Raw genomic sequence first — 71,629 nt, forward strand, 5'->3', positions numbered from 1 at the left:
CCCTTTTAGTCTAAAACACAATCTCTTGCCCTGAAACAGTGTTTAAGGTGAATACAAAGCTGTTTCATAGTGTGAAAAAGGTAAAGAACAGTTTCAAAGTAAAGATTCTTCTTATAATGCATTCCCTTTTAGTCTAAAACACAATCTCTTGCCCTGAAACAGTGTTTAAGGTGAATACAAAGCTGTTTCGTAGTGTGAAAAAGGTAAAGAACAGAGTTTCAAAGTAAAGATTCTTCTTATAATGCATTCCCTTTTAGTCTAAAACACAATCTCTTGCCCTGATACAGTGTTTAAGGTGAATACAAAGCTGTTTCATAGTGTGAAAAAGGTAAAGAACAGAGTTTCAAAGTAAAGATTCTTCTTATAATGCATTCCCTTTTAGTCTAAAACACAATCTCTTGCCCTGAAACAGTGTTTAAGTTGAATACAAAGCTGTTTCATAGTGTGAAAAAGGTAAAGAACAGAGTTTCAAAGTAAAGATTCTTCTTATAATGCATTCCCTTTTAGTCTAAAACACAATCTCTTGCCCTGAAACAGTGTTTAAGTTGAATACAAAGCTGTTTCATAGTGTGAAAAAGGTAAAGAACAGTTTCAAAGTAAAGATTCTTCTTATAATGAATTCCCTTTTAGTCTAAAACACAATCTCTTGCCCTGAAACAGTGTTTAAGGTGAATACATAGCTGTTTCGTAGTGTGAAAAAGGTAAAGAACAGACTTTCTATGTAAAGATTCTTCTTATAATGCATTCCCTTTTAGTCTAAAACACAATCTCTTGCCCTGAAACAGTGTTTAAGGTGAATACAAAGCTGTTTCATAGTGTGAAAAAGGTAAAGAACAGTTTCAAAGTAAAGATTCTTCTTATAATGCATTCCCTTTTAGTCTAAAACACAATCTCTTGCCCTGAAACAGTGTTTAAGGTGAATACAAAGCTGTTTCATAGTGTGAAAAAGGTAAAGAACAGAGTTTCTATGTAAAGATTCTTCTTATAATGCATTCTCTTTTAGTGTAAAACACAATCTCTTGCCCTAAAACAGTGTTTAAGCTGAATACAAAGCTGTTTCGTAGTGTGAAAAAGGTAAAGAACAGAGTTTCAAAGTAAAGATTCTTCTTATAATGCATTCCCTTTTAGTCTAAAACACAATCTCTTGCCCTGAAACATTGTTTACAAAGCTGTTTCGTAGTGTGAAAAAGGTAAAGAACAGACTTTCTATGTAATGATTCTTCTTATAATGCATTCCCTTTTAGTCTAAAACACAATCTCTTGCCCTGAAACAGTGTTTAAGGTGAATACAAAGCTGTTTCATAGTGTGAAAAAGGTAAAGAACAGTTTCAAAGTAAAGATTCTTCTTATAATGCATTCCCTTTTAGTCTAAAACACAATCTCTTGCCCTGACACAGTGTTTAAGTTGAATACAAAGCTGTTTCATAGTGTGAAAAAGGTAAAGAACAGAGTTTCAAAGTAAAGATTCTTCTTATAATGCATTCCCTTTTAGTCTAAAATACAATCTCTTGCCCTCACACAGTGTTTAAGTTGAATACAAAGCTGTTTCATAGTGTGAAAAAGGTAAAGAACAGTTTCAAAGTAAAGATTCTTCTTATAATGCATTCCCTTTTAGTCTAAAACACAATCTCTTGCCCTGAAACAGTGTTTAAGGTGAATACAAAGCTGTTTCGTAGTGTGAAAAAGGTAAAGAACAGAGTTTCAAAGTAAAGATTCTTCTTATAATGCATTCCCTTTTAGTCTAAAACACAATCTCTTGCCCTGAAACAGTGTTTAAGGTGAATACAAAGCTGTTTCGTAGTGTGAAAAAGGTAAAGAACAGACTTTCTATGTAAAGATTCTTCTTATAATGCATTCCCTTTTAGTCTAAAACACAATCTCTTGCCCTGAAACAGTGTTTAAGGTGAATACAAAGCTGTTTCATAGTGTGAAAAAGGTAAAGAACAGTTTCAAAGTAAAGATTCTTCTTATAATGCATTCCCTTTTAGTCTAAAACACAATCTCTTGCCCTGAAACAGTGTTTAAGGTGAATACAAAGCTGTTTCGTAGTGTGAAAAAGGTAAACAGAGTTTCTATGTAAAGATTCTTCTTATAATGCATTCCCTTTTAGTCTAAAACACAATCTCTTGCCCTGAAACAGTGTTTAAGGTGAATACAAAGCTGTTTCGTAGTGTGAAAAAGGTAAAGAACATAGTTTCAAAGTAAAGATTCTTCTTATAATGCATTCCCTTTTAGTCTAAAACACAATCTCTTGCCCTGAAACAGTGTTTAAGGTGAATACAAAGCTGTTTCATAGTGTGAAAAAGGTAAAGAACAGTTTCAAAGTAAAGATTCTTCTTATAATGCATTCCCTTTTAGTCTAAAACACAATCTCTTGCCCTGAAACAGTGTTTAAGGTGAATACAAAGCTGTTTCGTAGTGTGAAAAAGGTAAAGAACAGAGTTTCAAAGTAAAGATTCTTCTTATAATGCATTCCCTTTTAGTCTAAAACACAATCTCTTGCCCTGATACAGTGTTTAAGGTGAATACAAAGCTGTTTCATAGTGTGAAAAAGGTAAAGAACAGAGTTTCAAAGTAAAGATTCTTCTTATAATGCATTCCCTTTTAGTCTAAAACACAATCTCTTGCCCTGAAACAGTGTTTAAGTTGAATACAAAGCTGTTTCATAGTGTGAAAAAGGTAAAGAACAGAGTTTCAAAGTAAAGATTCTTCTTATAATGCATTCCCTTTTAGTCTAAAACACAATCTCTTGCCCTGAAACAGTCTTTAAGGTGAATACAAAGCTGTTTCAGTGTGAAAAAGGTAAAGAACAGAGTTTCAAAGTAAAGATTCTTCTTATAATGCATTCCCTTTTAGTCTAAAACACAATCTCTTGCCCTGAAACAGTGTTTAAGTTGAATACAAAGCTGTTTCATAGTGTGAAAAAGGTAAAGAACAGTTTCAAAGTAAAGATTCTTCTTATAATGAATTCCCTTTTAGTCTAAAACACAATCTCTTGCCCTGAAACAGTGTTTAAGGTGAATACAAAGCTGTTTCGTAGTGTGAAAAAGGTAAAGAACAGACTTTCTATGTAAAGATTCTTCTTATAATGCATTCCCTTTTAGTCTAAAACACAATCTCTTGCCCTGAAACAGTGTTTAAGGTGAATACAAAGCTGTTTCATAGTGTGAAAAAGGTAAAGAACAGAGTTTCTATGTAAAGATTCTTCTTATAATGCATTCTCTTTTAGTGTAAAACACAATCTCTTGCCCTAAAACAGTGTTTAAGCTGAATACAAAGCTGTTTCGTAGTGTGAAAAAGGTAAAGAACAGAGTTTCAAAGTAAAGATTCTTCTTATAATGCATTCCCTTTTAGTCTAAAACACAATCTCTTGCCCTGAAACAGTGTTTAAGGTGAATACAAAGCTGTTTCGTAGTGTGAAAAAGGTAAACAGAGTTTCTATGTAAAGATTCTTCTTATAATGCATTCCCTTTTAGTCTAAAACACAATATCTTGCCCTAAAACAGTGTTTAAGGTGAATACAAAGCTGTTTTGTAGTGTGAAAAAGGTAAAGAACAGAGTTTCAAAGTAAAGATTCTTCTTATAATGCATTCCCTTTTAGTCGAAAACACAATCTCTTGCCCTGAAACAGTGTTTAAGCTGAATACAAAGCTGTTTTGTAGTGTGAAAAAGGTAAAGAACAGTTTCAAAGTAAAGATTCTTCTTATAATGCATTCCCTTTTAGTCTAAAACACAATCTCTTGCCCTGAAACAGTGTTTACAAAGCTGTTTCGTAGTGTGAAAAAGGTAAAGAACAGACTTTCTATGTAAAGATTCTTCTTATAATGCATTCCCTTTTAGTCTAAAACACAATCTCTTGCCCTGAAACAGTGTTTAAGGTGAATACAAAGCCGTTTCATAGTGTGAAAAAGGTAAAGAACAGTTTCAAAGTAAAGATTCTTCTTATAATGCATTCCTTTTTAGTCTAAAACACAATCTATTGCCCTGAAACAGTGTTTAAGTTGAATACAAAGCTGTTTCATAGTGTGAAAAAGGTAAAGAACAGAGTTTCAAAGTAAAGATTCTTCTTATAATGCATTCCCTTTTAGTCTAAAACACATTCTCTTGCCCTGACACAGTGTTTAAGTTGAATACAAAGCTGTTTCATAGTGTGAAAAAGGTAAAGAATAGAGTTTCAAAGTAAAGATTCTTCTTATAATGCATTCCCTTTTAGTCTAAAATACAATCTCTTGCCCTGACACAGTGTTTAAGGTGAATACAAAGCTGTTTCGTAGTGTGAAAAAGGTAAAGAACAGACTTTCTATGTAAAGATTCTTCTCATAATGCATTCCCTTTTAGTCTAAAACACAATCTCTTGCCCTGATACAGTGTTTAAGGTGAATACAAAGCTGTTTCATAGTGTGAAAAAGGTAAAGAACAGAGTTTCAAAGTAAAGATTCTTCTTATAATGCATTCCCTTTTAGTCTAAAACACAATCTCTTGCCCTGAAACAGTGTTTAAGGTGAATACAAAGCTGTTTCGTAGTGTGAAAAAGGTAAAGAACAGAGTTTCTATGTAAAGATTCTTCTTATAATGCATTCCCTTTTAGTGTAAAACACAATCTCTTGCCCTGAAACAGTGTTTAAGCTGAATACAAAGCTGTTTTGTAGTGTGAAAAAGGTAAAGAACAGAGTTTCAAAGTAAAGATTCTTCTTATAATGCATTCCCTTTTAGTCTAAAATACAATCTCTTGCCCTGACACAGTGTTTAAGTTGAATACAAAGCTGTTTCATAGTGTGAAAAAGGTAAAGAACAGTTTCAAAGTAAAGATTCTTCTTATAATGCATTCCCTTTTAGTCTAAAACACAATCTCTTGCCCTGAAACAGTGTTTAAGGTGAATACAAAGCTGTTTCGTAGTGTGAAAAAGGTAAAGAACAGAGTTTCAAAGTAAAGATTCTTCTTATAATGCATTCCCTTTTAGTCTAAAACACAATCTCTTGCCCTGAAACAGTGTTTAAGGTGAATACAAAGCTGTTTCGTAGTGTGAAAAAGGTAAAGAACAGACTTTCTATGTAAAGATTCTTCTTATAATGCATTCCCTTTTAGTCTAAAACACAATCTCTTGCCCTGAAACAGTGTTTAAGGTGAATACAAAGCTGTTTCATAGTGTGAAAAAGGTAAAGAACAGTTTCAAAGTAAAGATTCTTCTTATAATGCATTCCCTTTTAGTCTAAAACACAATCTCTTGCCCTGAAACAGTGTTTAAGGTGAATACAAAGCTGTTTCGTAGTGTGAAAAAGGTAAACAGAGTTTCTATGTAAAGATTCTTCTTATAATGCATTCCCTTTTAGTCTAAAACACAATCTCTTGCCCTGAAACAGTGTTTAAGGTGAATACAAAGCTGTTTCGTAGTGTGAAAAAGGTAAAGAACATAGTTTCAAAGTAAAGATTCTTCTTATAATGCATTCCCTTTTAGTCTAAAACACAATCTCTTGCCCTGATACAGTGTTTAAGGTGAATACAAAGCTGTTTCATAGTGTGAAAAAGGTAAATAACAGAGTTTCAAAGTAAAGATTCTTCTTATAATGCATTCCCTTTTAGTCTAAAACACAATCTCTTGCCCTGAAACAGTGTTTAAGGTGAATACAAAGCTGTTTCATAGTGTGAAAAAGGTAAAGAACAGAGTTTCAAAGTAAAGATTCTTCTTATAATGCATTCCCTTTTAGTCTAAAACACAATCTCTTGCCCTGAAACAGTGTTTAAGTTGAATACAAAGCTGTTTCATAGTGTGAAAAAGGTAAAGAACAGTTTCAAAGTAAAGATTCTTCTTATAATGCATTCCCTTTTAGTCTAAAACACAATCTCTTGCCCTGAAACAGTGTTTAAGGTGAATACAAAGCTGTTTCGTAGTGTGAAAAAGGTAAAGAACAGAGTTTCAAAGTAAAGATTCTTCTTATAATGCATTCCCTTTTAGGCTAAAACACAATCTCTTGCCCTGAAACAGTGTTTAAGGTGAATACAAAGCTGTTTCGTAGTGTGAAAAAGGTAAAGAACAGACTTTCTATGTAAAGATTCTTCTTATAATGCATTCCCTTTTAGTCTAAAACACAATCTCTTGCCCTGAAACAGTGTTTAAGGTGAATACAAAGCTGTTTCATAGTGTGAAAAAGGTAAAGAACAGTTTCAAAGTAAAGATTCTTCTTATAATGCATTCCCTTTTAGTCTAAAACACAATCTCTTGCCCTGAAACAGTGTTTAAGTTGAATACAAAGCTGTTTCATAGTGTGAAAAAGGTAAAGAACAGAGTTTCAAAGTAAAGATTCTTCTTATAATGCATTCCCTTTTAGTCTAAAACACAATCTCTTGCCCTGACACAGTGTTTAAGTTGAATACAAAGCTGTTTCATAGTGTGAAAAAGGTAAAGAACAGAGTTTCAAAGTAAAGATTCTTCTTATAATGCATTCCCTTTTAGTCTAAAACACAATCTCTTGCCCTGACACAGTGTTTAAGTTGAATACAAAGCTGTTTCATAGTGTGAAAAAGGTAAAGAACAGAGTTTCAAAGTAAAGATTCTTCTTATAATGCATTCCCTTTTAGTCTAAAACACAATCTCTTGCCCTGAAACAGTGTTTAAGGTGAATACAAAGCTGTTTCGTAGTGTGAAAAAGGTAAACAGAGTTTCTATGTAAAGATTCTTCTTATAATGCATTCCCTTTTAGTCTAAAACACAATCTCTTGCCCTGAAACAGTGTTTAAGGTGAATACAAAGCTGTTTCGTAGTGTGAAAAAGGTAAAGAACAGAGTTTCAAAGTAAAGATTCTTCTTATAATGCATTCCCTTTTAGTCTAAAACACAATCTCTTGCCCTGATACAGTGTTTAAGGTGAATACAAAGCTGTTTCATAGTGTGAAAAAGGTAAAGAACAGAGTTTCAAAGTAAAGATTCTTCTTATAATGCATTCCCTTTTAGTCTAAAACACAATCTCTTGCCCTGAAACAGTGTTTAAGGTGAATACAAAGCTGTTTCATAGTGTGAAAAAGGTAAAGAACAGTTTCAAAGTAAAGATTCTTCTTATAATGCATTCCCTTTTAGTCTAAAACACAATCTCTTGCCCTGAAACAGTGTTTAAGTTGAATACAAAGCTGTTTCATAGTGTGAAAAAGGTAAAGAACAGAGTTTCAAAGTAAAGATTCTTCTTATAATGCATTCCCTTTTAGTCTAAAACACAATCTCTTGCCCTGACACAGTGTTTAAGTTGAATACAAAGCTGTTTCATAGTGTGAAAAAGGTAAAGAACAGAGTTTCAAAGTAAAGATTCTTCTTATAATGCATTCCCTTTTAGTCTAAAACACAATCTCTTGCCCTGACACAGTGTTTAAGTTGAATACAAAGCTGTTTCATAGTGTGAAAAAGGTAAAGAACAGAGTTTCAAAGTAAAGATTCTTCTTATAATGCATTCCCTTTTAGTCTAAAACACAATCTCTTGCCCTGAAACAGTGTTTAAGGTGAATACAAAGCTGTTTCGTAGTGTGAAAAAGGTAAACAGAGTTTCTATGTAAAGATTCTTCTTATAATGCATTCCCTTTTAGTCTAAAACACAATCTCTTGCCCTGAAACAGTGTTTAAGGTGAATACAAAGCTGTTTCGTAGTGTGAAAAAGGTAAAGAACAGAGTTTCAAAGTAAAGATTCTTCTTATAATGCATTCCCTTTTAGTCTAAAACACAATCTCTTGCCCTGATACAGTGTTTAAGGTGAATACAAAGCTGTTTCATAGTGTGAAAAAGGTAAAGAACAGAGTTTCAAAGTAAAGATTCTTCTTATAATGCATTCCCTTTTAGTCTAAAACACAATCTCTTGCCCTGAAACAGTGTTTAAGGTGAATACAAAGCTGTTTCATAGTGTGAAAAAGGTAAAGAACAGTTTCAAAGTAAAGATTCTTCTTATAATGCATTCCCTTTTAGTCTAAAACACAATCTCTTGCCCTGAAACAGTGTTTAAGTTGAATACAAAGCTGTTTCATAGTGTGAAAAAGGTAAAGAACAGAGTTTCAAAGTAAAGATTCTTCTTATAATGCATTCCCTTTTAGTCTAAAACACAAACTCTTGCCCTGACACAGTGTTTAAGTTGAATACAAAGCTGTTTCATAGTGTGAAAAAGGTAAAGAACAGAGTTTCAAAGTAAAGATTCTTCTTATAATGCATTCCCTTTTAGTCTAAAACACAATCTCTTGCCCTGACACAGTGTTTAAGTTGAATACAAAGCTGTTTCATAGTGTGAAAAAGGTAAAGAACAGAGTTTCAAAGTAAAGATTCTTCTTATAATGCATTCCCTTTTAGTCTAAAACACAATCTCTTGCCCTGAAACAGTGTTTAAGGTGAATACAAAGCTGTTTCGTAGTGTGAAAAAGGTAAACAGAGTTTCTATGTAAAGATTCTTCTTATAATGCATTCCCTTTTAGTCTAAAACACAATCTCTTGCCCTGAAACAGTGTTTAAGGTGAATACAAAGCTGTTTCGTAGTGTGAAAAAGGTAAAGAACAGAGTTTCAAAGTAAAGATTCTTCTTATAATGCATTCCCTTTTAGTCTAAAACACAATCTCTTGCCCTGATACAGTGTTTAAGGTGAATACAAAGCTGTTTCATAGTGTGAAAAAGGTAAAGAACAGAGTTTCAAAGTAAAGATTCTTCTTATAATGCATTCCCTTTTAGTCTAAAACACAATCTCTTGCCCTGAAACAGTGTTTAAGTTGAATACAAAGCTGTTTCGTAGTGTGAAAAAGGTAAAGAACAGAGTTTCAAAGTAAAGATTCTTCTTATAATGCATTCCCTTTTAGTCTAAAACACAATCTCTTGCCCTGAAACAGTGTTTAAGGTGAATACAAAGCTGTTTCAGTGTGAAAAAGGTAAAGAACAGAGTTTCAAAGTAAAGATTCTTCTTATAATGCATTCCCTTTTAGTCTAAAACACAATCTCTTGCCCTGAAACAGTGTTTACAAAGCTGTTTCGTAGTGTGAAAAAGGTAAACAGAGTTTCTATATAAAGATTCTTCTTATAATGCATTCCCTTTTAGTCTAAAACACAATCTCTTGCCCTGAAACAGTGTTTAAGGTGAATACAAAGCTGTTTCGTAGTGTGAAAAAGGTAAAGAACAGAGTTTCAAAGTAAAGATTCTTCTTATAATGCATTCCCTTTTAGTGTAAAACACAATCTCTTGCCCTAAAACAGTGTTTAAGCTGAATACAAAGCTGTTTCGTAGTGTGAAAAAGGTAAAGAACAGAGTTTCAAAGTAAAGATTCTTCTTATAATGCATTCCCTTTTAGTCTAAAACACAATCTCTTGCCCTGAAACAGTGTTTAAGGTGAATACAAAGCTGTTTCATAGTGTGAAAAAGGTAAAGAACAGTTTCAAAGTAAAGATTCTTCTTATAATGCATTCCCTTTTAGTCTAAAATACAATCTCTTGCCCTCACACAGTGTTTAAGTTGAATACAAAGCTGTTTCATAGTGTGAAAAAGGTAAAGAACAGTTTCAAAGTAAAGATTCTTCTTATAATGCATTCCCTTTTAGTCTAAAACACAATCTCTTGCCCTCACACAGTGTTTAAGGTGAATACAAAGCGGTTTCGTAGTGTGAAAAAGGTAAAGAACAGAGTTTCTATGTAAAGATTCTTCTTATAATGCATTCCCTTTTAGTCTAAAACACAATCTCTTGCCCTGAAACAGTGTTTAAGGTGAATACAAAGCTGTTTCGTAGTGTGAAAAAGGTAAAGAACAGAGTTTCAAAGTAAAGATTCTTCTTATAATGAATTCCCTTTTAGTCTAAAACACAATCTCTTGCCCTGAAACAGTGTTTAAGGTGAATACAAAGCTGTTTCGTAGTGTGAAAAAGGTAAAGAACAGACTTTCTATGTAAAGATTCTTCTTATAATGCATTCCCTTTTAGTCTAAAACACAATCTCTTGCCCTGAAACAGTGTTTAAGGTGAATACAAAGCTGTTTCATAGTGTGAAAAAGGTAAAGAACAGTTTCAAAGTAAAGATTCTTCTTATAATGCATTCCCTTTTAGTCTAAAACACAATCTCTTGCCCTGAAACAGTGTTTAAGGTGAATACAAAGCTGTTTCGTAGTGTGAAAAAGGTAAAGAACAGACTTTCTATGTAAAGATTCTTCTTATAATGCATTCCCTTTTAGTCTAAAACACAATCTCTTGCCCTGAAACAGTGTTTACAAAGCTGTTTCGTAGTGTGAAAAAGGTAAACAGAGTTTCTATGTAAAGATTCTTCTTATAATGCATTCCCTTTTAGTCTAAAACACAATCTCTTGCCCTGAAACAGTGTTTAAGGTGAATACAAAGCTGTTTCGTAGTGTGAAAAAGGTAAAGAACAGAGTTTCAAAGTAAAGATTCTTCTTATAATGCATTCCCTTTTAGTCTAAAACACAATCTCTTGCCCTGATACAGTGTTTAAGGTGAATACAAAGCTGTTTCATAGTGTGAAAAAGGTAAAGAACAGAGTTTCAAAGTAAAGATTCTTCTTATAATGCATTCCCTTTTAGTCTAAAACACAATCTCTTGCCCTGAAACAGTGTTTAAGGTGAATACAAAGCTGTTTCAGTGTGAAAAAGGTAAAGAACAGAGTTTCAAAGTAAAGATTCTTCTTATAATGCATTCCCTTTTAGTCTAAAACACAATCTCTTGCCCTGAAACAGTGTTTAAGTTGAATACAATGCTGTTTCATAGTGTGAAAAAGGTAAAGAACAGTTTCAAAGTAAAGATTCTTCTTATAATGAATTCCCTTTTAGTCTAAAACACAATCTCTTGCCCTGAAACAGTGTTTAAGGTGAATACAAAGCTGTTTCATAGTGTGAAAAAGGTAAAGAACAGACTTTCTATGTAAAGATTCTTCTTTTAATGCATTCCCTTTTAGTCTAAAACACAATCTCTTGCCCTGAAACAGTGTTTAAGGTGAATACAAAGCTGTTTCATAGTGTGAAAAAGGTAAAGAACAGTTTCAAAGTAAAGATTCTTCTTATAATGAATTCCCTTTTAGTCTAAAACACAATCTCTTGCCCTGACACAGTGTTAAAGTTGAATACAAAGCTGTTTCAAAGTGTGAAAAAGGTAAAGAACAGAGTTTCAAAGTAAAGATTCTTCTTATAATGCATTCCCTTTTAGTCTAAAACACAATCTCTTGCCCTGAAACAGTGTTTACAAAGCTGTTTCGTAGTGTGAAAAAGGTAAAGAACAGAGTTTCTATGTAAAGATTCTTCTTATAATGCATTCCCTTTTAGTCTAAAACACAATCTCTTGCCCTGAAACAGTGTTTAAGGTGAATACAAAGCTGTTTCAGTGTGAAAAAGGTAAAGAACAGAGTTTCAAAGTAAAGATTCTTCTTATAATGCATTCCCTTTTAGTCTAAAACACAATCTCTTGCCCTGAAACAGTGTTTAAGGTGAATACAAAGCTGTTTCATAGTGTGAAAAAGGTAAAGAACAGAGTTTCAAAGTAAAGATTCTTCTTATAATGCATTCCCTTTTAGTCTAAAACACAATCTCTTGCCCTGAAACAGTGTTTAAGGTGAATACAAAGCTGTTTCATAGTGTGAAAAAGGTAAAGAACAGTTTCAAAGTAAAGATTCTTCTTATAATGCATTCCCTTTTAGTCTAAAACACAATCTCTTGCCCTGAAACAGTGTTTAAGTTGAATACAAAGCTGTTTCATAGTGTGAAAAAGGTAAAGAACAGAGTTTCAAAGTAAAGATTCTTCTTATAATGCATTCCCTTTTAGTCTAAAACACAATCTCTTGCCCTGACACAGTGTTTAAGTTGAATACAAAGCTGTTTCATAGTGTGAAAAAGGTAAAGAACAGAGTTTCAAAGTAAAGATTCTTCTTATAATGCATTCCCTTTTAGTCTAAAACACAATCTCTTGCCCTGACACAGTGTTTAAGTTGAATACAAAGCTGTTTCATAGTGTGAAAAAGGTAAAGAACAGAGTTTCAAAGTAAAGATTCTTCTTATAATGCATTCCCTTTTAGTCTAAAACACAATCTCTTGCCCTGAAACAGTGTTTACAAAGCTGTTTCGTAGTGTGAAAAAGGTAAAGAACAGAGTTTCTATGTAAAGATTCTTCTTATAATGCATTCCCTTTTAGTCTAAAATACAATCTCTTGCCCTGAAACAGTGTTTAAGGTGAATACAAAGCTGTTTCGTAGTGTGAAAAAGGTAAAGAACAGAGTTTCAAAGTAAAGATTCTTCTTATAATGCATTCCCTTTTAGTCTAAAACACAATCTCTTGCCCTGATACAGTGTTTAAGGTGAATACAAAGCTGTTTCATAGTGTGAAAAAGGTAAAGAACAGAGTTTCAAAGTAAAGATTCTTCTTATAATGCATTCCCTTTTAGTCTAAAACACAATCTCTTGCCCTGAAACAGTGTTTAAGGTGAATACAAAGCTGTTTCATAGTGTGAAAAAGGTAAAGAACAGTTTCAAAGTAAAGATTCTTCTTATAATGCATTCCCTTTTAGTCTAAAACACAATCTCTTGCCCTGAAACAGTGTTTAAGTTGAATACAAAGCTGTTTCATAGTGTGAAAAAGGTAAAGAACAGAGTTTCAAAGTAAAGATTCTTCTTATAATGCATTCCCTTTTAGTCTAAAACACAATCTCTTGCCCTGACACAGTGTTTAAGTTGAATACAAAGCTGTTTCATAGTGTGAAAAAGGTAAAGAACAGAGTTTCAAAGTAAAGATTCTTCTTATAATGCATTCCCTTTTAGTCTAAAACACAATCTCTTGCCCTGACACAGTGTTTAAGTTGAATACAAAGCTGTTTCATAGTGTGAAAAAGGTAAAGAACAGAGTTTCAAAGTAAAGATTCTTCTTATAATGCATTCCCTTTTAGTCTAAAACACAATCTCTTGCCCTGAAACAGTGTTTACAAAGCTGTTTCGTAGTGTGAAAAAGGTAAAGAACAGAGTTTCTATGTAAAGATTCTTCTTATAATGCATTCCCTTTTAGTCTAAAACACAATCTCTTGCCCTGAAACAGTGTTTAAGGTGAATACAAAGCTGTTTCGTAGTGTGAAAAAGGTAAAGAACAGAGTTTCAAAGTAAAGATTCTTCTTATAATGCATTCCCTTTTAGTCTAAAACACAATCTCTTGCCCTGATACAGTGTTTAAGGTGAATACAAAGCTGTTTCATAGTGTGAAAAAGGTAAAGAACAGAGTTTCAAAGTAAAGATTCTTCTTATAATGCATTCCCTTTTAGTCTAAAACACAATCTCTTGCCCTGAAACAGTGTTTAAGGTGAATACAAAGCTGTTTCATAGTGTGAAAAAGGTAAAGAACAGTTTCAAAGTAAAGATTCTTCTTATAATGCATTCCCTTTTAGTCTAAAACACAATCTCTTGCCCTGAAACAGTGTTTAAGTTGAATACAAAGCTGTTTCATAGTGTGAAAAAGGTAAAGAACAGAGTTTCAAAGTAAAGATTCTTCTTATAATGCATTCCCTTTTAGTCTAAAACACAATCTCTTGCCCTGACACAGTGTTTAAGTTGAATACAAAGCTGTTTCATAGTGTGAAAAAGGTAAAGAACAGAGTTTCAAAGTAAAGATTCTTCTTATAATGCATTCCCTTTTAGTCTAAAACACAATCTCTTGCCCTGAAACAGTGTTTAAGGTGAATACAAAGCTGTTTCGTAGTGTGAAAAAGGTAAAGAACAGAGTTTCAAAGTAAAGATTCTTCTTATAATGCATTCCCTTTTAGTCTAAAACACAATCTCTTGCCCTGATACAGTGTTTAAGGTGAATACAAAGCTGTTTCATAGTGTGAAAAAGGTAAAGAACAGAGTTTCAAAGTAAAGATTCTTCTTATAATGCATTCCCTTTTAGTCTAAAACACAATCTCTTGCCCTGAAACAGTGTTTAAGGTGAATACAAAGCTGTTTCGTAGTGTGAAAAAGGTAAACAGAGTTTCTATGTAAAGATTCTTCTTATAATGCATTCCCTTTTAGTCTAAAACACAATCTCTTGCCCTGAAACAGTGTTTAAGTTGAATACAAAGCTGTTTCATAGTGTGAAAAAGGTAAAGAACAGAGTTTCAAAGTAAAGATTCTTCTTATAATGCATTCCCTTTTAGTCTAAAACACAAACTCTTGCCCTGACACAGTGTTTAAGTTGAATACAAAGCTGTTTCATAGTGTGAAAAAGGTAAAGAACAGAGTTTCAAAGTAAAGATTCTTCTTATAATGCATTCCCTTTTAGTCTAAAACACAATCTCTTGCCCTGACACAGTGTTTAAGGTGAATACAAAGCTGTTTCGTAGTGTGAAAAAGGTAAACAGAGTTTCTATGTAAAGATTCTTCTTATAATGCATTCCCTTTTAGTCTAAAACACAATCTCTTGCCCTGAAACAGTGTTTAAGGTGAATACAAAGCTGTTTCGTAGTGTGAAAAAGGTAAAGAACAGAGTTTCAAAGTAAAGATTCTTCTTATAATGCATTCCCTTTTAGTCTAAAACACAATCTCTTGCCCTGATACAGTGTTTAAGGTGAATACAAAGCTGTTTCATAGTGTGAAAAAGGTAAAGAACAGAGTTTCAAAGTAAAGATTCTTCTTATAATGCATTCCCTTTTAGTCTAAAACACAATCTCTTGCCCTGACACAGTGTTTAAGTTGAATACAAAGCTGTTTCATAGTGTGAAAAAGGTAAAGAACAGAGTTTCAAAGTAAAGATTCTTCTTATAATGCATTCCCTTTTAGTCTAAAACACAATCTCTTGCCCTGACACAGTGTTTAAGTTGAATACAAAGCTGTTTCATAGTGTGAAAAAGGTAAAGAACAGAGTTTCAAAGTAAAGATTCTTCTTATAATGCATTCCCTTTTAGTCTAAAACACAATCTCTTGCCCTGAAACAGTGTTTACAAAGCTGTTTCGTAGTGTGAAAAAGGTAAAGAACAGAGTTTCTATGTAAAGATTCTTCTTATAATGCATTCCCTTTTAGTCTAAAATACAATCTCTTGCCCTGAAACAGTGTTTAAGGTGAATACAAAGCTGTTTCGTAGTGTGAAAAAGGTAAAGAACAGAGTTTCAAAGTAAAGATTCTTCTTATAATGCATTCCCTTTTAGTCTAAAACACAATCTCTTGCCCTGATACAGTGTTTAAGGTGAATACAAAGCTGTTTCATAGTGTGAAAAAGGTAAAGAACAGAGTTTCAAAGTAAAGATTCTTCTTATAATGCATTCCCTTTTAGTCTAAAACACAATCTCTTGCCCTGAAACAGTGTTTAAGGTGAATACAAAGCTGTTTCATAGTGTGAAAAAGGTAAAGAACAGTTTCAAAGTAAAGATTCTTCTTATAATGCATTCCCTTTTAGTCTAAAACACAATCTCTTGCCCTGAAACAGTGTTTAAGTTGAATACAAAGCTGTTTCATAGTGTGAAAAAGGTAAAGAACAGAGTTTCAAAGTAAAGATTCTTCTTATAATGCATTCCCTTTTAGTCTAAAACACAATCTCTTGCCCTGACACAGTGTTTAAGTTGAATACAAAGCTGTTTCATAGTGTGAAAAAGGTAAAGAACAGAGTTTCAAAGTAAAGATTCTTCTTATAATGCATTCCCTTTTAGTCTAAAACACAATCTCTTGCCCTGACACAGTGTTTAAGTTGAATACAAAGCTGTTTCATAGTGTGAAAAAGGTAAAGAACAGAGTTTCAAAGTAAAGATTCTTCTTATAATGCATTCCCTTTTAGTCTAAAACACAATCTCTTGCCCTGAAACAGTGTTTACAAAGCTGTTTCGTAGTGTGAAAAAGGTAAAGAACAGAGTTTCTATGTAAAGATTCTTCTTATAATGCATTCCCTTTTAGTCTAAAACACAATCTCTTGCCCTGAAACAGTGTTTAAGGTGAATACAAAGCTGTTTCGTAGTGTGAAAAAGGTAAAGAACAGAGTTTCAAAGTAAAGATTCTTCTTATAATGCATTCCCTTTTAGTCTAAAACACAATCTCTTGCCCTGATACAGTGTTTAAGGTGAATACAAAGCTGTTTCATAGTGTGAAAAAGGTAAAGAACAGAGTTTCAAAGTAAAGATTCTTCTTATAATGCATTCCCTTTTAGTCTAAAACACAATCTCTTGCCCTGAAACAGTGTTTAAGGTGAATACAAAGCTGTTTCATAGTGTGAAAAAGGTAAAGAACAGTTTCAAAGTAAAGATTCTTCTTATAATGCATTCCCTTTTAGTCTAAAACACAATCTCTTGCCCTGAAACAGTGTTTAAGTTGAATACAAAGCTGTTTCATAGTGTGAAAAAGGTAAAGAACACAGTTTCAAAGTAAAGATTCTTCTTATAATGCATTCCCTTTTAGTCTAAAATACAATCTCTTGCCCTCACACAGTGTTTAAGTTGAATACAAAGCTGTTTCATAGTGTGAAAAAGGTAAAGAACAGTTTCAAAGTAAAGATTCTTCTTATAATGCATTCCCTTTTAGTCTAAAACACAATCTCTTGCCCTCACACAGTGTTTAAGGTGAATACAAAGCGGTTTCGTAGTGTGAAAAAGGTAAAGAACAGAGTTTCTATGTAAAGATTCTTCTTATAATGCATTCCCTTTTAGTCTAAAACACAATCTCTTGCCCTGAAACAGTGTTTAAGGTGAATACAAAGCTGTTTCGTAGTGTGAAAAAGGTAAAGAACAGAGTTTCAAAGTAAAGATTCTTCTTATAATGAATTCCCTTTTAGTCTAAAACACAATCTCTTGCCCTGAAACAGTGTTTAAGGTGAATACAAAGCTGTTTCGTAGTGTGAAAAAGGTAAAGAACAGACTTTCTATGTAAAGATTCTTCTTATAATGCATTCCCTTTTAGTCTAAAACACAATCTCTTGCCCTGAAACAGTGTTTAAGGTGAATACAAAGCTGTTTCATAGTGTGAAAAAGGTAAAGAACAGTTTCAAAGTAAAGATTCTTCTTATAATGCATTCCCTTTTAGTCTAAAACACAATCTCTTGCCCTGAAACAGTGTTTAAGGTGAATACAAAGCTGTTTCGTAGTGTGAAAAAGGTAAAGAACAGACTTTCTATGTAAAGATTCTTCTTATAATGCATTCCCTTTTAGTCTAAAACACAATCTCTTGCCCTGAAACAGTGTTTACAAAGCTGTTTCGTAGTGTGAAAAAGGTAAACAGAGTTTCTATGTAAAGATTCTTCTTATAATGCATTCCCTTTTAGTCTAAAACACAATCTCTTGCCCTGAAACAGTGTTTAAGGTGAATACAAAGCTGTTTCGTAGTGTGAAAAAGGTAAAGAACAGAGTTTCAAAGTAAAGATTCTTCTTATAATGCATTCCCTTTTAGTCTAAAACACAATCTCTTGCCCTGATACAGTGTTTAAGGTGAATACAAAGCTGTTTCATAGTGTGAAAAAGGTAAAGAACAGAGTTTCAAAGTAAAGATTCTTCTTATAATGCATTCCCTTTTAGTCTAAAACACAATCTCTTGCCCTGAAACAGTGTTTAAGGTGAATACAAAGCTGTTTCAGTGTGAAAAAGGTAAAGAACAGAGTTTCAAAGTAAAGATTCTTCTTATAATGCATTCCCTTTTAGTCTAAAACACAATCTCTTGCCCTGAAACAGTGTTTAAGTTGAATACAATGCTGTTTCATAGTGTGAAAAAGGTAAAGAACAGTTTCAAAGTAAAGATTCTTCTTATAATGAATTCCCTTTTAGTCTAAAACACAATCTCTTGCCCTGAAACAGTGTTTAAGGTGAATACAAAGCTGTTTCATAGTGTGAAAAAGGTAAAGAACAGACTTTCTATGTAAAGATTCTTCTTTTAATGCATTCCCTTTTAGTCTAAAACACAATCTCTTGCCCTGAAACAGTGTTTAAGGTGAATACAAAGCTGTTTCATAGTGTGAAAAAGGTAAAGAACAGTTTCAAAGTAAAGATTCTTCTTATAATGCATTCCCTTTTAGTCTAAAACACAATCTCTTGCCCTGAAACAGTGTTTACAAAGCTGTTTCGTAGTGTGAAAAAGGTAAAGAACAGAGTTTCTATGTAAAGATTCTTCTTATAATGCATTCCCTTTTAGTCTAAAACACAATCTCTTGCCCTGAAACAGTGTTTAAGGTGAATACAAAGCTGTTTCGTAGTGTGAAAAAGGTAAAGAACAGAGTTTCAAAGTAAAGATTCTTCTTATAATGCATTCCCTTTTAGTCTAAAACACAATCTCTTGCCCTGATACAGTGTTTAAGGTGAATACAAAGCTGTTTCATAGTGTGAAAAAGGTAAAGAACAGAGTTTCAAAGTAAAGATTCTTCTTATAATGCATTCCCTTTTAGTCTAAAACACAATCTCTTGCCCTGAAACAGTGTTTAAGGTGAATACAAAGCTGTTTCATAGTGTGAAAAAGGTAAAGAACAGTTTCAAAGTAAAGATTCTTCTTATAATGCATTCCCTTTTAGTCTAAAACACAATCTCTTGCCCTGAAACAGTGTTTAAGTTGAATACAAAGCTGTTTCATAGTGTGAAAAAGGTAAAGAACAGAGTTTCAAAGTAAAGATTCTTCTTATAATGCATTCCCTTTTAGTCTAAAACACAATCTCTTGCCCTGACACAGTGTTTAAGTTGAATACAAAGCTGTTTCATAGTGTGAAAAAGGTAAAGAACAGAGTTTCAAAGTAAAGATTCTTCTTATAATGCATTCCCTTTTAGTCTAAAACACAATCTCTTGCCCTGACACAGTGTTTAAGTTGAATACAAAGCTGTTTCATAGTGTGAAAAAGGTAAAGAACAGAGTTTCAAAGTAAAGATTCTTCTTATAATGCATTCCCTTTTAGTCTAAAACACAATCTCTTGCCCTGAAACAGTGTTTACAAAGCTGTTTCGTAGTGTGAAAAAGGTAAAGAACAGAGTTTCTATGTAAAGATTCTTCTTATAATGCATTCCCTTTTAGTCTAAAACACAATCTCTTGCCCTGAAACAGTGTTTAAGGTGAATACAAAGCTGTTTCGTAGTGTGAAAAAGGTAAAGAACAGAGTTTCAAAGTAAAGATTCTTCTTATAATGCATTCCCTTTTAGTCTAAAACACAATCTCTTGCCCTGATACAGTGTTTAAGGTGAATACAAAGCTGTTTCATAGTGTGAAAAAGGTAAAGAACAGAGTTTCAAAGTAAAGATTCTTCTTATAATGCATTCCCTTTTAGTCTAAAACACAATCTCTTGCCCTGAAACAGTGTTTAAGGTGAATACAAAGCTGTTTCATAGTGTGAAAAAGGTAAAGAACAGTTTCAAAGTAAAGATTCTTCTTATAATGCATTCCCTTTTAGTCTAAAACACAATCTCTTGCCCTGAAACAGTGTTTAAGTTGAATACAAAGCTGTTTCATAGTGTGAAAAAGGTAAAGAACAGAGTTTCAAAGTAAAGATTCTTCTTATAATGCATTCCCTTTTAGTCTAAAACACAATCTCTTGCCCTGACACAGTGTTTAAGTTGAATACAAAGCTGTTTCATAGTGTGAAAAAGGTAAAGAACAGAGTTTCAAAGTAAAGATTCTTCTTATAATGCATTCCCTTTTAGTCTAAAACACAATCTCTTGCCCTGACACAGTGTTTAAGTTGAATACAAAGCTGTTTCATAGTGTGAAAAAGGTAAAGAACAGAGTTTCAAAGTAAAGATTCTTCTTATAATGCATTCCCTTTTAGTCTAAAACACAATCTCTTGCCCTGAAACAGTGTTTACAAAGCTGTTTCGTAGTGTGAAAAAGGTAAAGAACAGAGTTTCTATGTAAAGATTCTTCTTATAATGCATTCCCTTTTAGTCTAAAACACAATCTCTTGCCCTGAAACAGTGTTTAAGGTGAATACAAAGCTGTTTCGTAGTGTGAAAAAGGTAAAGAACAGAGTTTCAAAGTAAAGATTCTTCTTATAATGCATTCCCTTTTAGTCTAAAACACAATCTCTTGCCCTGATACAGTGTTTAAGGTGAATACAAAGCTGTTTCGTAGTGTGAAAAAGGTAAAGAACAGAGTTTCAAAGTAAAGATTCTTCTTATAATGCATTCCCTTTTAGTCTAAAACACAATCTCTTGCCCTGAAACAGTGTTTAAGGTGAATACAAAGCTGTTTCATAGTGTGAAAAAGGTAAAGAACAGTTTCAAAGTAAAGATTCTTCTTATAATGCATTCCCTTTTAGTCTAAAACACAATCTCTTGCCCTGAAACAGTGTTTAAGTTGAATACAAAGCTGTTTCATAGTGTGAAAAAGGTAAAGAACAGAGTTTCAAAGTAAAGATTCTTCTTATAATGCATTCCCTTTTAGTCTAAAACACAATCTCTTGCCCTGACACAGTGTTTAAGTTGAATACAAAGCTGTTTCATAGTGTGAAAAAGGTAAAGAACAGAGTTTCAAAGTAAAGATTCTTCTTATAATGCATTCCCTTTTAGTCTAAAACACAATCTCTTGCCCTGAAACAGTGTTTAAGGTGAATACAAAGCTGTTTCGTAGTGTGAAAAAGGTAAAGAACAGAGTTTCAAAGTAAAGATTCTTCTTATAATGCATTCCCTTTTAGTCTAAAACACAATCTCTTGCCCTGACACAGTGTTTAAGTTGAATACAAAGCTGTTTCATAGTGTGAAAAAGGTAAAGAACAGAGTTTCAAAGTAAAGATTCTTCTTATAATGCATTCCCTTTTAGTCTAAAACACAATCTCTTGCCCTGACACAGTGTTTAAGTTGAATACAAAGCTGTTTCATAGTGTGAAAAAGGTAAAGAACAGAGTTTCAAAGTAAAGATTCTTCTTATAATGCATTCCCTTTTAGTCTAAAACACAATCTCTTGCCCTGAAACAGTGTTTAAGGTGAATACAAAGCTGTTTCGTAGTGTGAAAAAGGTAAACAGAGTTTCTATGTAAAGATTCTTCTTATAATGCATTCCCTTTTAGTCTAAAACACAATCTCTTGCCCTGAAACAGTGTTTAAGGTGAATACAAAGCTGTTTCGTAGTGTGAAAAAGGTAAAGAACAGAGTTTCAAAGTAAAGATTCTTCTTATAATGCATTCCCTTTTAGTCTAAAACACAATCTCTTGCCCTGATACAGTGTTTAAGGTGAATACAAAGCTGTTTCATAGTGTGAAAAAGGTAAAGAACAGAGTTTCAAAGTAAAGATTCTTCTTATAATGCATTCCCTTTTAGTCTAAAACACAATCTCTTGCCCTGAAACAGTGTTTAAGGTGAATACAAAGCTGTTTCATAGTGTGAAAAAGGTAAAGAACAGTTTCAAAGTAAAGATTCTTCTTATAATGCATTCCCTTTTAGTCTAAAACACAATCTCTTGCCCTGAAACAGTGTTTAAGTTGAATACAAAGCTGTTTCATAGTGTGAAAAAGGTAAAGAACAGTTTCAAAGTAAAGATTCTTCTTATAATGCATTCCCTTTTAGTCTAAAACACAAACTCTTGCCCTGACACAGTGTTTAAGTTGAATACAAAGCTGTTTCATAGTGTGAAAAAGGTAAAGAACAGAGTTTCAAAGTAAAGATTCTTCTTATAATGCATTCCCTTTTAGTCTAAAACACAATCTCTTGCCCTGACACAGTGTTTAAGTTGAATACAAAGCTGTTTCATAGTGTGAAAAAGGTAAAGAACAGAGTTTCAAAGTAAAGATTCTTCTTATAATGCATTCCCTTTTAGTCTAAAACACAATCTCTTGCCCTGAAACAGTGTTTAAGGTGAATACAAAGCTGTTTCGTAGTGTGAAAAAGGTAAACAGAGTTTCTATGTAAAGATTCTTCTTATAATGCATTCCCTTTTAGTCTAAAACACAATCTCTTGCCCTGAAACAGTGTTTAAGGTGAATACAAAGCTGTTTCGTAGTGTGAAAAAGGTAAAGAACAGAGTTTCAAAGTAAAGATTCTTCTTATAATGCATTCCCTTTTAGTCTAAAACACAATCTCTTGCCCTGATACAGTGTTTAAGGTGAATACAAAGCTGTTTCATAGTGTGAAAAAGGTAAAGAACAGAGTTTCAAAGTAAAGATTCTTCTTATAATGCATTCCCTTTTAGTCTAAAACACAATCTCTTGCCCTGAAACAGTGTTTAAGTTGAATACAAAGCTGTTTCGTAGTGTGAAAAAGGTAAAGAACAGAGTTTCAAAGTAAAGATTCTTCTTATAATGCATTCCCTTTTAGTCTAAAACACAATCTCTTGCCCTGAAACAGTGTTTAAGGTGAATACAAAGCTGTTTCAGTGTGAAAAAGGTAAAGAACAGAGTTTCAAAGTAAAGATTCTTCTTATAATGCATTCCCTTTTAGTCTAAAATACAATCTCTTGCCCTGAAACAGTGTTTAAGGTGAATACAAAGCTGTTTCATAGTGTGAAAAAGGTAAAGAACAGTTTCAAAGTAAAGATTCTTCTTATAATGCATTCCCTTTTAGTCTAAAACACAATCTCTTGCCCTGAAACAGTGTTTAAGGTGAATACAAAGCTGTTTCATAGTGTGAAAAAGGTAAAGAACAGAGTTTCTATGTAAAGATTCTTCTTATAATGCATTCCCTTTTAGTGTAAAACACAATCTCTTGCCCTAAAACAGTGTTTAAGCTGAATACAAAGCTGTTTCGTAGTGTGAAAAAGGTAAAGAACAGAGTTTCAAAGTAAAGATTCTTCTTATAATGCATTCCCTTTTAGTCTAAAACACAATCTCTTGCCCTGAAACAGTGTTTAAGGTAAATACAAAGCTGTTTCATAGTGTGAAAAAGGTAAAGAACAGTTTCAAAGTAAAGATTCTTCTTATAATGCATTCCCTTTTAGTCTAAAATACAATCTCTTGCCCTCACACAGTGTTTAAGTTGAATACAAAGCTGTTTCATAGTGTGAAAAAGGTAAAGAACAGTTTCAAAGTAAAGATTCTTCTTATAATGCATTCCCTTTTAGTCTAAAACACAATCTCTTGCCCTGAAACAGTGTTTAAGGTGAATACAAAGCTGTTTCGTAGTGAGAAAAAGGTAAAGAACAGAGTTTCAAAGTAAAGATTCTTCTTATAATGAATTCCCTTTTAGTCTAAAACACAATCTCTTGCCCTGAAACAGTGTTTAAGGTGAATACAAAGCTGTTTCGTAGTGTGAAAAAGGTAAAGAACAGACTTTCTATGTAAAGATTCTTCTTATAATGCATTCCCTTTTAGTCTAAAACACAATCTCTTGCCCTGAAACAGTGTTTAAGGTGAATACAAAGCTGTTTCATAGTGTGAAAAAGGTAAAGAACAGTTTCAAAGTAAAGATTCTTCTTATAATGCATTCCCTTTTAGTCTAAAACACAATCTCTTGCCCTGAAACAGTGTTTAAGGTGAATACAAAGCTGTTTCGTAGTGTGAAAAAGGTAAAGAACAGACTTTCTATGTAAAGATTCTTCTTATAATGCATTCCCTTTTAGTCTAAAACACAATCTCTTGCCCTGAAACAGTGTTTACAAAGCTGTTTCGTAGTGTGAAAAAGGTAAACAGAGTTTCTATATAAAGATTCTTCTTATAATGCATTCCCTTTTAGTCTAAAACACAATCTCTTGCCCTGAAACAGTGTTTAAGGTGAATACAAAGCTGTTTCGTAGTGTGAAAAAGGTAAAGAACAGAGTTTCAAAGTAAAGATTCTTCTTATAATGCATTCCCTTTTAGTGTAAAACACAATCTCTTGCCCTAAAACAGTGTTTAAGCTGAATACAAAGCTGTTTCGTAGTGTGAAAAAGGTAAAGAACAGAGTTTCAAAGTAAAGATTCTTCTTATAATGCATTCCCTTTTAGTCTAAAACACAATCTCTTGCCCTGAAACAGTGTTTAAGGTGAATACAAAGCTGTTTCATAGTGTGAAAAAGGTAAAGAACAGTTTCAAAGTAAAGATTCTTCTTATAATGCATTCCCTTTTAGTCTAAAATACAATCTCTTGCCCTCACACAGTGTTTAAGTTGAATACAAAGCTGTTTCATAGTGTGAAAAAGGTAAAGAACAGTTTCAAAGTAAAGATTCTTCTTATAATGCATTCCCTTTTAGTCTAAAACACAATCTCTTGCCCTCACACAGTGTTTAAGGTGAATACAAAGCGGTTTCGTAGTGTGAAAAAGGTAAAGAACAGAGTTTCTATGTAAAGATTCTTCTTATAATGCATTCCCTTTTAGTCTAAAACACAATCTCTTGCCCTGAAACAGTGTTTAAGGTGAATACAAAGCTGTTTCGTAGTGTGAAAAAGGTAAAGAACAGAGTTTCAAAGTAAAGATTCTTCTTATAATGCATTCCCTTTTAGTCTAAAACACAATCTCTTGCCCTGAAACAGTGTTTAAGGTGAATACAAAGCTGTTTCATAGTGTGAAAAAGGTAAAGAACAGTTTCAAAGTAAAGATTCTTCTTATAATGCATTCCCTTTTAGTCTAAAACACAATCTCTTGCCCTGAAACAGTGTTTAAGGTGAATACAAAGCTGTTTCGTAGTGTGAAAAAGGTAAAGAACAGACTTTCTATGTAAAGATTCTTCTTATAATGCATTCCCTTTTAGTCTAAAACACAATCTCTTGCCCTGAAACAGTGTTTACAAAGCTGTTTCGTAGTGTGAAAAAGGTAAACAGAGTTTCTATGTAAAGATTCTTCTTATAATGCATTCCCTTTTAGTCTAAAACACAATCTCTTGCCCTGAAACAGTGTTTAAGGTGAATACAAAGCTGTTTCGTAGTGTGAAAAAGGTAAAGAACAGTTTCAAAGTAAAGATTCTTCTTATAATGCATTCCCTTTTAGTCTAAAACACAATCTCTTGCCCTGAAACAGTGTTTAAGGTGAATACAAAGCTGTTTCGTAGTGTGAAAAAGGTAAAGAACAGACTTTCTATGTAAAGATTCTTCTTATAATGCATTCCCTTTTAGTCTAAAACACAATCTCTTGCCCTGAAACAGTGTTTACAAAGCTGTTTCGTAGTGTGAAAAAGGTAAACAGAGTTTCTATATAAAGATTCTTCTTATAATGCATTCCCTTTTAGTCTAAAACACAATCTCTTGCCCTGAAACAGTGTTTAAGGTGAATACAAAGCTGTTTCGTAGTGTGAAAAAGGTAAAGAACAGAGTTTCAAAGTAAAGATTCTTCTTATAATGCATTCCCTTTTAGTGTAAAACACAATCTCTTGCCCTAAAACAGTGTTTAAGCTGAATACAAAGCTGTTTCGTAGTGTGAAAAAGGTAAAGAACAGAGTTTCAAAGTAAAGATTCTTCTTATAATGCATTCCCTTTTAGTCTAAAACACAATCTCTTGCCCTGAAACAGTGTTTAAGGTGAATACAAAGCTGTTTCATAGTGTGAAAAAGGTAAAGAACAGTTTCAAAGTAAAGATTCTTCTTATAATGCATTCCCTTTTAGTCTAAAATACAATCTCTTGCCCTCGCACAGTGTTTAAGTTGAATACAAAGCTGTTTCATAGTGTGAAAAAGGTAAAGAACAGTTTCAAAGTAAAGATTCTTCTTATAATGCATTCCCTTTTAGTCTAAAACACAATCTCTTGCCCTCACACAGTGTTTAAGGTGAATACAAAGCGGTTTCGTAGTGTGAAAAAGGTAAAGAACAGAGTTTCTATGTAAAGATTCTTCTTATAATGCATTCCCTTTTAGTATAAAACACAATCTCTTGCCCTGAAACAGTGTTTAAGGTGAATACAAAGCTGTTTCGTAGTGTGAAAAAGGTAAAGAACAGAGTTTCAAAGTAAAGATTCTTCTTATAATGCATTCCCTTTTAGTCTAAAACACAATCTCTTGCCCTGAAACAGTGTTTAAGGTGAATACAAAGCTGTTTCATAGTGTGAAAAAGGTAAAGAACAGTTTCAAAGTAAAGATTCTTCTTATAATGCATTCCCTTTTAGTCTAAAACACAATCTCTTGCCCTGAAACAGTGTTTAAGGTGAATACAAAGCTGTTTCGTAGTGTGAAAAAGGTAAAGAACAGACTTTCTATGTAAAGATTCTTCTTATAATGCATTCCCTTTTAGTCTAAAACACAATCTCTTGCCCTGAAACAGTGTTTACAAAGCTGTTTCGTAGTGTGAAAAAGGTAAACAGAGTTTCTATGTAAAGATTCTTCTTATAATGCATTCCCTTTTAGTCTAAAACACAATCTCTTGCCCTGAAACAGTGTTTAAGGTGAATACAAAGCTGTTTCGTAGTGTGAAAAAGGTAAAGAACAGAGTTTCAAAGTAAAGATTCTTCTTATAATGCATTCCCTTTTAGTCTAAAACACAATCTCTTGCCCTGATACAGTGTTTAAGGTGAATACAAAGCTGTTTCATAGTGTGAAAAAGGTAAAGAACAGAGTTTCAAAGTAAAGATTCTTCTTATAATGCATTCCCTTTTAGTCTAAAACACAATCTCTTGCCCTGAAACAGTGTTTAAGGTGAATACAAAGCTGTTTCAGTGTGAAAAAGGTAAAGAACAGAGTTTCAAAGTAAAGATTCTTCTTATAATGCATTCCCTTTTAGTCTAAAACACAATCTCTTGCCCTGAAACAGTGTTTAAGTTGAATACAATGCTGTTTCATAGTGTGAAAAAGGTAAAGAACAGTTTCAAAGTAAAGATTCTTCTTATAATGAATTCCCTTTTAGTCTAAAACACAATCTCTTGCCCTGAAACAGTGTTTAAGGTGAATACAAAGCTGTTTCATAGTGTGAAAAAGGTAAAGAACAGACTTTCTATGTAAAGATTCTTCTTTTAATGCATTCCCTTTTAGTCTAAAACACAATCTCTTGCCCTGAAACAGTGTTTAAGGTGAATACAAAGCTGTTTCATAGTGTGAAAAAGGTAAAGAACAGTTTCAAAGTAAAGATTCTTCTTATAATGAATTCCCTTTTAGTCTAAAACACAATCTCTTGCCCTGACACAGTGTTTAAGTTGAATACAAAGCTGTTTCATAGTGTGAAAAAGGTAAAGAACAGTTTCAAAGTAAAGATTCTTCTTATAATGCATTCCCTTTTAGTCTAAAACACAATCTCTTGCCCTGAAACAGTGTTTACAAAGCTGTTTCGTAGTGTGAAAAAGGTAAAGAACAGACTTTCTATGTAAAGATTCTTCTTATAATGCATTCCCTTTTAGTCTAAAACACAATCTCTTGCCCTGAAACAGTGTTTAAGGTGAATACAAAGCTGTTTCATAGTGTGAAAAAGGTAAAGAACAGTTTCAAAGTAAAGATTCTTCTTATAATGCATTCCCTTTTAGTCTAAAACACAATCTCTTGCCCTGACACAGTGTTTAAGTTGAATACAAAGCTGTTTCATAGTGTGAAAAAGGTAAAGAACAGAGTTTCACAGTAAAGATTCTTCTTATAATGCATTCCCTTTTAGTCTAAAATACAATCTCTTGCCCTGACACAGTGTTTAAGTTGAATACAAAGCTGTTTCATAGTGTGAAAAAGGTAAAGAACAGTTTCAAAGTAAAGATTCTTCTTATAATGCATTCCCTTTTAGTCTAAAACACAATCTCTTGCCCTGAAACAGTGTTTAAGGTGAATACAAAGCTGTTTCGTAGTGTGAAAAAGGTAAAGAACAGAGTTTCAAAGTAAAGATTCTTATAATGCATTCCCTTTTAGTCTAAAACACAATCTCTTGCCCTGAAACAGTGTTTAAGGTGAATACAAAGCTGTTTCGTAGTGTGAAAAAGGTAAAGAACAGACTTTCTATGTAAAGATTCTTCTTATAATGCATTCCCTTTTAGTCTAAAACACAATCTCTTGCCCTGAAACAGTGTTTAAGGTGAATACAAAGCTGTTTCATAGTGTGAAAAAGGTAAAGAACAGTCTCAAAGTAAAGATTCTTCTTATAATGCATTCCCTTTTAGTCTAAAACACAATCTCTTGCACTGAAACAGTGTTTAAGGTGAATACAAAGCTGTTTCGTAGTGTGAAAAAGGTAAAGAACAGAGTTTCAAAGTAAAGATTCTTCTTATAATGCATTCCTTTTTAGTCTAAAACACAATCAACTTGCCCTGAAACAGTGTTTAAGGTGAATACAAAGCTGTTTCGTAGTGTGAAAAGGGTAAAGAACAGACTTTCTATGTAAAGATTCTTCTTATAATGCATTCCCTTTTAGTCTAAAACACAATCTCTTGCCCTGAAACAGTGTTTAAGGTGAATACAAAGCTGTTTCGTAGTGTGAAAAAGGTAAAGAACAGAGTTTCAAAGTAAAGATTCTTCTTATAATGCATTCCCTTTTAGTCTAAAACACAATCTCTTGCCCTGATACAGTGTTTAAGGTGAATACAAAGCTGTTTCATAATGTGAAAAAGGTAAAGAACAGAGTTTCAAAGTAAAGATTCTTCTTATAATGCATTCCCTTTTAGTCTAAAACACAATCTCTTGCCCTGAAACAGTGTTTAAGTTGAATACAAAGCTGTTTCATAGTGTGAAAAAGGTAAAGAACAGAGTTTCAAAGTAAAGATTCTTCTTATAATGCATTCCCTTTTAGTCTAAAACACAATCTCTTGCCCTGAAACAGTGTTTAAGTTGAATACAAAGCTGTTTCATAGTGTGAAAAAGGTAAAGAACAGTTTCAAAGTAAAGATTCTTCTTATAATGAATTCCCTTTTAGTCTAAAACACAATCTCTTGCCCTGAAACAGTGTTTAAGGTGAATACAAAGCTGTTTCATAGTGTGAAAAAGGTAAAGAACAGTTTCAAAGTAAAGATTCTTCTTATAATGAATTCCCTTTTAGTCTAAAACACAATCTCTTGCCCTGAAACAGTGTTTAAGGTGAATACAAAGCTGTTTCATAGTGTGAAAAAGGTAAAGAACAGACTTTCTATGTAAAGATTCTTCTTTTAATGCATTCCCTTTTAGTCTAAAACACAATCTCTTGCCCTGAAACAGTGTTTAAGGTGAATACAAAGCTGTTTCATAGTGTGAAAAAGGTAAAGAACAGTTTCAAAGTAAAGATTCTTCTTATAATGAATTCCCTTTTAGTCTAAAACACAATCTCTTGCCCTGACACAGTGTTTAAGTTGAATACAAAGCTGTTTCATAGTGTGAAAAAGGTAAAGAACAGTTTCAAAGTAAAGATTCTTCTTATAATGCATTCCCTTTTAGTCTAAAACACAATCTCTTGCCCTGAAACAGTGTTTACAAAGCTGTTTCGTAGTGTGAAAAAGGTAAAGAACAGACTTTCTATGTAAAGATTCTTCTTATAATGCATTCCCTTTTAGTCTAAAACACAATCTCTTGCCCTGAAACAGTGTTTAAGGTGAATACAAAGCTGTTTCATAGTGTGAAAAAGGTAAAGAACAGTTTCAAAGTAAAGATTCTTCTTATAATGCATTCCCTTTTAGTCTAAAACACAATCTCTTGCCCTGACACAGTGTTTAAGGTGAATACAAAGCTGTTTCAGTGTGAAAAAGGTAAAGAACAGAGTTTCAAAGTAAAGATTCTTCTTATAATGCATTCCCTTTTAGTCTAAAACACAATCTCTTGCCCTGAAACAGTGTTTAAGTTGAATACAAAGCTGTTTCATAGTGTGAAAAAGGTAAAGAACAGTTTCAAAGTAAAGATTCTTCTTATAATGAATTCCCTTTTAGTCTAAAACACAATCTCTTGCCCTGAAACAGTGTTTAAGGTGAATACAAAGCTGTTTCATAGTGTGAAAAAGGTAAAGAACAGAGTTTCTATGTAAAGATTCTTCTTATAATGCATTCCCTTTTAGTCTAAAACACAATCTCTTGCCCTGAAACATTGTTTACAAAGCTGTTTCGTAGTGTGAAAAAGGTAAAGAACAGACTTTCTATGTAATGATTCTTCTTATAATGCATTCCCTTTTAGTCTAAAACACAATCTCTTGCCCTGACACAGTGTTTAAGTTGAATACAAAGCTGTTTCATAGTGTGAAAAAGGTAAAGAACAGAGTTTCAAAGTAAAGATTCTTCTTATAATGCATTCCCTTTTAGTCTAAAATACAATCTCTTGCCCTGACACAGTGTTTAAGTTGAATACAAAGCTGTTTCATAGTGTGAAAAAGGTAAAGAACAGTTTCAAAGTAAAGATTCTTCTTATAATGCATTCCCTTTTAGTCTAAAACACAATCTCTTGCCCTGAAAAAGTGTTTAAGGTGAATACAAAGCTGTTTCGTAGTGTGAAAAAGGTAAAGAACAGAGTTTCAAAGTAAAGATTCTTATAATGCATTCCCTTTTAGTCTAAAACACAATCTCTTGCCCTGAAACAGTGTTTAAGGTGAATACAAAGCTGTTTCGTAGTGTGAAAAAGGTAAAGAACAGACTTTCTATGTAAAGATTCTTCTTATAATGCATTCCCTTTTAGTCTAAAACACAATCTCTTGCCCTGAAACAGTGTTTAAGGTGAATACAAAGCTGTTTCATAGTGTGAAAAAGGTAAAGAACAGTCTCAAAGTAAAGATTCTTCTTATAATGCATTCCCTTTTAGTCTAAAACACAATCTCTTGCACTGAAACAGTGTTTAAGGTGAATACAAAGCTGTTTCGTAGTGTGAAAAAGGTAAAGAACAGAGTTTCAAAGTAAAGATTCTTCTTATAATGCATTCCTTTTTAGTCTAAAACACAATCAACTTGCCCTGAAACAGTGTTTAAGGTGAATACAAAGCTGTTTCGTAGTGTGAAAAGGGTAAAGAACAGACTTTCTATGTAAAGATTCTTCTTATAATGCATTCCCTTTTAGTCTAAAACACAATCTCTTGCCCTGAAACAGTGTTTAAGGTGAATACAAAGCTGTTTCGTAGTGTGAAAAAGGTAAAGAACAGAGTTTCAAAGTAAAGATTCTTCTTATAATGCATTCCCTTTTAGTCTAAAACACAATCTCTTGCCCTGATACAGTGTTTAAGGTGAATACAAAGCTGTTTCATAATGTGAAAAAGGTAAAGAACAGAGTTTCAAAGTAAAGATTCTTCTTATAATGCATTCCCTTTTAGTCTAAAACACAATCTCTTGCCCTGAAACAGTGTTTAAGTTGAATACAAAGCTGTTTCATAGTGTGAAAAAGGTAAAGAACAGAGTTTCAAAGTAAAGATTCTTCTTATAATGCATTCCCTTTTAGTCTAAAACACAATCTCTTGCCCTGAAACAGTGTTTAAGGTGAATACAAAGCTGTTTCAGTGTGAAAAAGGTAAAGAACAGAGTTTCAAAGTAAAGATTCTTCTTATAATGCATTCCCTTTTAGTCTAAAACACAATCTCTTGCCCTGAAACAGTGTTTAAGTTGAATACAAAGCTGTTTCATAGTGTGAAAAAGGTAAAGAACAGTTTCAAAGTAAAGATTCTTCTTATAATGAATTCCCTTTTAGTCTAAAACACAATCTCTTGCCCTGAAACAGTGTTTAAGGTGAATACAAAGCTGTTTCATAGTGTGAAAAAGGTAAAGAACAGAGTTTCTATGTAAAGATTCTTCTTATAATGCATTCCCTTTTAGTCTAAAACACAATCTCTTGCCCTGAAACATTGTTTACAAAGCTGTTTCGTAGTGTGAAAAAGGTAAAGAACAGACTTTCTATGTAATGATTCTTCTTATAATGCATTCCCTTTTAGTCTAAAACACAATCTCTTGCCCTGACACAGTGTTTAAGTTGAATACAAAGCTGTTTCATAGTGTGAAAAAGGTAAAGAACAGAGTTTCAAAGTAAAGATTCTTCTTATAATGCATTCCCTTTTAGTCTAAAATACAATCTCTTGCCCTCACACAGTGTTTAAGTTGAATACAAAGCTGTTTCATAGTGTGAAAAAGGTAAAGAACAGTTTCAAAGTAAAGATTCTTCTTATAATGCATTCCCTTTTAGTCTAAAACACAATCTCTTGCCCTGAAACAGTGTTTAAGGTGAATACAAAGCTGTTTCGTAGTGTGAAAAAGGTAAAGAACAGAGTTTCAAAGTAAAGATTCTTCTTATAATGCATTCCCTTTTAGTCTAAAACACAATCTCTTGCCCTGAAACAGTGTTTAAGGTGAATACAAAGCTGTTTCGTAGTGTGAAAAAGGTAAAGAACAGACTTTCTATGTAAAGATTCTTCTTATAATGCATTCCCTTTTAGTCTAAAACACAATCTCTTGCCCTGAAACAGTGTTTAAGGTGAATACAAAGCTGTTTCGTAGTGTGAAAAAGGTAAAGAACAGAGTTTCAAAGTAAAGATTCTTCTTATAATGCATTCCCTTTTAGTCTAAAACACAATCTCTTGCCCTGATACAGTGTTTAAGGTGAATACAAAGCTGTTTCATAGTGTGAAAAAGGTAAAGAACAGAGTTTCAAAGTAAAGATTCTTCTTATAATGCATTCCCTTTTAGTCTAAAACACAATCTCTTGCCCTGAAACAGTGTTTAAGTTGAATACAAAGCTGTTTCGTAGTGTGAAAAAGGTAAAGAACAGAGTTTCAAAGTAAAGATTCTTCTTATAATGCATTCCCTTTTAGTCTAAAACACAATCTCTTGCCCTGAAACAGTGTTTAAGGTGAATACAAAGCTGTTTCAGTGTGAAAAAGGTAAAGAACAGAGTTTCAAAGTAAAGATTCTTCTTATAATGCATTCCCTTTTAGTCTAAAACACAATCTCTTGCCCTGAAACAGTGTTTAAGGTGAATACAAAGCTGTTTCATAGTGTGAAAAAGGTAAAGAACAGTTTCAAAGTAAAGATTCTTATAATGCATTCCCTTTTAGTCTAAAACACAATCTCTTGCCCTGAAACAGTGTTTAAGGTGAATACAAAGCTGTTTCATAGTGTGAAAAAGGTAAAGAACAGAGTTTCTATGTAAAGATTCTTCTTATAATGCATTCCCTTTTAGTGTAAAACACAATCTCTTGCCCTAAAACAGTGTTTAAGCTGAATACAAAGCTGTTTCGTAGTGTGAAAAAGGTAAAGAACAGAGTTTCAAAGTAAAGATTCTTCTTATAATGCATTCCCTTTTAGTCTAAAACACAATCTCTTGCCCTGAAACAGTGTTTAAGGTGAATACAAAGCTGTTTCATAGTGTGAAAAAGGTAAAGAACAGTTTCAAAGTAAAGATTCTTCTTATAATGCATTCCCTTTTAGTCTAAAATACAATCTCTTGCCCTCACACAGTGTTTAAGTTGAATACAAAGCTGTTTCATAGTGTGAAAAAGGTAAAGAACAGTTTCAAAGTAAAGATTCTTCTTATAATGCATTCCCTTTTAGTCTAAAACACAATCTCTTGCCCTGAAACAGTGTTTAAGGTGAATACAAAGCTGTTTCGTAGTGAGAAAAAGGTAAAGAACAGAGTTTCAAAGTAAAGATTCTTCTTATAATGAATTCCCTTTTAGTCTAAAACACAATCTCTTGCCCTGAAACAGTGTTTAAGGTGAATACAAAGCTGTTTCGTAGTGTGAAAAAGGTAAAGAACAGACTTTCTATGTAAAGATTCTTCTTATAATGCATTCCCTTTTAGTCTAAAACACAATCTCTTGCCCTGAAACAGTGTTTAAGGTGAATACAAAGCTGTTTCATAGTGTGAAAAAGGTAAAGAACAGTTTCAAAGTAAAGATTCTTCTTATAATGCATTCCCTTTTAGTCTAAAACACAATCTCTTGCCCTGAAACAGTGTTTAAGGTGAATACAAAGCTGTTTCGTAGTGTGAAAAAGGTAAAGAACAGACTTTCTATGTAAAGATTCTTCTTATAATGCATTCCCTTTTAGTCTAAAACACAATCTCTTGCCCTGAAACAGTGTTTACAAAGCTGTTTCGTAGTGTGAAAAAGGTAAACAGAGTTTCTATATAAAGATTCTTCTTATAATGCATTCCCTTTTAGTCTAAAACACAATCTCTTGTCCTGAAACAGTGTTTAAGGTGAATACAAAGCTGTTTCGTAGTGTGAAAAAGGTAAAGAACAGAGTTTCAAAGTAAAGATTCTTCTTATAATGCATTCCCTTTTAGTGTAAAACACAATCTCTTGCCCTAAAACAGTGTTTAAGCTGAATACAAAGCTGTTTCGTAGTGTGAAAAAGGTAAAGAACAGAGTTTCAAAGTAAAGATTCTTCTTATAATGCATTCCCTTTTAGTCTAAAACACAATCTCTTGCCCTGAAACAGTGTTTAAGGTGAATACAAAGCTGTTTCATAGTGTGAAAAAGGTAAAGAACAGTTTCAAAGTAAAGATTCTTCTTATAATGCATTCCCTTTTAGTCTAAAATACAATCTCTTGCCCTCACACAGTGTTTAAGTTGAATACAAAGCTGTTTCATAGTGTGAAAAAGGTAAAGAACAGTTTCAAAGTAAAGATTCTTCTTATAATGCATTCCCTTTTAGTCTAAAACACAATCTCTTGCCCTCACACAGTGTTTAAGGTGAATACAAAGCGGTTTCGTAGTGTGAAAAAGGTAAAGAACAGAGTTTCTATGTAAAGATTCTTCTTATAATGCATTCCCTTTTAGTCTAAAACACAATCTCTTGCCCTGAAACAGTGTTTAAGGTGAATACAAAGCTGTTTCGTAGTGTGAAAAAGGTAAAGAACAGAGTTTCAAAGTAAAGATTCTTCTTATAATGAATTCCCTTTTAGTCTAAAACACAATCTCTTGCCCTGAAACAGTGTTTAAGGTGAATACAAAGCTGTTTCGTAGTGTGAAAAAGGTAAAGAACAGACTTTCTATGTAAAGATTCTTCTTATAATGCATTCCCTTTTAGTCTAAAACACAATCTCTTGCCCTGAAACAGTGTTTAAGGTGAATACAAAGCTGTTTCATAGTGTGAAAAAGGTAAAGAACAGTTTCAAAGTAAAGATTCTTCTTATAATGCATTCCCTTTTAGTCTAAAACACAATCTCTTGCCCTGAAACAGTGTTTAAGGTGAATACAAAGCTGTTTCGTAGTGTGAAAAAGGTAAAGAACAGACTTTCTATGTAAAGATTCTTCTTATAATGCATTCCCTTTTAGTCTAAAACACAATCTCTTGCCCTGAAACAGTGTTTACAAAGCTGTTTCGTAGTGTGAAAAAGGTAAACAGAGTTTCTATGTAAAGATTCTTCTTATAATGCATTCCCTTTTAGTCTAAAACACAATCTCTTGCCCTGAAACAGTGTTTAAGGTGAATACAAAGCTGTTTCGTAGTGTGAAAAAGGTAAAGAACAGAGTTTCAAAGTAAAGATTCTTCTTATAATGCATTCCCTTTTAGTCTAAAACACAATCTCTTGCCCTGATACAGTGTTTAAGGTGAATACAAAGCTGTTTCATAGTGTGAAAAAGGTAAAGAACAGAGTTTCAAAGTAAAGATTCTTCTTATAATGCATTCCCTTTTAGTCTAAAACACAATCTCTTGCCCTGAAACAGTGTTTAAGGTGAATACAAAGCTGTTTCAGTGTGAAAAAGGTAAAGAACAGAGTTTCAAAGTAAAGATTCTTCTTATAATGCATTCCCTTTTAGTCTAAAACACAATCTCTTGCCCTGAAACAGTGTTTAAGTTGAATACAATGCTGTTTCATAGTGTGAAAAAGGTAAAGAACAGTTTCAAAGTAAAGATTCTTCTTATAATGAATTCCCTTTTAGTCTAAAACACAATCTCTTGCCCTGAAACAGTGTTTAAGGTGAATACAAAGCTGTTTCATAGTGTGAAAAAGGTAAAGAACAGACTTTCTATGTAAAGATTCTTCTTTTAATGCATTCCCTTTTAGTCTAAAACACAATCTCTTGCCCTGAAACAGTGTTTAAGGTGAATACAAAGCTGTTTCATAGTGTGAAAAAGGTAAAGAACAGTTTCAAAGTAAAGATTCTTCTTATAATGAATTCCCTTTTAGTCTAAAACACAATCTCTTGCCCTGACACAGTGTTTAAGTTGAATACAAAGCTGTTTCATAGTGTGAAAAAGGTAAAGAACAGTTTCAAAGTAAAGATTCTTCTTATAATGCATTCCCTTTTAGTCTAAAACACAATCTCTTGCCCTGAAACAGTGTTTACAAAGCTGTTTCGTAGTGTGAAAAAGGTAAAGAACAGACTTTCTATGTAAAGATTCTTCTTATAATGCATTCCCTTTTAGTCTAAAACACAATCTCTTGCCCTGAAACAGTGTTTAAGGTGAATACAAAGCTGTTTCATAGTGTGAAAAAGGTAAAGAACAGTTTCAAAGTAAAGATTCTTCTTATAATGCATTCCCTTTTAGTCTAAAACACAATCTCTTGCCCTGACACAGTGTTTAAGGTGAATACAAAGCTGTTTCGTAGTGTGAAAAAGGTAAAGAACAGAGTTTCAAAGTAAAGATTCTTATAATGCATTCCCTTTTAGTCTAAAACACAATCTCTTGCCCTGAAACAGTGTTTAAGGTGAATACAAAGCTGTTTCGTAGTGTGAAAAAGGTAAAGAACAGAGTTTCAAAGTAAAGATTCTTATAATGCATTCCCTTTTAGTCTAAAACACAATCTCTTGCCCTGAAACAGTGTTTAAGGTGAATACAAAGCTGTTTCGTAGTGTGAAAAAGGTAAAGAACAGACTTTCTATGTAAAGATTCTTCTTATAATGCATTCCCTTTTAGTCTAAAACACAATCTCTTGCCCTGAAACAGTGTTTAAGGTGAATACAAAGCTGTTTCATAGTGTGAAAAAGGTAAAGAACAGTCTCAAAGTAAAGATTCTTCTTATAATGCATTCCCTTTTAGTCTAAAACACAATCTCTTGCACTGAAACAGTGTTTAAGGTGAATACAAAGCTGTTTCGTAGTGTGAAAAAGGTAAAGAACAGAGTTTCAAAGTAAAGATTCTTCTTATAATGCATTCCTTTTTAGTCTAAAACACAATCAACTTGCCCTGAAACAGTGTTTAAGGTGAATACAAAGCTGTTTCGTAGTGTGAAAAGGGTAAAGAACAGACTTTCTATGTAAAGATTCTTCTTATAATGCATTCCCTTTTAGTCTAAAACACAATCTCTTGCCCTGAAACAGTGTTTAAGGTGAATACAAAGCTGTTTCGTAGTGTGAAAAAGGTAAAGAACAGAGTTTCAAAGTAAAGATTCTTCTTATAATGCATTCCCTTTTAGTCTAAAACACAATCTCTTGCCCTGATACAGTGTTTAAGGTGAATACAAAGCTGTTTCATAATGTGAAAAAGGTAAAGAACAGAGTTTCAAAGTAAAGATTCTTCTTATAATGCATTCCCTTTTAGTCTAAAACACAATCTCTTGCCCTGAAACAGTGTTTAAGTTGAATACAAAGCTGTTTCATAGTGTGAAAAAGGTAAAGAACAGAGTTTCAAAGTAAAGATTCTTCTTATAATGCATTCCCTTTTAGTCTAAAACACAATCTCTTGCCCTGAAACAGTCTTTAAGGTGAATACAAAGCTGTTTCAGTGTGAAAAAGGTAAAGAACAGAGTTTCAAAGTAAAGATTCTTCTTATAATGCATTCCCTTTTAGTCTAAAACACAATCTCTTGCCCTGAAACAGTGTTTAAGTTGAATACAAAGCTGTTTCATAGTGTGAAAAAGGTAAAGAACAGTTTCAAAGTAAAGATTCTTCTTATAATGAATTCCCTTTTAGTCTAAAACACAATCTCTTGCCCTGAAACAGTGTTTAAGGTGAATACAAAGCTGTTTCGTAGTGTGAAAAAGGTAAAGAACAGACTTTCTATGTAAAGATTCTTCTTATAATGCATTCCCTTTTAGTCTAAAACACAATCTCTTGCCCTGAAACAGTGTTTAAGGTGAATACAAAGCTGTTTCATAGTGTGAAAAAGGTAAAGAACAGTTTCAAAGTAAAGATTCTTCTTATAATGCATTCTCTTTTAGTCTAAAACACAATCTCTTGCCCTGAAACAGTGTTTAAGGTGAATACAAAGCTGTTTCATAGTGTGAAAAAGGTAAAGAACAGTTTCAAAGTAAAGATTCTTCTTATAATGCATTCCCTTTTAGTCTAAAACACAATCTCTTGCCCTGACACAGTGTTTAAGTTGAATACAAAGCTGTTTCATAGTGTGAAAAAGGTAAAGAACAGAGTTTCAAAGTAAAGATTCTTCTTATAATGCATTCCCTTTTAGTCTAAAATACAATCTCTTGCCCTCACACAGTGTTTAAGTTGAATACAAAGCTGTTTCATAGTGTGAAAAAGGTAAAGAACAGTTTCAAAGTAAAGATTCTTCTTATAATGCATTCCCTTTTAGTCTAAAACACAATCTCTTGCCCTGAAACAGTGTTTAAGGTGAATACAAAGCTGTTTCGTAGTGTGAAAAAGGTAAAGAACAGAGTTTCAAAGTAAAGATTCTTCTTATAATGCATTCCCTTTTAGTCTAAAACACAATCTCTTGCCCTGAAACAGTGTTTAAGGTGAATACAAAGCTGTTTCGTAGTGTGAAAAAGGTAAAGAACAGACTTTCTATGTAAAGATTCTTCTTATAATGCATTCCCTTTTAGTCTAAAACACAATCTCTTGCCCTGAAACAGTGTTTAAGGTGAATACAAAGCTGTTTCATAGTGTGAAAAAGGTAAAGAACAGTTTCAAAGTAAAGATTCTTCTTATAATGCATTCCCTTTTAGTCTAAAACACAATCTCTTGCCCTGAAACAGTGTTTAAGGTGAATACAAAGCTGTTTCGTAGTGTGAAAAAGGTAAACAGAGTTTCTATGTAAAGATTCTTCTTATAATGCATTCCCTTTTAGTCTAAAACACAATCTCTTGCCCTGAAACAGTGTTTAAGGTGAATACAAAGCTGTTTCGTAGTGTGAAAAAGGTAAAGAACATAGTTTCAAAGTAAAGATTCTTCTTATAATGCATTCCCTTTTAGTCTAAAACACAATCTCTTGCCCTGATACAGTGTTTAAGGTGAATACAAAGCTGTTTCATAGTGTGAAAAAGGTAAATAACAGAGTTTCAAAGTAAAGATTCTTCTTATAATGCATTCCCTTTTAGTCTAAAACACAATCTCTTGCCCTGAAACAGTGTTTAAGGTGAATACAAAGCTGTTTCATAGTGTGAAAAAGGTAAAGAACAGAGTTTCAAAGTAAAGATTCTTCTTATAATGCATTCCCTTTTAGTCTAAAACACAATCTCTTACCCTGAAACAGTGTTTAAGTTGAATACAAAGCTGTTTCATAGTGTGAAAAAGGTAAAGAACAGTTTCAAAGTAAAGATTCTTCTTATAATGAATTCCCTTTTAGTCTAAAACACAATCTCTTGCCCTGACACAGTGTTTAAGTTGAATACAAAGCTGTTTCATAGTCTGAAAAAGGTAAAGAACAGTTTCAAAGTAAAGATTCTTCTTATAATGCATTCCCTTTTAGTGTAAAACACAATCTCTTGCCCTGAAACAGTGTTTAAGGTGAATACAAAGCTATTTCGTAGTGTGAAAAAGGTAAAGAACAGACTTTCTATGTAAAGATTCTTCTTATAATGCATTCCCTTTTAGTCTAAAACACAATCTCTTGCCCTGAAACAGTGTTTACAAAGCTGTTTCGTAGTGTGAAAAAGGTAAAGAACAGACTTTCTATGTAAAGATTCTTCTTATAATGCATTCCCTTGTAGTCTAAAATACAATCTCTTGCCCTGACACAGTGTTTAAGTTGAATACAAAGCTGTTTCATAGTGTGAAAAAGGTAAAGAAGTTTCAAAGTAAAGATTCTTCTTATAATGCATTCCCTTTTAGTCTAAAACACAATCTCTTGCCCTGAAACAGTGTTTAATGTGAATACAAAGCTGTTTCGTAGTGTGAAAAAGGTAAAGAACAGAGTTTCAAAGTAAAGATTCTTCTTATAATGCATTCCCTTTTAGTCTAAAACACAATCTCTTGCCCTGAAACAGTGTTTAAGGTGAATACAAAGCTGTTTCGTAGTGTGAAAAAGGTAAAGAACAGAGTTTCAAAGTAAAGATTCTTCTTATAATGCATTCCTTTTTAGTCTAAAACACAATCTCTTGCCCTAAAACAGTGTTTACGGTGAATACAAAGCTGTTTCGTAGTGTGAAAAGGGTAAAGAACAGACTTTCTATGTAAAGATTCTTCTTATAATGCATTCCCTTTTAGTCTAAAACACAATCTCTTGCCCTGAAACAGTGTTTAAGCTGAATACAAAGCTGTTTCATAGTGTGAAAAAGGTAAAGAACAGTTTCAAAGTAAAGATTCTTCTTATAATGCATTCCCTTTTAGTCTAAAACACAATCTCTTGCCCTGAAACAGTGTTTAAGGTGAATACAAAGCTGTTTCGTAGTGTGAAAAAGGTAAAGAACAGACTTTCTATGTAAAGATTCTTCTTATAATGCATTCCCTTTTAGTCTAAAACACAATCTCTTGCCCTGAAACAGTGTTTAAGGTGAATACAAAGCTGTTTCATAGTGTGAAAAAGGTAAAGAACAGTTTCAAAGTAAAGATTCTTCTTATAATGCATTCCCTTTTAGTCTAAAACACAATCTCTTGCCCTGAAACAGTGTTTAAGTTGAATACAAAGCTGTTTCATAGTGTGAAAAAGGTAAAGAACAGAGTTTCAAAGTAAAGATTCTTCTTATAATGCATTCCCTTTTAGTCTAAAACACAATCTCTTGCCCTGACACAGTGTTTAAGTTGAATACAAAGCTGTTTCATAGTGTGAAAAAGGTAAAGAACAGAGTTTCAAAGTAAAGATTCTTCTTATAATGCATTCCCTTTTAGTCTAAAACACAATCTCTTGCCCTGACACAGTGTTTAAGTTGAATACAAAGCTGTTTCATAGTGTGAAAAAGGTAAAGAACAGAGTTTCAAAGTAAAGATTCTTCTTATAATGCATTCCCTTTTAGTCTAAAACACAATCTCTTGCCCTGAAACAGTGTTTAAGGTGAATACAAAGCTGTTTCGTAGTGTGAAAAAGGTAAACAGAGTTTCTATGTAAAGATTCTTCTTATAATGCATTCCCTTTTAGTCTAAAACACAATCTCTTGCCCTGAAACAGTGTTTAAGGTGAATACAAAGCTGTTTCGTAGTGTGAAAAAGGTAAAGAACAGAGTTTCAAAGTAAAGATTCTTCTTATAATGCATTCCCTTTTAGTCTAAAACACAATCTCTTGCCCTGATACAGTGTTTAAGGTGAATACAAAGCTGTTTCATAGTGTGAAAAAGGTAAAGAACAGAGTTTCAAAGTAAAGATTCTTCTTATAATGCATTCCCTTTTAGTCTAAAACACAATCTCTTGCCCTGAAACAGTGTTTAAGGTGAATACAAAGCTGTTTCATAGTGTGAAAAAGGTAAAGAACAGTTTCAAAGTAAAGATTCTTCTTATAATGCATTCCCTTTTAGTCTAAAACACAATCTCTTGCCCTGAAACAGTGTTTAAGTTGAATACAAAGCTGTTTCGTAGTGTGAAAAAGGTAAACAGAGTTTCTATGTAAAGATTCTTCTTATAATGCATTCCCTTTTAGTCTAAAACACAATCTCTTGCCCTGAAACAGTGTTTAAGGTGAATACAAAGCTGTTTCGTAGTGTGAAAAAGGTAAAGAACAGAGTTTCAAAGTAAAGATTCTTCTTATAATGCATTCCCTTTTAGTCTAAAACACAATCTCTTGCCCTGATACAGTGTTTAAGGTGAATACAAAGCTGTTTCATAGTGTGAAAAAGGTAAAGAACAGAGTTTCAAAGTAAAGATTCTTCTTATAATGCATTCCCTTTTAGTCTAAAACACAATCTCTTGCCCTGAAACAGTGTTTAAGTTGAATACAAAGCTGTTTCGTAGTGTGAAAAAGGTAAAGAACAGAGTTTCAAAGTAAAGATTCTTCTTATAATGCATTCCCTTTTAGTCTAAAACACAATCTCTTGCCCTGAAACAGTGTTTAAGGTGAATACAAAGCTGTTTCAGTGTGAAAAAGGTAAAGAACAGAGTTTCAAAGTAAAGATTCTTCTTTTAATGCATTCCCTTTTAGTCTAAAACACAATCTCTTGCCCTGAAACAGTGTTTAAGGTGAATACAAAGCTGTTTCATAGTGTGAAAAAGGTAAAGAACAGTTTCAAAGTAAAGATTCTTCTTATAATGCATTCCCTTTTAGTCTAAAACACAATCTCTTGCCCTGAAACAGTGTTTAAGGTGAATACAAAGCTGTTTCATAGTGTGAAAAAGGTAAAGAACAGAGTTTCTATGTAAAGATTCTTCTTATAATGCATTCCCTTTTAGTGTAAAACACAATCTCTTGCCCTAAAACAGTGTTTAAGCTGAATACAAAGCTGTTTCGTAGTGTGAAAAAGGTAAAGAACAGAGTTTCAAAGTAAAGATTCTTCTTATAATGCATTCCCTTTTAGTCTAAAACACAATCTCTTGCCCTGAAACAGTGTTTAAGGTGAATACAAAGCTGTTTCATAGTGTGAAAAAGGTAAAGAACAGTTTCAAAGTAAAGATTCTTCTTATAATGCATTCCCTTTTAGTCTAAAATACAATCTCTTGCCCTCACACAGTGCTTAAGTTGAATACAAAGCTGTTTCATAGTGTGAAAAAGGTAAAGAACAGTTTCAAAGTAAAGATTCTTCTTATAATGCATTCCCTTTTAGTCTAAAACACAATCTCTTGCCCTGAAACAGTGTTTAAGGTGAATACAAAGCTGTTTCGTAGTGAGAAAAAGGTAAAGAACAGAGTTTCAAAGTAAAGATTCTTCTTATAATGAATTCCCTTTTAGTCTAAAACACAATCTCTTGCCCTGAAACAGTGTTTAAGGTGAATACAAAGCTGTTTCGTAGTGTGAAAAATGTAAAGAACAGACTTTCTATGTAAAGATTCTTCTTATAATGCATTCCCTTTTAGTCTAAAACACAATCTCTTGCCCTGAAACAGTGTTTACAAAGCTGTTTCGTAGTGTGAAAAAGGTAAACAGAGTTTCTATGTAAAGATTCTTCTTATAATGCATTCCCTTTTAGTCTAAAACACAATCTCTTGCCCTGAAACAGTGTTTAAGGTGAATACAAAGCTGTTTCGTAGTGTGAAAAAGGTAAAGAACAGAGTTTCAAAGTAAAGATTCTTCTTATAATGCATTCCCTTTTAGTCTAAAACACAATCTCTTGCCCTGATACAGTGTTTAAGGTGAATACAAAGCTGTTTCATAGTGTGAAAAAGGTAAAGAACAGAGTTTCAAAGTAAAGATTCTTCTTATAATGCATTCCCTTTTAGTCTAAAACACAATCTCTTGCCCTGAAACAGTGTTTAAGGTGAATACAAAGCTGTTTCATAGTGTGAAAAAGGTAAAGAACAGAGTTTCTATGTAAAGATTCTTCTTATAATGCATTCCCTTTTAGTGTAAAACACAATCTCTTGCCCTAAAACAGTGTTTAAGCTGAATACAAAGCTGTTTCGTAGTGTGAAAAAGGTAAAGAACAGAGTTTCAAAGTAAAGATTCTTCTTATAATGCATTCCCTTTTAGTCTAAAACACAATCTCTTGCCCTGAAACAGTGTTTAAGGTGAATACAAAGCTGTTTCATAGTGTGAAAAAGGTAAAGAACAGTTTCAAAGTAAAGATTCTTCTTATAATGCATTCCCTTTTAGTCTAAAATACAATCTCTTGCCCTCACACAGTGTTTAAGTTGAATACAAAGCTGTTTCATAGTGTGAAAAAGGTAAAGAACAGTTTCAAAGTAAAGATTCTTCTTATAATGCATTCCCTTTTAGTCTAAAACTCAATCTCTTGCCCTCACACAGTGTTTAAGGTGAATACAAAGCGGTTTCGTAGTGTGAAAAAGGTAAAGAACAGAGTTTCTATGTAAAGATTCTTCTTATAATGCATTCCCTTTTAGTCTAAAACACAATCTCTTGCCCTGAAACAGTGTTTAAGGTGAATACAAAGCTGTTTCGTAGTGTGAAAAAGGTAAAGAACAGAGTTTCAAAGTAAAGATTCTTCTTATAATGAATTCCCTTTTAGTCTAAAACACAATCTCTTGCCCTGAAACAGTGTTTAAGGTGAATACAAAGCTGTTTCGTAGTGTGAAAAAGGTAAAGAACAGACTTTCTATGTAAAGATTCTTCTTATAATGCATTCCCTTTTAGTCTAAAACACAATCTCTTGCCCTGAAACAGTGTTTAAGGTGAATACAAAGCTGTTTCATAGTGTGAAAAAGGTAAAGAACAGTTTCAAAGTAAAGATTCTTCTTATAATGCATTCCCTTTTAGTCTAAAACACAATCTCTTGCCCTGAAACAGTGTTTAAGGTGAATACAAAGCTGTTTCGTAGTGTGAAAAAGGTAAAGAACAGACTTTCTATGTAAAGATTCTTCTTATAATGCATTCCCTTTTAGTCTAAAACACAATCTCTTGCCCTGAAACAGTGTTTACAAAGCTGTTTCGTAGTGTGAAAAAGGTAAACAGAGTTTCTATGTAAAGATTCTTCTTATAATGCATTCCCTTTTAGTCTAAAACACAATCTCTTGCCCTGAAACAGTGTTTAAGGTGAATACAAAGCTGTTTCGTAGTGTGAAAAAGGTAAAGAACAGAGTTTCAAAGTAAAGATTCTTCTTATAATGCATTCCCTTTTAGTCTAAAACACAATCTCTTGCCCTGATACAGTGTTTAAGGTGAATACAAAGCTGTTTCATAGTGTGAAAAAGGTAAAGAACAGAGTTTCAAAGTAAAGATTCTTCTTATAATGCATTCCCTTTTAGTCTAAAACACAATCTCTTGCCCTGAAACAGTCTTTAAGGTGAATACAAAGCTGTTTCAGTGTGAAAAAGGTAAAGAACAGAGTTTCAAAGTAAAGATTCTTCTTATAATGCATTCCCTTTTAGTCTAAAACACAATCTCTTGCCCTGAAACAGTGTTTAAGTTGAATACAAAGCTGTTTCATAGTGTGAAAAAGGTAAAGAACAGTTTCAAAGTAAAGATTCTTCTTATAATGAATTCCCTTTTAGTCTAAAACACAATCTCTTGCCCTGAAACAGTGTTTAAGGTGAATACAAAGCTGTTTCGTAGTGTGAAAAAGGTAAAGAACAGACTTTCTATGTAAAGATTCTTCTTATAATGCATTCCCTTTTAGTCTAAAACACAATCTCTTGCCCTGAAACAGTGTTTAAGGTGAATACAAAGCTGTTTCATAGTGTGAAAAAGGTAAAGAACAGTTTCAAAGTAAAGATTCTTCTTATAATGCATTCCCTTTTAGTCTAAAACACAATCTCTTGCCCTGAAACAGTGTTTAAGGTGAATACAAAGCTGTTTCATAGTGTGAAAAAGGTAAAGAACAGAGTTTCTATGTAAAGATTCTTCTTATAATGCATTCTCTTTTAGTGTAAAACACAATCTCTTGCCCTAAAACAGTGTTTAAGCTGAATACAAAGCTGTTTCGTAGTGTGAAAAAGGTAAAGAACAGAGTTTCAAAGTAAAGATTCTTCTTATAATGCATTCCCTTTTAGTCTAAAACACAATCTCTTGCCCTGAAACATTGTTTACAAAGCTGTTTCGTAGTGTGAAAAAGGTAAAGAACAGACTTTCTATGTAATGATTCTTCTTATAATGCATTCCCTTTTAGTCTAAAACACAATCTCTTGCCCTGAAACAGTGTTTAAGGTGAATACAAAGCTGTTTCATAGTGTGAAAAAGGTAAAGAACAGTTTCAAAGTAAAGATTCTTCTTATAATGCATTCCCTTTTAGTCTAAAACACAATCTCTTGCCCTGACACAGTGTTTAAGTTGAATACAAAGCTGTTTCATAGTGTGAAAAAGGTAAAGAACAGAGTTTCAAAGTAAAGATTCTTCTTATAATGCATTCCCTTTTAGTCTAAAATACAATCTCTTGCCCTCACACAGTGTTTAAGTTGAATACAAAGCTGTTTCATAGTGTGAAAAAGGTAAAGAACAGTTTCAAAGTAAAGATTCTTCTTATAATGCATTCCCTTTTAGTCTAAAACACAATCTCTTGCCCTGAAACAGTGTTTAAGGTGAATACAAAGCTGTTTCGTAGTGTGAAAAAGGTAAAGAACAGAGTTTCAAAGTAAAGATTCTTCTTATAATGCATTCCCTTTTAGTCTAAAACACAATCTCTTGCCCTGAAACAGTGTTTAAGGTGAATACAAAGCTGTTTCGTAGTGTGAAAAAGGTAAAGAACAGACTTTCTATGTAAAGATTCTTCTTATAATGCATTCCCTTTTAGTCTAAAACACAATCTCTTGCCCTGAAACAGTGTTTAAGGTGAATACAAAGCTGTTTCATAGTGTGAAAAAGGTAAAGAACAGTTTCAAAGTAAAGATTCTTCTTATAATGCATTCCCTTTTAGTCTAAAACACAATCTCTTGCCCTGAAACAGTGTTTAAGGTGAATACAAAGCTGTTTCGTAGTGTGAAAAAGGTAAACAGAGTTTCTATGTAAAGATTCTTCTTATAATGCATTCCCTTTTAGTCTAAAACACAATCTCTTGCCCTGAAACAGTGTTTAAGGTGAATACAAAGCTGTTTCATAGTGTGAAAAAGGTAAAGAACAGAGTTTCAAAGTAAAGATTCTTCTTATAATGCATTCCCTTTTAGTCTAAAACACAATCTCTTACCCTGAAACAGTGTTTAAGTTGAATACAAAGCTGTTTCATAGTGTGAAAAAGGTAAAGAACAGTTTCAAAGTAAAGATTCTTCTTATAATGCATTCCCTTTTAGTGTAAAACACAATCTCTTGCCCTGAAACAGTGTTTAAGGTGAATACAAAGCTATTTCGTAGTGTGAAAAAGGTAAAGAACAGACTTTCTATGTAAAGATTCTTCTTATAATGCATTCCCTTTTAGTCTAAAACACAATCTCTTGCCCTGAAACAGTGTTTACAAAGCTGTTTCGTAGTGTGAAAAAGGTAAAGAACAGACTTTCTATGTAAAGATTCTTCTTATAATGCATTCCCTTGTAGTCTAAAATACAATCTCTTGCCCTGACACAGTGTTTAAGTTGAATACAAAGCTGTTTCATAGTGTGAAAAAGGTAAAGAAGTTTCAAAGTAAAGATTCTTCTTATAATGCATTCCCTTTTAGTCTAAAACACAATCTCTTGCCCTGAAACAGTGTTTAAGGTGAATACAAAGCTGTTTCGTAGTGTGAAAAAGGTAAAGAACAGAGTTTCAAAGTAAAGATTCTTCTTATAATGCATTCCCTTTTAGTCTAAAACACAATCTCTTGCCCTGAAACAGTGTTTAAGGTGAATACAAAGCTGTTTCGTAGTGTGAAAAAGGTAAAGAACAGAGTTTCAAAGTAAAGATTCTTCTTATAATGCATTCCTTTTTAGTCTAAAACACAATCTCTTGCCCTAAAACAGTGTTTACGGTGAATACAAAGCTGTTTCGTAGTGTGAAAAGGGTAAAGAACAGACTTTCTATGTAAAGATTCTTCTTATAATGCATTCCCTTTTAGTCTAAAACACAATCTCTTGCCCTGAAACAGTGTTTAAGCTGAATACAAAGCTGTTTCATAGTGTGAAAAAGGTAAAGAACAGTTTCAAAGTAAAGATTCTTCTTATAATGCATTCCCTTTTAGTCTAAAACACAATCTCTTGCCCTGAAACAGTGTTTAAGGTGAATACAAAGCTGTTTCGTAGTGTGAAAAAGGTAAAGAACAGACTTTCTATGTAAAGATTCTTCTTATAATGCATTCCCTTTTAGTCTAAAACACAATCTCTTGCCCTGAAACAGTGTTTAAGGTGAATACAAAGCTGTTTCATAGTGTGAAAAAGGTAAAGAACAGTTTCAAAGTAAAGATTCTTCTTATAATGCATTCCCTTTTAGTCTAAAACACAATCTCTTGCCCTGAAACAGTGTTTAAGTTGAATACAAAGCTGTTTCATAGTGTGAAAAAGGTAAAGAACAGAGTTTCAAAGTAAAGATTCTTCTTATAATGCATTCCCTTTTAGTCTAAAACACAATCTCTTGCCCTGACACAGTGTTTAAGTTGAATACAAAGCTGTTTCATAGTGTGAAAAAGGTAAAGAACAGAGTTTCAAAGTAAAGATTCTTCTTATAATGCATTCTCTTTTAGTCTAAAACACAATCTCTTGCCCTGACACAGTGTTTAAGTTGAATACAAAGCTGTTTCATAGTGTGAAAAAGGTAAAGAACAGAGTTTCAAAGTAAAGATTCTTCTTATAATGCATTCCCTTTTAGTCTAAAACACAATCTCTTGCCCTGAAACAGTGTTTAAGGTGAATACAAAGCTGTTTCGTAGTGTGAAAAAGGTAAACAGAGTTTCTATGTAAAGATTCTTCTTATAATGCATTCCCTTTTAGTCTAAAACACAATCTCTTGCCCTGAAACAGTGTTTAAGGTGAATACAAAGCTGTTTCGTAGTGTGAAAAAGGTAAAGAACAGAGTTTCAAAGTAAAGATTCTTCTTATAATGCATTCCCTTTTAGTCTAAAACACAATCTCTTGCCCTGATACAGTGTTTAAGGTGAATACAAAGCTGTTTCATAGTGTGAAAAAGGTAAAGAACAGAGTTTCAAAGTAAAGATTCTTCTTATAATGCATTCCCTTTTAGTCTAAAACACAATCTCTTGCCCTGAAACAGTGTTTAAGGTGAATACAAAGCTGTTTCATAGTGTGAAAAAGGTAAAGAACAGTTTCAAAGTAAAGATTCTTCTTATAATGCATTCCCTTTTAGTCTAAAACACAATCTCTTGCCCTGAAACAGTGTTTAAGTTGAATACAAAGCTGTTTCATAGTGTGAAAAAGGTAAAGAACAGAGTTTCAAAGTAAAGATTCTTCTTATAATGCATTCCCTTTTAGTCTAAAACACAATCTCTTGCCCTGACACAGTGTTTAAGTTGAATACAAAGCTGTTTCATAGTGTGAAAAAGGTAAAGAACAGAGTTTCAAAGTAAAGATTCTTCTTATAATGCATTCCCTTTTAGTCTAAAACACAATCTCTTGCCCTGACACAGTGTTTAAGTTGAATACAAAGCTGTTTCATAGTGTGAAAAAGGTAAAGAACAGAGTTTCAAAGTAAAGATTCTTCTTATAATGCATTCCCTTTTAGTCTAAAACACAATCTCTTGCCCTGAAACAGTGTTTAAGGTGAATACAAAGCTGTTTCGTAGTGTGAAAAAGGTAAACAGAGTTTCTATGTAAAGATTCTTCTTATAATGAATTCCCTTTTAGTCTAAAACACAATCTCTTGCCCTGAAACAGTGTTTAAGGTGAATACAAAGCTGTTTCATAGTGTGAAAAAGGTAAAGAACAGTTTCAAAGTAAAGATTCTTCTTATAATGCATTCCCTTTTAGTCTAAAACACAATCTCTTGCCCTGAAACAGTGTTTAAGTTGAATACAAAGCTGTTTCATAGTGTGAAAAAGGTAAAGAACAGAGTTTCAAAGTAAAGATTCTTCTTATAATGCATTCCCTTTTAGTCTAAAACACAATCTCTTGCCCTGACACAGTGTTTAAGTTGAATACAAAGCTGTTTCATAGTGTGAAAAAGGTAAAGAACAGAGTTTCAAAGTAAAGATTCTTCTTATAATGCATTCCCTTTTAGTCTAAAACACAATCTCTTGCCCTGACACAGTGTTTAAGTTGAATACAAAGCTGTTTCATAGTGTGAAAAAGGTAAAGAACAGAGTTTCAAAGTAAAGATTCTTCTTATAATGCATTCCCTTTTAGTCTAAAACACAATCTCTTGCCCTGAAACAGTGTTTAAGGTGAATACAAAGCTGTTTCGTAGTGTGAAAAAGGTAAACAGACTTTCTATGTAAAGATTCTTCTTATAATGCATTCCCTTTTAGTCTAAAACACAATCTCTTGCCCTGAAACAGTGTTTAAGGTGAATACAAAGCTGTTTCGTAGTGTGAAAAAGGTAAAGAACAGAGTTTCAAAGTAAAGATTCTTCTTATAATGCATTCCCTTTTAGTCTAAAACACAATCTCTTGCCCTGAAACAGTGTTTAAGGTGAATACAAAGCTGTTTCGTAGTGTGAAAAAGGTAAACAGAGTTTCTATGTAAAGATTCTTCTTATAATGCATTCCCTTTTAGTCTAAAACACAATCTCTTGCCCTGAAACAGTGTTTAAGGTGAATACAAAGCTGTTTCGTAGTGTGAAAAAGGTAAAGAACAGAGTTTCAAAGTAAAGATTCTTCTTATAATGCATTCCCTTTTAGTCTAAAACACAATCTCTTGCCCTGATACAGTGTTTAAGGTGAATACAAAGCTGTTTCATAGTGTGAAAAAGGTAAAGAACAGAGTTTCAAAGTAAAGATTCTTCTTATAATGCATTCCCTTTTAGTCTAAAACACAATCTCTTGCCCTGAAACAGTGTTTAAGGTGAATACAAAGCTGTTTCATAGTGTGAAAAAGGTAAAGAACAGAGTTTCTATGTAAAGATTCTTCTTATAATGCATTGCCTTTTAGTGTAAAACACAATCTCTTGCCCTAAAACAGTGTTTAAGCTGAATACAAAGCTGTTTCGTAGTGTGAAAAAGGTAAAGAACAGAGTTTCAAAGTAAAGATTCTTCTTATAATGCATTCCCTTTTAGTCTAAAACACAATCTCTTGCCCTGAAACAGTGTTTAAGGTGAATACAAAGCTGTTTCATAGTGTGAAAAAGGTAAAGAACAGTTTCAAAGTAAAGATTCTTCTTATAATGCATTCCCTTTTAGTCTAAAATACAATCTCTTGCCCTCACACAGTGTTTAAGTTGAATACAAAGCTGTTTCATAGTGTGAAAAAGGTAAAGAACAGTTTCAAAGTAAAGATTCTTCTTATAATGCATTCCCTTTTAGTCTAAAACTCAATCTCTTGCCCTCACACAGTGTTTAAGGTGAATACAAAGCGGTTTCGTAGTGTGAAAAAGGTAAAGAACAGAGTTTCTATGTAAAGATTCTTCTTATAATGCATTCCCTTTTAGTCTAAAACACAATCTCTTGCCCTGAAACAGTGTTTAAGGTGAATACAAAGCTGTTTCGTAGTGTGAAAAAGGTAAAGAACAGAGTTTCAAAGTAAAGATTCTTCTTATAATGAATTCCCTTTTAGTCTAAAACACAATCTCTTGCCCTGAAACAGTGTTTAAGGTGAATACAAAGCTGTTTCGTAGTGTGAAAAAGGTAAAGAACAGACTTTCTATGTAAAGATTCTTCTTATAATGCATTCCCTTTTAGTCTAAAACACAATCTCTTGCCCTGAAACAGTGTTTAAGGTGAATACAAAGCTGTTTCATAGTGTGAAAAAGGTAAAGAACAGTTTCAAAGTAAAGATTCTTCTTATAATGCATTCCCTTTTAGTCTAAAACACAATCTCTTGCCCTGAAACAGTGTTTAAGGTGAATACAAAGCTGTTTCGTAGTGTGAAAAAGGTAAAGAACAGACTTTCTATGTAAAGATTCTTCTTATAATGCATTCCCTTTTAGTCTAAAACACAATCTCTTGCCCTGAAACAGTGTTTACAAAGCTGTTTCGTAGTGTGAAAAAGGTAAACAGAGTTTCTATGTAAAGATTCTTCTTATAATGCATTCCCTTTTAGTCTAAAACACAATCTCTTGCCCTGAAACAGTGTTTAAGGTGAATACAAAGCTGTTTCGTAGTGTGAAAAAGGTAAAGAACAGAGTTTCAAAGTAAAGATTCTTCTTATAATGCATTCCCTTTTAGTCTAAAACACAATCTCTTGCCCTGATACAGTGTTTAAGGTGAATACAAAGCTGTTTCATAGTGTGAAAAAGGTAAAGAACAGACTTTCTATGTAAAGATTCTTCTTTTAATGCATTCCCTTTTAGTCTAAAACACAATCTCTTGCCCTGAAACAGTGTTTAAGGTGAATACAAAGCTGTTTCATAGTGTGAAAAAGGTAAAGAACAGTTTCAAAGTAAAGATTCTTCTTATAATGAATTCCCTTTTAGTCTAAAACACAATCTCTTGCCCTGACACAGTGTTTAAGTTGAATACAAAGCTGTTTCATAGTGTGAAAAAGGTAAAGAACAGTTTCAAAGTAAAGATTCTTCTTATAATGCATTCCCTTTTAGTCTAAAACACAATCTCTTGCCCTGAAACAGTGTTTACAAAGCTGTTTCGTAGTGTGAAAAAGGTAAAGAACAGACTTTCTATGTAAAGATTCTTCTTATAATGCATTCCCTTTTAGTCTAAAACACAATCTCTTGCCCTGAAACAGTGTTTAAGGTGAATACAAAGCTGTTTCATAGTGTGAAAAAGGTAAAGAACAGTTTCAAAGTAAAGATTCTTCTTATAATGCATTCCCTTTTAGTCTAAAACACAATCTCTTGCCCTGACACAGTGTTTAAGTTGAATACAAAGCTGTTTCATAGTGTGAAAAAGGTAAAGAACAGAGTTTCAAAGTAAAGATTCTTCTTATAATGCATTCCCTTTTACTCTAAAATACAATCTCTTGCCCTGACACAGTGTTTAAGTTGAATACAAAGCTGTTTCATAGTGTGAAAAAGGTAAAGAACAGTTTCAAAGTAAAGATTCTTCTTATAATGCATTCCCTTTTAGTCTAAAACACAATCTCTTGCCCTGAAACAGTGTTTAAGGTGAATACAAAGCTGTTTCGTAGTGTGAAAAAGGTAAAGAACAGAGTTTCAAAGTAAAGATTCTTATAATGCATTCCCTTTTAGTCTAAAACACAATCTCTTGCCCTCACACAGTGTTTAAGGTGAATGCAAAGCGGTTTCGTAGTGTGAAAAAGGTAAAGAACAGAGTTTCTATGTAAAGATTCTTCTTATAATGCATTCCCTTTTAGTCTAAAACACAATCTCTTGCCCTGAAACAGTGTTTAAGGTGAATACAAAGCTGTTTCGTAGTGTGAAAAAGGTAAAGAACAGAGTTTCAAAGTAAAGATTCTTCTTATAATGAATTCCCTTTTAGTCTAAAACACAATCTCTTGCCCTGAAACAGTGTTTAAGGTGAATACAAAGCTGTTTCGTAGTGTGAAAAAGGTAAAGAACAGACTTTCTATGTAAAGATTCTTCTTATAATGCATTCCCTTTTAGTCTAAAACACAATCTCTTGCCCTGAAACAGTGTTTAAGGTGAATACAAAGCTGTTTCATAGTGTGAAAAAGGTAAAGAACAGTTTCAAAGTAAAGATTCTTCTTATAATGCATTCCCTTTTAGTCTAAAACACAATCTCTTGCCCTGAAACAGTGTTTAAGGTGAATACAAAGCTGTTTCGTAGTGTGAAAAAGGTAAAGAACAGACTTTCTATGTAAAGATTCTTCTTATAATGCATTCCCTTTTAGTCTAAAACACAATCTCTTGCCCTGAAACAGTGTTTACAAAGCTGTTTCGTAGTGTGAAAAAGGTAAACAGAGTTTCTATGTAAAGATTCTTCTTATAATGCATTCCCTTTTAGTCTAAAACACAATCTCTTGCCCTGAAACAGTGTTTAAGGTGAATACAAAGCTGTTTCGTAGTGTGAAAAAGGTAAAGAACAGAGTTTCAAAGTAAAGATTCTTCTTATAATGCATTCCCTTTTAGTCTAAAACACAATCTCTTGCCCTGATACAGTGTTTAAGGTGAATACAAAGCTGTTTCATAGTGTGAAAAAGGTAAAGAACAGAGTTTCAAAGTAAAGATTCTTCTTATAATGCATTCCCTTTTAGTCTAAAACACAATCTCTTGCCCTGAAACAGTGTTTAAGGTGAATACAAAGCTGTTTCAGTGTGAAAAAGGTAAAGAACAGAGTTTCAAAGTAAAGATTCTTCTTATAATGCATTCCCTTTTAGTCTAAAACACAATCTCTTGCCCTGAAACAGTGTTTAAGTTGAATACAATGCTGTTTCATAGTGTGAAAAAGGTAAAGAACAGTTTCAAAGTAAAGATTCTTCTTATAATGAATTCCCTTTTAGTCTAAAACACAATCTCTTGCCCTGAAACAGTGTTTAAGGTGAATACAAAGCTGTTTCATAGTGTGAAAAAGGTAAAGAACAGACTTTCTATGTAAAGATTCTTCTTTTAATGCATTCCCTTTTAGTCTAAAACACAATCTCTTGCCCTGAAACAGTGTTTAAGGTGAATACAAAGCTGTTTCATAGTGTGAAAAAGGTAAAGAACAGTTTCAAAGTAAAGATTCTTCTTATAATGAATTCCCTTTTAGTCTAAAACACAATCTCTTGCCCTGACACAGTGTTTAAGTTGAATACAAAGCTGTTTCATAGTGTGAAAAAGGTAAAGAACAGTTTCAAAGTAAAGATTCTTCTTATAATGCATTCCCTTTTAGTCTAAAACACAATCTCTTGCCCTGAAACAGTGTTTACAAAGCTGTTTCGTAGTGTGAAAAAGGTAAAGAACAGACTTTCTATGTAAAGATTCTTCTTATAATGCATTCCCTTTTAGTCTAAAACACAATCTCTTGCCCTGAAACAGTGTTTAAGGTGAATACAAAGCTGTTTCGTAGTGTGAAAAAGGTAAAGAACAGAGTTTCAAAGTAAAGATTCTTCTTATAATGCATTCCCTTTTAGTCTAAAACACAATCTCTTGCCCTGATACAGTGTTTAAGGTGAATACAAAGCTGTTTCATAGTGTGAAAAAGGTAAAGAACAGAGTTTCAAAGTAAAGATTCTTCTTATAATGCATTCCCTTTTACTCTAAAATACAATCTCTTGCCCTGACACAGTGTTTAAGTTGAATACAAAGCTGTTTCATAGTGTGAAAAAGGTAAAGAACAGTTTCAAAGTAAAGATTCTTCTTATAATGCATTCCCTTTTAGTCTAAAACACAATCTCTTGCCCTGAAACAGTGTTTAAGGTGAATACAAAGCTGTTTCGTAGTGTGAAAAAGGTAAAGAACAGAGTTTCAAAGTAAAGATTCTTATAATGCATTCCCTTTTAGTCTAAAACACAATCTCTTGCCCTGAAACAGTGTTTAAGGTGAATACAAAGCTGTTTCGTAGTGTGAAAAAGGTAAAGAACAGACTTTCTATGTAAAGATTCTTCTTATAATGCATTCCCTTTTAGTCTAAAACACAATCTCTTGCCCTGAAACAGTGTTTAAGGTGAATACAAAGCTGTTTCATAGTGTGAAAAAGGTAAAGAACAGTCTCAAAGTAAAGATTCTTCTTATAATGCATTCCCTTTTAGTCTAAAACACAATCTCTTGCACTGAAACAGTGTTTAAGGTGAATACAAAGCTGTTTCGTAGTGTGAAAAAGGTAAAGAACAGAGTTTCAAAGTAAAGATTCTTCTTATAATGCATTCCTTTTTAGTCTAAAACACAATCAACTTGCCCTGAAACAGTGTTTAAGGTGAATACAAAGCTGTTTCGTAGTGTGAAAAGGGTAAAGAACAGACTTTCTATGTAAAGATTCTTCTTATAATGCATTCCCTTTTAGTCTAAAACACAATCTCTTGCCCTGAAACAGTGTTTAAGGTGAATACAAAGCTGTTTCGTAGTGTGAAAAAGGTAAAGAACAGAGTTTCAAAGTAAAGATTCTTCTTATAATGCATTCCCTTTTAGTCTAAAACACAATCTCTTGCCCTGATACAGTGTTTAAGGTGAATACAAAGCTGTTTCATAATGTGAAAAAGGTAAAGAACAGAGTTTCAAAGTAAAGATTCTTCTTATAATGCATTCCCTTTTAGTCTAAAACACAATCTCTTGCCCTGAAACAGTGTTTAAGTTGAATACAAAGCTGTTTCATAGTGTGAAAAAGGTAAAGAACAGAGTTTCAAAGTAAAGATTCTTCTTATAATGCATTCCCTTTTAGTCTAAAACACAATCTCTTGCCCTGAAACAGTGTTTAAGGTGAATACAAAGCTGTTTCAGTGTGAAAAAGGTAAAGAACAGAGTTTCAAAGTAAAGATTCTTCTTATAATGCATTCCCTTTTAGTCTAAAACACAATCTCTTGCCCTGAAACAGTGTTTAAGTTGAATACAAAGCTGTTTCATAGTGTGAAAAAGGTAAAGAACAGTTTCAAAGTAAAGATTCTTCTTATAATGAATTCCCTTTTAGTCTAAAACACAATCTCTTGCCCTGAAACAGTGTTTAAGGTGAATACAAAGCTGTTTCATAGTGTGAAAAAGGTAAAGAACAGTTTCAAAGTAAAGATTCTTCTTATAATGCATTCCCTTTTAGTCTAAAACACAATCTCTTGCCCTGAAACAGTGTTTAAGGTGAATACAAAGCTGTTTCGTAGTGTGAAAAAGGTAAAGAACAGAGTTTCAAAGTAAAGATTCTTCTTATAATGCATTCCCTTTTAGTCTAAAACACAATCTCTTGCCCTGATACAGTGTTTAAGGTGAATACAAAGCTGTTTCATAGTGTGAAAAAGGTAAAGAACAGAGTTTCAAAGTAAAGATTCTTCTTATAATGCATTCCCTTTTAGTCTAAAACACAATCTCTTGCCCTGAAACAGTGTTTAAGTTGAATACAAAGCTGTTTCATAGTGTGAAAAAGGTAAAGAACAGAGTTTCAAAGTAAAGATTCTTCTTATAATGCATTCCCTTTTAGTCTAAAACACAATCTCTTGCCCTGAAACAGTCTTTAAGGTGAATACAAAGCTGTTTCAGTGTGAAAAAGGTAAAGAACAGAGTTTCAAAGTAAAGATTCTTCTTATAATGCATTCCCTTTTAGTCTAAAACACAATCTCTTGCCCTGAAACAGTGTTTAAGTTGAATACAAAGCTGTTTCATAGTGTGAAAAAGGTAAAGAACAGTTTCAAAGTAAAGATTCTTCTTATAATGAATTCCCTTTTAGTCTAAAACACAATCTCTTGCCCTGAAACAGTGTTTAAGGTGAATACAAAGCTGTTTCGTAGTGTGAAAAAGGTAAAGAACAGACTTTCTATGTAAAGATTCTTCTTATAATGCATTCCCTTTTAGTCTAAAACACAATCTCTTGCCCTGAAACAGTGTTTAAGGTGAATACAAAGCTGTTTCATAGTGTGAAAAAGGTAAAGAACAGTTTCAAAGTAAAGATTCTTCTTATAATGCATTCCCTTTTAGTCTAAAACACAATCTCTTGCCCTGAAACAGTGTTTAACGTGAATACAAAGCTGTTTCATAGTGTGAAAAAGGTAAAGAACAGAGTTTCTATGTAAAGATTCTTCTTATAATGCATTCTCTTTTAGTGTAAAACACAATCTCTTGCCCTAAAACAGTGTTTAAGCTGAATACAAAGCTGTTTCGTAGTGTGAAAAAGGTAAAGAACAGAGTTTCAAAGTAAAGATTCTTCTTATAATGCATTCCCTTTTAGTCTAAAACACAATCTCTTGCCCTGAAACATTGTTTACAAAGCTGTTTCGTAGTGTGAAAAAGGTAAAGAACAGACTTTCTATGTAATGATTCTTCTTATAATGCATTCCCTTTTAGTCTAAAACACAATCTCTTGCCCTGAAACAGTGTTTAAGGTGAATACAAAGCTGTTTCATAGTGTGAAAAAGGTAAAGAACAGTTTCAAAGTAAAGATTCTTCTTATAATGCATTCCCTTTTAGTCTAAAACACAATCTCTTGCCCTGAAACAGTCTTTAAGGTGAATACAAAGCTGTTTCAGTGTGAAAAAGGTAAAGAACAGAGTTTCAAAGTAAAGATTCTTCTTATAATGCATTCCCTTTTAGTCTAAAACACAATCTCTTGCCCTGAAACAGTGTTTAAGTTGAATACAAAGCTGTTTCATAGTGTGAAAAAGGTAAAGAACAGTTTCAAAGTAAAGATTCTTCTTATAATGAATTCCCTTTTAGTCTAAAACACAATCTCTTGCCCTGAAACAGTGTTTAAGGTGAATACAAAGCTGTTTCGTAGTGTGAAAAAGGTAAAGAACAGACTTTCTATGTAAAGATTCTTCTTATAATGCATTCCCTTTTAGTCTAAAACACAATCTCTTGCCCTGAAACAGTGTTTAAGGTGAATACAAAGCTGTTTCATAGTGTGAAAAAGGTAAAGAACAGTTTCAAAGTAAAGATTCTTCTTATAATGCATTCCCTTTTAGTCTAAAACACAATCTCTTGCCCTGAAACAGTGTTTAAGGTGAATACAAAGCTGTTTCATAGTGTGAAAAAGGTAAAGAACAGAGTTTCTATGTAAAGATTCTTCTTATAATGCATTCTCTTTTAGTGTAAAACACAATCTCTTGCCCTAAAACAGTGTTTAAGCTGAATACAAAGCTGTTTCGTAGTGTGAAAAAGGTAAAGAACAGAGTTTCAAAGTAAAGATTCTTCTTATAATGCATTCCCTTTTAGTCTAAAACACAATCTCTTGCCCTGAAACATTGTTTACAAAGCTGTTTCGTAGTGTGAAAAAGGTAAAGAACAGACTTTCTATGTAATGATTCTTCTTATAATGCATTCCCTTTTAGTCTAAAACACAATCTCTTGCCCTGAAACAGTGTTTAAGGTGAATACAAAGCTGTTTCATAGTGTGAAAAAGGTAAAGAACAGTTTCAAAGTAAAGATTCTTCTTATAATGCATTCCCTTTTAGTCTAAAACACAATCTCTTGCCCTGACACAGTGTTTAAGTTGAATACAAAGCTGTTTCATAGTGTGAAAAAGGTAAAGAACAGAGTTTCAAAGTAAAGATTCTTCTTATAATGCATTCCCTTTTAGTCTAAAATACAATCTCTTGCCCTCACACAGTGTTTAAGTTGAATACAAAGCTGTTTCATAGTGTGAAAAAGGTAAAGAACAGTTTCAAAGTAAAGATTCTTCTTATAATGCATTCCCTTTTAGTCTAAAACACAATCTCTTGCCCTGAAACAGTGTTTAAGGTGAATACAAAGCTGTTTCGTAGTGTGAAAAAGGTAAAGAACAGAGTTTCAAAGTAAAGATTCTTCTTATAATGCATTCCCTTTTAGTCTAAAACACAATCTCTTGCCCTGAAACAGTGTTTAAGGTGAATACAAAGCTGTTTCGTAGTGTGAAAAAGGTAAAGAACAGACTTTCTATGTAAAGATTCTTCTTATAATGCATTCCCTTTTAGTCTAAAACACAATCTCTTGCCCTGAAACAGTGTTTAAGGTGAATACAAAGCTGTTTCATAGTGTGAAAAAGGTAAAGAACAGTTTCAAAGTAAAGATTCTTCTTATAATGCATTCCCTTTTAGTCTAAAACACAATCTCTTGCCCTGAAACAGTGTTTAAGGTGAATACAAAGCTGTTTCGTAGTGTGAAAAAGGTAAACAGAGTTTCTATGTAAAGATTCTTCTTATAATGCATTCCCTTTTAGTCTAAAACACAATCTCTTGCCCTGAAACAGTGTTTAAGGTGAATACAAAGCGGTTTCGTAGTGTGAAAAAGGTAAAGAACAGAGTTTCTATGTAAAGATTCTTCTTATAATGCATTCCCTTTTAGTCTAAAACACAATCTCTTGCCCTGAAACAGTGTTTAAGGTGAATACAAAGCTGTTTCGTAGTGTGAAAAAGGTAAAGAACAGAGTTTCAAAGTAAAGATTCTTCTTATAATGAATTCCCTTTTAGTCTAAAACACAATCTCTTGCCCTGAAACAGTGTTTAAGGTGAATACAAAGCTGTTTCGTAGTGTGAAAAAGGTAAAGAACAGACTTTCTATGTAAAGATTCTTCTTATAATGCATTCCCTTTTAGTCTAAAACACAATCTCTTGCCCTGAAACAGTGTTTAAGGTGAATACAAAGCTGTTTCATAGTGTGAAAAAGGTAAAGAACAGTTTCAAAGTAAAGATTCTTCTTATAATGCATTCCCTTTTAGTCTAAAACACAATCTCTTGCCCTGAAACAGTGTTTAAGGTGAATACAAAGCTGTTTCGTAGTGTGAAAAAGGTAAAGAACAGAGTTTCAAAGTAAAGATTCTTCTTATAATGCATTCCCTTTTAGTCTAAAACACAATCTCTTGCCCTGAAACATTGTTTACAAAGCTGTTTCGTAGTGTGAAAAAGGTAAAGAACAGACTTTCTATGTAATGATTCTTCTTATAATGCATTCCCTTTTAGTCTAAAACACAATCTCTTGCCCTGAAACAGTGTTTAAGGTGAATACAAAGCTGTTTCATAGTGTGAAAAAGGTAAAGAACAGTTTCAAAGTAAAGATTCTTCTTATAATGCATTCCCTTTTAGTCTAAAACACAATCTCTTGCCCTGACACAGTGTTTAAGTTGAATACAAAGCTGTTTCATAGTGTGAAAAAGGTAAAGAACAGAGTTTCAAAGTAAAGATTCTTCTTATAATGCATTCCCTTTTAGTCTAAAATACAATCTCTTGCCCTCACACAGTGTTTAAGTTGAATACAAAGCTGTTTCATAGTGTGAAAAAGGTAAAGAACAGTTTCAAAGTAAAGATTCTTCTTATAATGCATTCCCTTTTAGTCTAAAACACAATCTCTTGCCCTGAAACAGTGTTTAAGGTGAATACAAAGCTGTTTCGTAGTGTGAAAAAGGTAAAGAACAGAGTTTCAAAGTAAAGATTCTTCTTATAATGCATTCCCTTTTAGTCTAAAACACAATCTCTTGCCCTGAAACAGTGTTTAAGGTGAATACAAAGCTGTTTCGTAGTGTGAAAAAGGTAAAGAACAGACTTTCTATGTAAAGATTCTTCTTATAATGCATTCCCTTTTAGTCTAAAACACAATCTCTTGCCCTGAAACAGTGTTTAAGGTGAATACAAAGCTGTTTCATAGTGTGAAAAAGGTAAAGAACAGTTTCAAAGTAAAGATTCTTCTTATAATGCATTCCCTTTTAGTCTAAAACACAATCTCTTGCCCTGAAACAGTGTTTAAGGTGAATACAAAGCTGTTTCGTAGTGTGAAAAAGGTAAACAGAGTTTCTATGTAAAGATTCTTCTTATAATGCATTCCCTTTTAGTCTAAAACACAATCTCTTGCCCTGAAACAGTGTTTAAGGTGAATACAAAGCTGTTTCGTAGTGTGAAAAAGGTAAAGAACATAGTTTCAAAGTAAAGATTCTTCTTATAATGCATTCCCTTTTAGTCTAAAACACAATCTCTTGCCCTGAAACAGTGTTTAAGGTGAATACAAAGCGGTTTCGTAGTGTGAAAAAGGTAAAGAACAGAGTTTCTATGTAAAGATTCTTCTTATAATGCATTCCCTTTTAGTCTAAAACACAATCTCTTGCCCTGAAACAGTGTTTAAGGTGAATACAAAGCTGTTTCGTAGTGTGAAAAAGGTAAAGAACAGAGTTTCAAAGTAAAGATTCTTCTTATAATGAATTCCCTTTTAGTCTAAAACACAATCTCTTGCCCTGAAACAGTGTTTAAGGTGAATACAAAGCTGTTTCGTAGTGTGAAAAAGGTAAAGAACAGACTTTCTATGTAAAGATTCTTCTTATAATGCATTCCCTTAAAGTCTAAAACACAATCTCTTGCCCTGAAACAGTGTTTAAGGTGAATACAAAGCTGTTTCATAGTGTGAAAAAGGTAAAGAACAGTTTCAAAGTAAAGATTCTTCTTATAATGCATTCCCTTTTAGTCTAAAACACAATCTCTTGCCCTGAAACAGTGTTTAAGGTGAATACAAAGCTGTTTCGTAGTGTGAAAAAGGTAAAGAACAGACTTTCTATGTAAAGATTCTTCTTATAATGCATTCCCTTTTAGTCTAAAACACAATCTCTTGCCCTGAAACAGTGTTTACAAAGCTGTTTCGTAGTGTGAAAAAGGTAAACAGAGTTTCTATGTAAAGATTCTTCTTATAATGCATTCCCTTTTAGTCTAAAACACAATCTCTTGCCCTGAAACAGTGTTTAAGGTGAATACAAAGCTGTTTCGTAGTGTGAAAAAGGTAAAGAACAGAGTTTCAAAGTAAAGATTCTTCTTATAATGCATTCCCTTTTAGTCTAAAACACAATCTCTTGCCCTGATACAGTGTTTAAGGTGAATACAAAGCTGTTTCATAGTGTGAAAAAGGTAAAGAACAGAGTTTCAAAGTAAAGATTCTTCTTATAATGCATTCCCTTTTAGTCTAAAACACAATCTCTTGCCCTGAAACAGTGTTTAAGGTGAATACAAAGCTGTTTCAGTGTGAAAAAGGTAAAGAACAGAGTTTCAAAGTAAAGATTCTTCTTATAATGCATTCCCTTTTAGTCTAAAACACAATCTCTTGCCCTGAAACAGTGTTTAAGTTGAATACAATGCTGTTTCATAGTGTGAAAAAGGTAAAGAACAGTTTCAAAGTAAAGATTCTTCTTATAATGAATTCCCTTTTAGTCTAAAACACAATCTCTTGCCCTGAAACAGTGTTTAAGGTGAATACAAAGCTGTTTCATAGTGTGAAAAAGGTAAAGAACAGACTTTCTATGTAAAGATTCTTCTTTTAATGCATTCCCTTTTAGTCTAAAACACAATCTCTTGCCCTGAAACAGTGTTTAAGGTGAATACAAAGCTGTTTCATAGTGTGAAAAAGGTAAAGAACAGTTTCAAAGTAAAGATTCTTCTTATAATGAATTCCCTTTTAGTCTAAAACACAATCTCTTGCCCTGACACAGTGTTTAAGTTGAATACAAAGCTGTTTCATAGTGTGAAAAAGGTAAAGAACAGTTTCAAAGTAAAGATTCTTCTTATAATGCATTCCCTTTTAGTCTAAAACACAATCTCTTGCCCTGAAACAGTGTTTACAAAGCTGTTTCGTAGTGTGAAAAAGGTAAAGAACAGACTTTCTATGTAAAGATTCTTCTTATAATGCATTCCCTTTTAGTCTAAAACACAATCTCTTGCCCTGAAACAGTGTTTAAGGTGAATACAAAGCTGTTTCATAGTGTGAAAAAGGTAAAGAACAGTTTCAAAGTAAAGATTCTTCTTATAATGCATTCCCTTTTAGTCTAAAACACAATCTCTTGCCCTGACACAGTGTTTAAGTTGAATACAAAGCTGTTTCATAGTGTGAAAAAGGTAAAGAACAGAGTTTCAAAGTAAAGATTCTTCTTATAATGCATTCCCTTTTACTCTAAAATACAATCTCTTGCCCTGACACAGTGTTTAAGTTGAATACAAAGCTGTTTCATAGTGTGAAAAAGGTAAAGAACAGTTTCAAAGTAAAGATTCTTCTTATAATGCATTCCCTTTTAGTCTAAAACACAATCTCTTGCCCTGAAACAGTGTTTAAGGTGAATACAAAGCTGTTTCGTAGTGTGAAAAAGGTAAAGAACAGAGTTTCAAAGTAAAGATTCTTATAATGCATTCCCTTTTAGTCTAAAACACAATCTCTTGCCCTGAAACAGTGTTTAAGGTGAATACAAAGCTGTTTCGTAGTGTGAAAAAGGTAAAGAACAGAGTTTCAAAGTAAAGATTCTTCTTATAATGCATTCCTTTTTAGTCTAAAACACAATCAACTTGCCCTGAAACAGTGTTTAAGGTGAATACAAAGCTGTTTCGTAGTGTGAAAAGGGTAAAGAACAGACTTTCTATGTAAAGATTCTTCTTATAATGCATTCCATTTTAGTCTAAAACACAATCTCTTGCCCTGAAACAGTGTTTAAGGTGAATACAAAGCTGTTTCGTAGTGTGAAAAAGGTAAAGAACAGAGTTTCAAAGTAAAGATTCTTCTTATAATGCATTCCCTTTTAGTCTAAAACACAATCTCTTGCCCTGATACAGTGTTTAAGGTGAATACAAAGCTGTTTCATAATGTGAAAAAGGTAAAGAACAGAGTTTCAAAGTAAAGATTCTTCTTATAATGCATTCCCTTTTAGTCTAAAACACAATCTCTTGCCCTGAAACAGTGTTTAAGTTGAATACAAAGCTGTTTCATAGTGTGAAAAAGGTAAAGAACAGAGTTTCAAAGTAAAGATTCTTCTTATAATGCATTCCCTTTTAGTCTAAAACACAATCTCTTGCCCTGAAACAGTGTTTAAGGTGAATACAAAGCTGTTTCAGTGTGAAAAAGGTAAAGAACAGAGTTTCAAAGTAAAGATTCTTCTCATAATGCATTCCCTTTTAGTCTAAAACACAATCTCTTGCCCTGAAACAGTGTTTAAGTTGAATACAAAGCTGTTTCATAGTGTGAAAAAGGTAAAGAACAGTTTCAAAGTAAAGATTCTTCTTATAATGAATTCCCTTTTAGTCTAAAACACAATCTCTTGCCCTGAAACAGTGTTTAAGGTGAATACAAAGCTGTTTCATAGTGTGAAAAAGGTAAAGAACAGTTTCAAAGTAAAGATTCTTCTTATAATGCATTCCCTTTTAGTCTAAAACACAATCTCTTGCCCTGAAACAGTGTTTAAGGTGAATACAAAGCTGTTTCGTAGTGTGAAAAAGGTAAAGAACAGAGTTTCAAAGTAAAGATTCTTCTTATAATGCATTCCCTTTTAGTCTAAAACACAATCTCTTGCCCTGATACAGTGTTTAAGGTGAATACAAAGCTGTTTCATAGTGTGAAAAAGGTAAAGAACAGAGTTTCAAAGTAAAGATTCTTCTTATAATGCATTCCCTTTTAGTCTAAAACACAATCTCTTGCCCTGAAACAGTGTTTAAGTTGAATACAAAGCTGTTTCATAGTGTGAAAAAGGTAAAGAACAGAGTTTCAAAGTAAAGATTCTTCTTATAATGCATTCCCTTTTAGTCTAAAACACAATCTCTTGCCCTGAAACAGTCTTTAAGGTGAATACAAAGCTGTTTCAGTGTGAAAAAGGTAAAGAACAGAGTTTCAAAGTAAAGATTCTTCTTATAATGCATTCCCTTTTAGTCTAAAACACAATCTCTTGCCCTGAAACAGTGTTTAAGTTGAATACAAAGCTGTTTCATAGTGTGAAAAAGGTAAAGAACAGTTTCAAAGTAAAGATTCTTCTTATAATGAATTCCCTTTTAGTCTAAAACACAATCTCTTGCCCTGAAACAGTGTTTAAGGTGAATACAAAGCTGTTTCGTAGTGTGAAAAAGGTAAAGAACAGACTTTCTATGTAAAGATTCTTCTTATAATGCATTCCCTTTTAGTCTAAAACACAATCTCTTGCCCTGAAACAGTGTTTAAGGTGAATACAAAGCTGTTTCGTAGTGTGAAAAAGGTAAAGAACAGTTTCAAAGTAAAGATTCTTCTTATAATGCATTCCCTTTTAGTCTAAAACACAATCTCTTGCCCTGAAACAGTGTTTAAGGTGAATACAAAGCTGTTTCATAGTGTGAAAAAGGTAAAGAACAGAGTTTCTATGTAAAGATTCTTCTTATAATGCATTCTCTTTTAGTGTAAAACACAATCTCTTGCCCTAAAACAGTGTTTAAGCTGAATACAAAGCTGTTTCGTAGTGTGAAAAAGGTAAAGAACAGAGTTTCAAAGTAAAGATTCTTCTTATAATGCATTCCCTTTTAGTCTAAAACACAATCTCTTGCCCTGAAACATTGTTTACAAAGCTGTTTCGTAGTGTGAAAAAGGTAAAGAACAGACTTTCTATGTAATGATTCTTCTTATAATGCATTCCCTTTTAGTCTAAAACACAATCTCTTGCCCTGAAACAGTGTTTAAGGTGAATACAAAGCTGTTTCATAGTGTGAAAAAGGTAAAGAACAGTTTCAAAGTAAAGATTCTTCTTATAATGCATTCCCTTTTAGTCTAAAACACAATCTCTTGCCCTGACACAGTGTTTAAGTTGAATACAAAGCTGTTTCATAGTGTGAAAAAGGTAAAGAACAGAGTTTCAAAGTAAAGATTCTTCTTATAATGCATTCCCTTTTAGTCTAAAATACAATCTCTTGCCCTCACACAGTGTTTAAGTTGAAGACAAAGCTGTTTCATAGTGTGAAAAAGGTAAAGAACAGTTTCAAAGTAAAGATTCTTCTTATAATGCATTCCCTTTTAGTCTAAAACACAATCTCTTGCCCTGAAACAGTGTTTAAGGTGAATACAAAGCTGTTTCGTAGTGTGAAAAAGGTAAAGAACAGAGTTTCAAAGTAAAGATTCTTCTTATAATGCATTCCCTTTTAGTCTAAAACACAATCTCTTGCCCTGAAACAGTGTTTAAGGTGAATACAAAGCTGTTTCGTAGTGTGAAAAAGGTAAAGAACAGACTTTCTATGTAAAGATTCTTCTTATAATGCATTCCCTTTTAGTCTAAAACACAATCTCTTGCCCTGAAACAGTGTTTAAGGTGAATACAAAGCTGTTTCATAGTGTGAAAAAGGTAAAGAACAGTTTCAAAGTAAAGATTCTTCTTATAATGCATTCCCTTTTAGTCTAAAACACAATCTCTTGCCCTGAAACAGTGTTTAAGGTGAATACAAAGCTGTTTCGTAGTGTGAAAAAGGTAAACAGAGTTTCTATGTAAAGATTCTTCTTATAATGCATTCCCTTTTAGTCTAAAACACAATCTCTTGCCCTGAAACAGTGTTTAAGGTGAATACAAAGCTGTTTCGTAGTGTGAAAAAGGTAAAGAACATAGTTTCAAAGTAAAGATTCTTCTTATAATGCATTCCCTTTTAGTCTAAAACACAATCTCTTGCCCTGATACAGTGTTTAAGGTGAATACAAAGCTGTTTCATAGTGTAAAAAAGGTAAATAACAGAGTTTCAAAGTAAAGATTCTTCTTATAATGCATTCCCTTTTAGTCTAAAACACAATCTCTTGCCCTGAAACAGTGTTTAAGGTGAATACAAAGCTGTTTCATAGTGTGAAAAAGGTAAAGAACAGACTTTCTATGTAAAGATTCTTCTTATAATGCATTCCCTTTTAGTCTAAAACACAATCTCTTGCCCTGAAACAGTGTTTAAGCTGAATACAAAGCTGTTTCATAGTGTGAAAAAGGTAAAGAACAGTTTCAAAGTAAAGATTCTTCTTATAATGCATTCCCTTTTAGTCTAAAACACAATCTCTTGCCCTGAAACAGTGTTTAAGGTGAATACAAAGCTGTTTCGTAGTGTGAAAAAGGTAAAGAACAGAGTTTCAAAGTAAAGATTCTTCTTATAATGCATTCCCTTTTAGGCTAAAACACAATCTCTTGCCCTGAAACAGTGTTTAAGGTGAATACAAAGCTGTTTCGTAGTGTGAAAAAGGTAAAGAACAGACTTTCTATGTAAAGATTCTTCTTATAATGCATTCCCTTTTAGTCTAAAACACAATCTCTTGCCCTGAAACAGTGTTTAATGTGAATACAAAGCTGTTTCATAGTGTGAAAAAGGTAAAGAACAGTTTCAAAGTAAAGATTCTTCTTATAATGCATTCCCTTTTAGTCTAAAACACAATCTCTTGCCCTGAAACAGTGTTTAAGTTGAATACAAAGCTGTTTCATAGTGTGAAAAAGGTAAAGAACAGAGTTTCAAAGTAAAGATTCTTCTTATAATGCATTCCCTTTTAGTCTAAAACACAATCTCTTGCCCTGACACAGTGTTTAAGTTGAATACAAAGCTGTTTCATAGTGTGAAAAAGGTAAAGAACAGAGTTTCAAAGTAAAGATTCTTCTTATAATGCATTCCCTTTTAGTCTAAAACACAATCTCTTGCCCTGACACAGTGTTTAAGTTGAATACAAAGCTGTTTCATAGTGTGAAAAAGGTAAAGAACAGAGTTTCAAAGTAAAGATTCTTCTTATAATGCATTCCCTTTTAGTCTAAAACACAATCTCTTGCCCTGAAACAGTGTTTAAGGTGAATACAAAGCTGTTTCGTAGTGTGAAAAAGGTAAACAGAGTTTCTATGTAAAGATTCTTCTTATAATGCATTCCCTTTTAGTCTAAAACACAATCTCTTGCCCTGAAACAGTGTTTAAGGTGAATACAAAGCTGTTTCGTAGTGTGAAAAAGGTAAAGAACAGAGTTTCAAAGTAAAGATTCTTCTTATAATGCATTCCCTTTTAGTCTAAAACACAATCTCTTGCCCTGATACAGTGTTTAAGGTGAATACAAAGCTGTTTCATAGTGTGAAAAAGGTAAAGAACAGAGTTTCAAAGTAAAGATTCTTCTTATAATGCATTCCCTTTTAGTCTAAAACACAATCTCTTGCCCTGAAACAGTGTTTAAGGTGAATACAAAGCTGTTTCATAGTGTGAAAAAGGTAAAGAACAGTTTCAAAGTAAAGATTCTTCTTATAATGCATTCCCTTTTAGTCTAAAACACAATCTCTTGCCCTGAAACAGTGTTTAAGTTGAATACAAAGCTGTTTCATAGTGTGAAAAAGGTAAAGAACAGAGTTTCAAAGTAAAGATTCTTCTTATAATGCATTCCCTTTTAGTCTAAAACACAATCTCTTGCCCTGACACAGTGTTTAAGTTGAATACAAAGCTGTTTCATAGTGTGAAAAAGGTAAAGAACAGAGTTTCAAAGTAAAGATTCTTCTTATAATGCATTCCCTTTTAGTCTAAAACACAATCTCTTGCCCTGACACAGTGTTTAAGTTGAATACAAAGCTGTTTCATAGTGTGAAAAAGGTAAAGAACAGAGTTTCAAAGTAAAGATTCTTCTTATAATGCATTCCCTTTTAGTCTAAAACACAATCTCTTGCCCTGAAACAGTGTTTAAGGTGAATACAAAGCTGTTTCGTAGTGTGAAAAAGGTAAACAGAGTTTCTATGTAAAGATTCTTCTTATAATGCATTCCCTTTTAGTCTAAAACACAATCTCTTGCCCTGAAACAGTGTTTAAGGTGAATACAAAGCTGTTTCGTAGTGCGAAAAAGGTAAAGAACAGAGTTTCAAAGTAAAGATTCTTCTTATAATGCATTCCCTTTTAGTCTAAAACACAATCTCTTGCCCTGATACAGTGTTTAAGGTGAATACAAAGCTGTTTCATAGTGTGAAAAAGGTAAAGAACAGAGTTTCAAAGTAAAGATTCTTCTTATAATGCATTCCCTTTTAGTCTAAAACACAATCTCTTGCCCTGAAACAGTGTTTAAGGTGAATACAAAGCTGTTTCATAGTGTGAAAAAGGTAAAGAACAGACTTTCTATGTAAAGATTCTTCTTATAATGCATTCCCTTTTAGTCTAAAACACAATCTCTTGCCCTGAAACAGTGTTTAAGCTGAATACAAAGCTGTTTCATAGTGTGAAAAAGGTAAAGAACAGTTTCAAAGTAAAGATTCTTCTTATAATGCATTCCCTTTTAGTCTAAAACACAATCTCTTGCCCTGAAACAGTGTTTAAGGTGAATACAAAGCTGTTTCGTAGTGTGAAAAAGGTAAAGAACAGAGTTTCAAAGTAAAGATTCTTCTTATAATGCATTCCCTTTTAGGCTAAAACACAATCTCTTGCCCTGAAACAGTGTTTAAGGTGAATACAAAGCTGTTTCATAGTGTGAAAAAGGTAAAGAACAGAGTTTCAAAGTAAAGATTCTTCTTATAATGCATTCCCTTTTAGTCTAAAACACAATCTCTTGCCCTGAAACAGTGTTTAAGGTGAATACAAAGCTGTTTCGTAGTGTGAAAAAGGTAAACAGAGTTTCTATGTAAAGATTCTTCTTATAATGCATTCCCTTTTAGTCTAAAACACAATCTCTTGCCCTGAAACAGTGTTTAAGGTGAATACAAAGCTGTTTCGTAGTGTGAAAAAGGTAAAGAACAGAGTTTCAAAGTAAAGATTCTTCTTATAATGCATTCCCTTTTAGTCTAAAACACAATCTCTTGCCCTGATACAGTGTTTAAGGTGAATACAAAGCTGTTTCATAGTGTGAAAAAGGTAAAGAACAGAGTTTCAAAGTAAAGATTCTTCTTATAATGCATTCCCTTTTAGTCTAAAACACAATCTCTTGCCCTGAAACAGTGTTTAAGGTGAATACAAAGCTGTTTCATAGTGTGAAAAAGGTAAAGAACAGTTTCAAAGTAAAGATTCTTCTTATAATGCATTCCCTTTTAGTCTAAAACACAATCTCTTGCCCTGAAACAGTGTTTAAGTTGAATACAAAGCTGTTTCATAGTGTGAAAAAGGTAAAGAACAGAGTTTCAAAGTAAAGATTCTTCTTATAATGCATTCCCTTTTAGTCTAAAACACAATCTCTTGCCCTGACACAGTGTTTAAGTTGAATACAAAGCTGTTTCATAGTGTGAAAAAGGTAAAGAACAGAGTTTCAAAGTAAAGATTCTTCTTATAATGCATTCCCTTTTAGTCTAAAACACAATCTCTTGCCCTGACACAGTGTTTAAGTTGAATACAAAGCTGTTTCATAGTGTGAAAAAGGTAAAGAACAGAGTTTCAAAGTAAAGATTCTTCTTATAATGCATTCCCTTTTAGTCTAAAACACAATCTCTTGCCCTGAAACAGTGTTTAAGGTGAATACAAAGCTGTTTCGTAGTGTGAAAAAGGTAAACAGAGTTTCTATGTAAAGATTCTTCTTATAATGCATTCCCTTTTAGTCTAAAACACAATCTCTTGCCCTGAAACAGTGTTTAAGGTGAATACAAAGCTGTTTCGTAGTGTGAAAAAGGTAAAGAACAGAGTTTCAAAGTAAAGATTCTTCTTATAATGCATTCCCTTTTAGTCTAAAACACAATCTCTTGCCCTGATACAGTGTTTAAGGTGAATACAAAGCTGTTTCATAGTGTGAAAAAGGTAAAGAACAGAGTTTCAAAGTAAAGATTCTTCTTATAATGCATTCCCTTTTAGTCTAAAACACAATCTCTTGCCCTGAAACAGTGTTTAAGTTGAATACAAAGCTGTTTCGTAGTGTGAAAAAGGTAAAGAACAGAGTTTCAAAGTAAAGATTCTTCTTATAATGCATTCCCTTTTAGTCTAAAACACAATCTCTTGCCCTGAAACAGTGTTTAAGGTGAATACAAAGCTGTTTCAGTGTGAAAAAGGTAAAGAACAGAGTTTCAAAGTAAAGATTCTTCTTATAATGCATTCCCTTTTAGTCTAAAACACAATCTCTTGCCCTGAAACAGTGTTTAAGTTGAATACAAAGCTGTTTCATAGTGTGAAAAAGGTAAAGAACAGTTTCAAAGTAAAGATTCTTCTTATAATGAATTCCCTTTTAGTCTAAAACACAATCTCTTGCCCTGAAACAGTGTTTAAGGTGAATACAAAGCTGTTTCATAGTGTGAAAAAGGTAAAGAACAGACTTTCTATGTAAAGATTCTTCTTTTAATGCATTCCCTTTTAGTCTAAAACACAATCTCTTGCCCTGAAACAGTGTTTAAGGTGAATACAAAGCTGTTTCATAGTGTGAAAAAGGTAAAGAACAGTTTCAAAGTAAAGATTCTTCTTATAATGTATTCCCTTTTAGTCTAAAACACAATCTCTTGCCCTGAAACAGTGTTTAAGGTGAATACAAAGCTGTTTCGTAGTGTGAAAAAGGTAAACAGAGTTTCTATGTAAAGATTCTTCTTATAATGCATTCCCTTTTAGTCTAAAACACAATCTCTTGCCCTGAAACAGTGTTTAAGGTGAATACAAAGCTGTTTCGTAGTGTGAAAAAGGTAAAGAACAGAGTTTCAAAGTAAAGATTCTTCTTATAATGCATTCCCTTTTAGTCTAAAACACAATCTCTTGCCCTGATACAGTGTTTAAGGTGAATACAAAGCTGTTTCATAGTGTGAAAAAGGTAAAGAACAGAGTTTCAAAGTAAAGATTCTTCTTATAATGCATTCCCTTTTAGTCTAAAACACAATCTCTTGCCCTGAAACAGTGTTTAAGGTGAATACAAAGCTGTTTCATAGTGTGAAAAAGGTAAAGAACAGTTTCAAAGTAAAGATTCTTCTTATAATGCATTCCCTTTTAGTCTAAAACACAATCTCTTGCCCTGAAACAGTGTTTAAGTTGAATACAAAGCTGTTTCATAGTGTGAAAAAGGTAAAGAACAGAGTTTCAAAGTAAAGATTCTTCTTATAATGCATTCCCTTTTAGTCTAAAACACAATCTCTTGCCCTGACACAGTGTTTAAGTTGAATACAAAGCTGTTTCATAGTGTGAAAAAGGTAAAGAACAGAGTTTCAAAGTAAAGATTCTTCTTATAATGCATTCCCTTTTAGTCTAAAACACAATCTCTTGCCCTGACACAGTGTTTAAGTTGAATACAAAGCTGTTTCATAGTGTGAAAAAGGTAAAGAACAGA

This window comes from Electrophorus electricus, chromosome 17 (genome assembly GCF_041902795.1).
Source record: "Electrophorus electricus isolate QZ-2024a chromosome 17, ASM4190279v1, whole genome shotgun sequence".
Classification (NCBI taxonomy): domain Eukaryota; kingdom Metazoa; phylum Chordata; class Actinopteri; order Gymnotiformes; family Gymnotidae; genus Electrophorus; species Electrophorus electricus.